At 40.6% G+C, this 66,383-nt stretch overlaps 4 protein-coding genes and 1 long non-coding RNA gene across 7 annotated transcripts in view; 2 read left to right on the top strand and 3 right to left on the bottom strand.

Moving 5' to 3' along the window:
• Window positions 1-7,014: 7,014 nt before the first annotated feature.
• Window positions 7,015-22,097, top strand: LOC123504605. The gene is made up of 4 exons (XR_006674887.1): window positions 7,015-7,337; window positions 14,166-14,366; window positions 18,886-19,029; window positions 21,104-22,097. It is a non-coding gene; the product is annotated as an uncharacterized LOC123504605 (long non-coding RNA).
• On the bottom strand, window positions 7,877-30,672 carry LOC123504604. 2 transcript variants are annotated; one of them, XM_045255265.1, is made up of 15 exons: window positions 30,496-30,672; window positions 26,624-27,192; window positions 23,676-23,806; window positions 22,326-22,426; window positions 21,515-21,642; window positions 21,069-21,199; window positions 20,332-20,401; window positions 18,908-19,004; window positions 17,687-17,796; window positions 16,385-16,560; window positions 14,142-14,279; window positions 13,250-13,363; window positions 12,161-12,297; window positions 8,927-9,019; window positions 7,877-8,553 (listed from the first exon to the last, which is right to left on the bottom strand). In XM_045255265.1, exons 1-15 carry the CDS (start codon window positions 30,631-30,633, stop codon window positions 8,464-8,466), a joined length of 2,223 nt encoding a protein of 740 aa, XP_045111200.1. In that variant the 5' UTR covers window positions 30,634-30,672; the 3' UTR covers window positions 7,877-8,463. The 2 variants fall into 2 exon arrangements, with proteins under 2 accessions (XP_045111200.1, XP_045111201.1); XM_045255266.1 differs by having other exon boundaries at window positions 13,250-13,360.
• Window positions 30,673-35,547: 4,875 nt separating this feature from the next.
• On the bottom strand, window positions 35,548-42,265 carry LOC123504625 (beta,beta-carotene 15,15'-dioxygenase-like). The gene is made up of 4 exons (XM_045255299.1): window positions 41,931-42,265; window positions 38,801-38,988; window positions 37,411-37,678; window positions 35,548-37,107 (listed from the first exon to the last, which is right to left on the bottom strand). The coding sequence occupies exons 1-4, from the start codon at window positions 41,991-41,993 to the stop codon at window positions 36,016-36,018; spliced, it is 1,611 nt and encodes a 536-aa protein (XP_045111234.1). The 5' UTR covers window positions 41,994-42,265; the 3' UTR covers window positions 35,548-36,015.
• A 1,530-nt stretch (window positions 42,266-43,795) lies between these two features.
• LOC123504586 (beta-1,4-galactosyltransferase galt-1-like) lies at window positions 43,796-58,688 on the bottom strand. Of its 2 annotated transcripts, none has more exons than XM_045255232.1 (8): window positions 58,341-58,688; window positions 56,680-56,838; window positions 54,817-54,906; window positions 54,429-54,631; window positions 53,505-53,621; window positions 50,810-51,038; window positions 48,443-48,640; window positions 43,796-47,071 (listed from the first exon to the last, which is right to left on the bottom strand). In XM_045255232.1, the coding sequence occupies exons 1-8, from the start codon at window positions 58,358-58,360 to the stop codon at window positions 46,474-46,476; spliced, it is 1,614 nt and encodes a 537-aa protein (XP_045111167.1). In that variant the 5' UTR covers window positions 58,361-58,688; the 3' UTR covers window positions 43,796-46,473. The 2 variants fall into 2 exon arrangements, with proteins under 2 accessions (XP_045111167.1, XP_045111168.1); XM_045255233.1 differs by having other exon boundaries at window positions 50,810-51,020.
• A 2,234-nt stretch (window positions 58,689-60,922) lies between these two features.
• The window catches only part of LOC123504560 (galactose-1-phosphate uridylyltransferase-like), a 14,719-nt gene continuing 9,258 nt past the window's right edge, over window positions 60,923-66,383 (top strand). Inside the window, exons 1-5 of the mRNA XM_045255165.1 lie at window positions 60,923-61,167; window positions 63,457-63,621; window positions 65,110-65,217; window positions 65,716-65,885; window positions 66,279-66,383. The exon at window positions 66,279-66,383 is cut by the window's right edge and continues 104 nt beyond it. Of these exons, the coding sequence (XP_045111100.1) occupies window positions 65,178-65,217; window positions 65,716-65,885; window positions 66,279-66,383 (315 nt within the window). The 5' untranslated portion in view covers window positions 60,923-61,167; window positions 63,457-63,621; window positions 65,110-65,177. The remainder of the gene's footprint in view (window positions 61,168-63,456; window positions 63,622-65,109; window positions 65,218-65,715; window positions 65,886-66,278) is intronic.

The raw sequence follows: 66,383 nt of genomic DNA, 5'->3' as shown, positions 1-66,383 counted from the left end.
ATATATATATATATATATATATATATATATATATATATATAAAATCATTGACTCGTATATCTTTATTTTCATTATGCAGACAAGGTCGATGACAACAGCGCTGTTTGGCTTTTGAGAATTTCGCGTCTAGGGCAACCGAAGCTACAAATATGAACACCACCATAGTCTTGGTATACACAACTTTTTTTCTCCCAAGTGACAGTGGGCAGCATGTTGATTGTGCTACAGTCAACAGCATCACCTTCTTTGTTCCATGAAAGCCACATAATACTTGCACCACAAAAATTACTTTTGGATTATGTTAGAAATCACAGAATGGACGCATTTACTTCAGTTATTTTATACATACATACATACATACAGAATAATGATGAAAAACGTATAATTATTCAAGTACCACTTCACTCCGCACGGCATCGAAACGCAATGTGTCGGAACAGGTTTGGCGACACGCGTTGCTCACTCCTGTCTCACTTCGTACGCCAGCCAGCCAGAATCAAGGGCTAAGAAAACCGACGTGCAAAGCAAATACATTAACCCCTTCAGTACCAGGACGTGTTTTCTTATTCATTCTAATAACTATTTTGGCAATTTCATTCAGCTTCAGAAACATATGTTGGGATTTGAACGGTAAAGACTTTGTTCATTATTTATTTGACCTCCATAGACCTTTCCTAATGCAAATAAAATCGTCTAATCATATCGAAAACTCAAGGTGAAAAATGCGTCTCAGTACTGAAGGGGTTAAATTGTTCTTTTACTTCGGAAGGTGATGTTATTCCCTTTTCTTGTTTGTAGCGCGACTCACCACCAGGCGATAACATATAGTCACACTCCCAGACAGGTGCAGTGAGATTTTTTTTTTTTTTCATAATTAATTTACTTTTTTGCTAATAGTATAGCTTGAGTGTACTTTTTAGGTGTTATGATGTCACTCATGGTTTGCGGAAGAGTTGTTACATCATTCTCTTGGGCCCATTTGTTATTACTGATGCTGATGCGGGCACTACCATAGTATAGACATCCCGTCAATTATTTGAGCAATAGAAAATGTTTTGTCAGGCAGATAATATTGTGACTAATTCGTTAAAAAGCACTAGTAATCTAGCAACACGTTCATAAGTCCTCTTCTCTCATCTCCGCTCAACAGCAGCAGCTAGAGGATGTGGTAAAGAGAGCGTGCATGGTTATCTTGTTCCCTGCCTACACAGACTACGACGACGTCCTGACCACTCTGAGTCTGTCTAAGCTGTCTACCAGACGCCGAGAGGCCCTAGAAAAACTTGGGATGGGCCTGCTGCGTCACCCACGCCTATGCGCCACATGCTCTCCTCTTGACGTGCCTTCCCCGGTCTGTGCCGCAAAACACCAGAACAAGGTAATGCCCGATGTAGCACCACGCTTGGACCGATACCACCTCAGCGCGATCCCCACCATGGTGCGACCAACAAACCATTACGATACTGTTCTAATCTTAAGGCTCCTTAATTCCAAATATAAATTTTCAGTATGTATATGCTACAATCTTAAACCGTATATTATTATTATTATCATTATTCATCATTATCATTATTATTAGTGTTATTATTGTTGTTATATTACAAGCATATAAAAATTCAGCCTACGTGATATGGCTTGCTGTAACACAGTAAGGTGCTTTTGGTATGACATGACATCAGAGCTTTCACTATAAAGGAGCTTCATCAATAACCACACAACTAGACTCTCCAACCGTAGTACCAATAACACACATAAACACCAAAGCACCAAGTCGTCTTACCTTTTCCTCTCGTCTTCTCGGACTGTCCTCACCACCACAGCGGCCCTTGTCACCAGCTAAGCATCACCACTGCCACCTGAGCGTCATACAGATCCTGGTTTGGTATAATCCATAATAAATTCACCGATCAACACAGAAAAACACACCCGCACACAAAACACCTGCTTCCCGCTCCGACTGCCACTGGAGATAAATACTGTGACGTAGCATCATGGCCTAAGCTAAACAAATGAAGTCTTCGATGCGCCAAGTGTGAGGATACATAAATTCCCTTGCATAAACTGTCAACTGGCCTTAAACACGTGTAGTAACTTGAACACAATCAGCTCACATGCCCAATATTTACAGAATTCTTCAGTTTCCGGTTAATAGGTGTTTAGGAGAATTGGAAGTTGTTAGTAAGCTGCCAGAGAACGACAAAGGAAAAATTACACACATCAGTCTATTTTCTTTCCATAATTCTTACCGCATATCGACAGCATGGCAAGACTCTGGGGAATATAGAGGTAAAGATGAAGACAATATCTCCTCCTTGGCCACGTTGTTAATTAGAGTAAGCATCGACTCGCCTCCTTTAGCACAGAACATAAACACAAACTTCTTAAACATAGTTACAGCTTTACCATGTGTTTCAGTGTTAAGGCATGTCAAAACGAACGGACTCTATCAGTGTTTACGTAATAGGTCAAACTAACAAGGAAATTACCGAAAACCCCGTGTCTGTATTTAAGTGAAATCAGCAAGCGGTACTTCATGGTGTGTGAAAAGGATCAGAGTTACCAAGCTGCCAATTATCTCTCCTAACTATTCGTCTTTCCATCGTATTCTTTTCTTATCTGTTCTTATCTCAATGCCACGCGTCTCTTACTTCGTCTCCCATCACTTTCCTGTACCAGTTTAACAATTTCAACACTTTATTTAGAAAGATACAATAACAGCGGTACGCGAGGAACAGAGAAAACAGTATGGATGGGAGGAGGCGGGAGAAACAAAGCAAGGGGAAACAGGAAAGAAAAAAAATAATTAAAACTTTACCGCTTGGCAGGCTTAATATGGGGAGGCTGTCCAGATGGCGTCCGATGAGGTGGATAAATGTCTGCGGGCCATTGGTCTACTCTCTCTTCCATGGTTTACTTAGCAATAGTCTTTCCAAATGAAGCGCTGTCTCTTTATCCAAGCTTCGAGATATTCATGTGTCGTAAACATATGTGTGATGGTAACTACATTACATCAGTAGAATTATTATTATTTATTTATTTATCATTGTTTTACTGGTTGTTGCCACTATTTACGATCTTTCAGTGGTTCATACGATGTTACTCTGGGATTCTATATTGGTACCGGCTCGTTGATCCTTCCAAGGCCTTCCTCACCTTTCGGACTGAGATGACTCCAGCAGATTTGGATTTTATATTATTGACTGCGTATCAAAGCATCAACCCTGAATAGTTACGGAGAATAGGAGGTAAGTTTATGACAATATTAAATAAATAAATTTAAACATGCAAATCTAAAACAAGTTACAAAAAAGATATATAAAAAATGGGAATACAGATGTCATGATCCACCAAATCTAGGGACCAGAGAACACCAACCACTCTATTTATGTCCAAGATATGCCAAGATAGGATGCCAAGATAGGAGAGGTTAGGGCTTTTTTTCCTGTCATATGCAACAATTCAGCAGCACTAAAGACAATGTGTACTATTTCTAGAAGCATTATTAGACAGTAGAATAGAGTATGCAATTTCTAGCCAATGTGACGTTTAGAAGTGGCTGTAGAACAAGTAGAAATGTCTCACAGTGGTTAGTGATTAAGGAGTAGCTTAACAAATAACTACTGTAATCTACTTAACACATCATGAATTAAGCTAAAATATTCTAATCTAATTTCTTCTAACTTTACTCACCTTAACACCTTCAGTACATGGGACTCATTTTTTGTCTTAAGATTTGTGTAGACCATTTTATTGACATATGGTTGGGTCTATGGAGGTCAGAAGATTAATGGCCACAGTCTTCATTATTTCAACTCCTAAAATAGTTTCTATAGTTTAAAATCACTAAATAATAACCAGAATGAGTATGGAAGCGCGTCATGGTACTGAAGGAGTTAAAAAGAAATAAAAAGAGCTGCCAACTAACTTATTTGGTCTTCATGTGAATTGATTCAAGACTCGCCCTGTACAAATACTTTATAAATTTTACCAAGTAGCTTAGGCCGTGAGGGAGTGTTACATGAAGCAGTGCATCTTCACACCACAATATCTACTATAACCTTAATGCCACACAGTCAACAGCCGGCTCTATGATTATGACCCATACAATTCAATTCACCTCGCGTCTCATCCAGGGTGTAAAAGACATATTTCCTCAAAAACATAATCATGAGCGACTCGCATTTTAACAAACATGGACAATACTGCAACTTTTTCTCTCCTCAGCTTCTCGTTTTGCTTCATTTATCTGGTGAGCAATCCTGCCTGCGGGTGTGTGTTCGAGTCCTGGGGTGCAATCTGTTCTTCCTCCATCCCTCCCTGCCTCCCGCCCTCCCCCTCCCTCCATTGTGGTCTGCAGGTGATGAGGCCTTATCGATAAATGGTCACCTGAGGAAGCGTTAGGAGAGAAAAAGCGAAGGAGTACCCAGGGTGTCTCAGGTGGTCGTTTACTCGTGTGGCTCGGTAATAACTCCTTACATCTGTGGCTTCAAAATAAGGCTTCAAGACACCTAACCTTTGATTTTCAGAGACCGCTTTTGACTCCAGGAACCAGCATCTCTATTGCCTTTTTTTCCTCTTTTTTTCTTATTTCATTACCCTTGGACGATACCTTTCCTAGATAGAAAAAACATACTAACAATCACCGTGAAGATAAAGATCCCAGCTTTAAATTTCCTATACCTCCCTTACCATACAACCTCCACCCTTACAATCCCTCAGAAGGTCTAATATACCTCACTGAAACTCCTTACTACCTTAAGAAACACCGGGAAATAGAGACAAACACCTTGATAAACCGTCACTTCTACACCACGATACCTTAATTCACTAAACCACGTATTGCTTGCCTCCTCCACTCCGCACATCACTCATAAGATAGCAGCTCTATAGCATAACCAGCGCCAGTGAGTCATAGTACAGCTAGCAACCACAGGAAAGACGATGACGGTGTTGGTGTTGGCTGGCGTGTGTCCCGGGGTAGTGCTGGAGGTGGTGGGCAGTAAAAGTGGTTAAAGTAGTAGTTAGTCGGCTCTTTATCTGCCACTTTCAGGGGTGTTTGTAAGCAGCACACGTAAATGCTGAATACATCTAACCGTTTTTATTTTCTTTTGTGTCTCTCTCTCTCTCTCTCTCTCTCTCTCTCTCTCTCTCTCTCTGGCCTGTGCATGAAGATGGTAGCATTTGTTTGCATGATAAAAGTAATGGTACATGTGATATTGATGGTGGATGAAATGAATATAGTATAGTGCTGGTGTGTGTGTGTGTGTGTGTGTGTGTGTGTGTGTGTGTGGTTGGGTTGCTATTCCCTGTGGCAAGCGAGTGGTAGTACCTCAGGTGTTGTGAGGCGGGAGAGGAAAACAAAACATTTCTCCCTCACTGGGACGTCAGATCAGTGTTTCTTTCCCGCGGTCCTTACGGGAGAGTGTTGAGGGAAGGGTCCATCTTTTTTGTTTACTACTTCTGTTGCTATTACCGTATTACTTTTACTACTATTGTTATTGTTGCTGCTGCCACTACTATTACTGGTACTACTGCTACTTCTACTTTACCACCACAACCACCTTCAACATTACCACTACTATTGCTGCTGCTGTTTTCTTTCTTTTATGAGAGAAAAAGGAAGGGAAATAACATGTTTTTTACTGCATTCCATACTATTACACCCTCACTATTTACTATCTTGAGTGCGATACAACGTAAGAAACATTATCTAATTCTATACAGCTAATACTTACCTCAAACCTTCGCTCGGATTCATGAAAAGCGACGATGAACAATGGTAACTTTTTTGTACTTTGGGAAGGCACACAGAGAGAGAAGCATCATATTTTCATGCAATGTTGCGGTCTCCAAACTGCTCTTTCTATTCTCCCAAAAGAGTGGCGCGATGGCTCCTCTTCCTCATCTTGCCACATTTATATGCTCGCCGCCGCATTTTACAGCCGCGCATACTCGTGCATCAGGGCGAAACCTGACAAATTAATCGAGGAGGAAAGGTCTGAAAGTTGAACGTCCTAGGCATCGAACCCGGAACCCAGCGAGTGACGAGCTGACACCGCGGGCCAAGGAATTCACCTCGCCTTGTTATGAGTGCACCATTGCGCAACCTACTACTTCGTGTTTCTCGTCCCGTTGTTCTGAGGTCTTAGTTTCTTTCGGCGAGTTGTAAAGTAGTGTTTATTTTATTTTGTTTACTTTTCTATATGATTTATATGCTTCTTCCTTTTCTTATGTTTCTCTTTCTTTTTCTTTCTTCTTTCGTTATCATATGTCTATTTGTTTTGATTATTTTCTTATTCGAGGGAACAAGTGACATAAACGATAGGAAAAAAGAGCGTGTTGAGATTACTATCCCTTAAAGAGTGAAATATATCAACTTTTTTTCTTGTGTGTGTGTGTGTGTGTGTGTGTGTGTGTGTGTGTGTTCGACATCTGATGTGAATTATGTCATGCGTTTAGAAAACTTTTTTTCTTCACTATCCGAAACTTTAAATAAGTCCTTTTGAGGTTTGATTCGAAATTGCTCTCCTCTTCCCCTCCCCCATCTCTCTCTCTCTCTCTCTCTCTCTCTCTTCTGGGGACAATGGGTCATTTAATTTGTTACCCTCTAAAATTCTTCTTTCCACCTTTTGCGTCGTAACTTGTTTTTTGTGCAGCGCCAGGGTGGTCAGGGTAGAATGATGCGTGGAATTGATAGACTGTTCTTTTCTCGTGTTGTAAGCATGGAGGAGACCCGTCAAGCGAATGAAAATGGAAGGAAAGCCAATAGTTACCGGTTCTGAAAAATTGTACTAAGAGACAAACAATGTGTCAAATGTCAATCATAAGAAATATAGTATACTGTGTAAGATGATTAAGTAGTATACAATAAAGATGTCAAGTAAAAGTTCCGTATTATCTAGGTATATTTTCTTTTATATATGATTGCATACTATGAGGAAATAAGCTTCCGTTCTGGAGGGTGGAACGTTACTAATGAATACAATTTGTTAGGCTCCGCAAATTATTCAAGAAAACCTACGGCAATAGATCCCATTACTGTTACATTACGCAAAAGAAAATGAATAAGCAGCAACTCGGCACAGTATCAATATAATTGTTCATAGATTTCACCACATTCTCTTGTGTTCCTTAAACCTTCGTGCATCGTTCACGTACCGAGCGGCTTCGAGATAGTAAGGCGAAGCACTGTGACTCCCGCCAGCCTCAGCATCCTGTGTTATTGTGCGTTGCTCGCGTGTGTTGGATTCTGTGATGGAGAACTTACTAGTGGTCAAGGGATACAAGACTGCTGATTGCTTAAGCCCTACCCGAAGCCTGCCCCAACATCCCAGCAGGTTTGATTCATAGTTAGTATTGGTGTATGGGCTTGTATGTACTTCTGGCGCGTAGTAAATCATGTTATAGCCGTGTGAAGTATCTAGGACAGGAAACTAGTTGCCAATCCATGAGACGTAATACTATTCTAATCAGTCTTGTATTTCCTGAAACTGCATTGTCATTACATGTTTTCTGTTGTATGAAGTAAACTAATGTTGTTTTAAGTGTGAAGTTTTAACAAGGTGAAGATCAGTGATAAAGATTGTTATTGTGTGTCCAACATGTATTCTGAATAGAAACCACACTGTACCGCTGCGCATCAATTTTACATACGCATAATAATAGTTTGTGTTTAGGTAAGGGTAAGCAGATTGTGAGTATGATTATGCTGTCATATTTTTGTTTACCCGGCAAAGATTAAACGCGATCAAATGCTAAACCTGTAATTTCAGTGCCATTGATGTTAAACACACACACACACACACACACACACACACACACACACACACACATCCCTTCAAAGCCTCATTTAATGAAAAAGATTACCAAACAAACATGCAATTCTTTTTTTTATTATTCAGCATGCAATACAAACCCACACTCCACAACACACCAGTCACACACACCCCGTCATTAAGTATACAAAAGTGTCCATTCCCTTCCCGTAACATTTGACTCGGTGTTCTGTCTCGCGTAAAGATTTCAGCAGTAAAAAAGATTACCTCGATTCGCCACCAGCTCGGTCTCAATAATTGTTATCCTTCCAATCCACACCTTGACCTGTATTCAGAAACACGTTGCTCCCTTACAAAAGACTATTTACCAAGGCCATAAAGATGATTAGCACGGTTCTTAAGTGTTTCTCCTATTAGCCAAGTAAAAAGAAACATCCTTGAAAACCCGTATCACTTCGAGTAGAGCCTTTTGATAGTAGTGTAAGCGTGGACAGAAGTGTTTCAGAATACTATTCCTTACCCAAAACAAAACTCCTACTCTCCGTCCTATCCAGAGCTGACACAATACAATGATAGGTTGAAGAACGTCTCAGGGTCTCGAGGACTGTTTCTTCTTTGGTCAGGGCGGAAGAGGAGGCTAGGAAAGCGTTAAGGGTCGGGTGAGGTCAGGTGACGTTGGGAAAGATGCTCAGTAGTCAGTTCCAAATTCTAGGTCTGTCACTCCCTCGATCCAGCTGATGTAGGGCGGCAGTAAGATGTTGCCTGATGGGTAGCCGGCCTGGAGAAGGGAAGCAGTAGCAGTTGTAGCAATAGTAGTAGTAGTAGCAATACCAGTAATGATAGTAGTGGTAGTAGTAGTAGTAGTAGTAGTAGTAGTAGTAGTAGTAGTAGTAGTAGTAGTAGTAGTGGTAGTAGTAGTAGTAGTGGTAATAGCATTAGTAGGAGTAGTGGTAATAGTATTAGTAGTGATAGCAGCAGTAATAGTAGTAGTAGTGGTAGCAGTAGTAGTAGTAGTAATAGTATCAATCGTAGTAGCATAAATAGCAGTAATAGTTGATTATATAGTTAGTTTACCAATTGACTTTATTGAACAAACAACACACACACACACACACACACACACACACACACACACACACACACACACACACCTCACAACCGTAGGCGGCACCGAAGGCCAGGATACCCAACTGCACCCAGCGGCCGTTCTCCATCTGTATCTGGACTGGGGAGCCGCTGTCACCCTGGAAAGAGCGATCCATTTGTCAGTACTCGCCCCACACTGTGACTGGTCAGCTTCACTCCGACAGCAGTAGAGTGGCTAGTAACGCCTCTTAAGCCCCGGCGCCATCTAATGATCAACCTCCAGCACAGCGCTCCGTCCTCTAAATCGTGCACTAAAGCTTGGTTGCAGCTAATGGGTTTTGGGTGAAGCGTGACTTAGTGCAAGGGAAGTAAAGAACCCTCCTCGTTATGAGTTGTTTACGATCACACGCACGGTTCATTATATAAATCTAATTATTAACCACTTTAGTACTGGAACGCATTTTTACCATGAGTTTGGGTATGATTGGACGATTTTACTTACATTAGGAAGGTTCTATGGAGGTCAGAAGATTAATGGCCAGAATCTACACTATTTTAATCCCTCACATAAGCTTCTGAAGCTGTATATAATCGCTAGATAGTAAGTAGAATGAATATGTAAACTCGTCATGGCACTGAAGGGGTTAAAGGTGATTGTGCTGGCTTTAGTGTACGGTAGTAAGGGATTGACTGATGCAAGCTTTCCTAATTCGAGGCATGGTTAGAGTTATGAACTGGGTCTCGGTGAAGTGAGGTACTGCCTTGACCGGATGTGGCTGCAAGAGTGGTGTGGTGAGTCAAGTGCGCGTCACAGACTTATAAAACCCATATGGATGTAAGGCAGGCTCGCTATTGAGTGTGCGTGGACGTGTGGGTTAAATGATGATAGTAAACAATGCGCATATTTCATCAGTTTTTCTTTTTTTTTCAGTTTTCTCGAAAGCTTTGTTCTTTCTTTTAAGAGTTATTTTCAAACATCAAGGAAATATTCAAGTTCTTACGATATTTTATTTTAATTGGGGTTCAAGATTTCTTTGTTCATACTATCATTGACATCATACAGACACTTGAAAATCCCAGTAAACAAATTTCATTACTCCGCGATAAGGAGTCGAAATAAAGCGTCGAAAGGATGTAAATATACGAAACTATCACTGACACAACAAGGTCACACGATCTTCAAACCCGCCAGATCTGAACCCATGATTCGCGAAAACTATGCACAACACAACACACATCTACTAAGTACACGCCACGAAACGCCGGAAACACCAACTTCCGAGCTCGTAAGTCAACATCAGCTAATGCACTTCGCTATCTACATTGCGCGGTTCTGCTTCATATAAATTCCATTAGCGGCAGGCGGTCTTGATAGCCAGGTGCGGGGGAGGGAGAAGGGGGAACTGTTGGTTGTAACGCTTCAACACGCAGGGTACACTTCTTTCTACCCTCCGATCCTTAAAAGAATTTGCAGCCACGGACATGACGCGGGTGGTGACCTCACGTCCGCAGACAAAATATTTAAAGCCGTAATATCAAAGACGATTATTTTCTTTTTTGAACGTGTTGAATGAGGGCAATGTGTGTGTGTGTGTGTGTGTGTGTGTGTGTGTGTGTGTGTGTGTGTGTGTGTGTGTGTGTGTGTCATAGCGCCGCAAGAGAACTACTAAAGACTGATGATTATTAAGAATGGTGATAGTCGTTGAGTGCTGGTAGTGATGGTGGTGGTGATAGTGGTGGTGGTGGTGGTAGTACAGTCATCAGCTGTGTCACTGGTCTCACCCTCGCTGTCTTGGCCACGAGAACGAATCAGGCCACACGTAACAAATTTATAGACCAACGGATTAGAATATTTTCCTTTTAAATTACTTGATTATGGCTTGTAATTCCTCCGAGTTGGTTTCTTATTCATGAAGGAGGTACGGCCGGGGGCACAAAAAGAAAAAAAAAACTAATTCCCGCTAATATGCTGCATGCTCCCTAAACCCTCCCGCCCTCATACCCTGAAGAAAAGTCAAATATAAAAGATTCCACATAAAAGACAAAAAAAAAGCTTTGATATATTTAATTTGATAAGTATTTTCTCACTAAGTATGCTTGCTACTAATACTGCAAGCTATTTAATATATTTCTTACTCCTTCCCCCGCCTTTCCTCTCCAGTCCGTCCTTTCTTTCTTTTTTATTTCTTTTCTTCGTCTTTCCTTTAGCCTCTTTCTCCTTTCCGCCCCGTAGCTCACCCTCATATTTCTTCCTTACTTTCTTTATTGTCTCTTCCACTTGTGTCCTTCCTTACCATTCTTCCCCTTTCTCATTACTCCACTTCTTTTTATTTTTATTTCTGTTACGTCTCTCTCCATTTCTTCTCTGTCTCACATTCCTCCTCCTCCTCCTACTCTTATTCTTCTTTCTCTTCCCATTTCCTCTAAGCATCGAACTTCTTTCTTTCACTCTTTGTTCTCCATTCCTTATCTCTCTCTCTCTCTCTCTCTCTCTCTCTCTCTCTCTCTCTCTCTCTCTCTCTCTCTCTCTCTCTCTCTCTCTCTCTCGCTGTGTGTGTGTGTGTTTGTGTGTGTGTGTGTGTGTGTGTGTGTGTGTGATGGGCGGATGGGTAGCAAATCTTTACACACACACACACACACACACACACACACACACACACACACACACACATACGCACACACACACTAATGATTTGTGGTAACCGTGTGGAAAAGATGCTATTGTTATTGTTGGTGGTGGTGGTGGTGGTGGTGGTGGTGGTGGTGGTGGTGGTGTTCCTTAAAAGAGGGTCACAAAGCGTTGTTTGATGTCTGTTGCTCTTGTTGTGGCATTAATTGTGTGTTGGCGATTGACGGACAACTAATGGTGTGTTTGTGTGTGTGTGTGTGTGTGTGTGTGTGTTGGGGGATGGGGAGGGATGACGTGCACACACATTGACACATACACACACACACACACACACACACACACACACACTTCTTCGTACTCATTATGTCTCACTCCTAATCGAAAACTATCCACATATAAATTCACCCTTATCGTTTTTTTTTACTATCCTCACAATTTTCCTCTCCACTTCCACTTTTCCATTTGGCCTTGTCTCTAGTTTAACCCTCTTTTCTTCATCTCTTTCTATCACTCTCCCCTTTGTTCACTCTTACAGTTTTTCTCTCTTCCTCTTCACCATCTTTATAACTGAATCCTTCCTTGAATAATTCCTACATCCCTCCACTCTCTATCCTTCTGTTTCTCTATACTCTCATTTTCGTCTCCTTGCTTCACTCCCCACTGGACTTACCCTGCATGGTCCGGTGCCTCCCTCGCCCGAAGTACACATCATTAAATCAGTCACCAGGTCACCGTAGTAGTAGCGACACACGGAGTTGTCTAGCACCTCAACGGATACCCCACGCAGCTGCTGGGCCGGGGTTTCGTCTAGGAAGAGCATAGAGAAGGAAGGAATATGTCAAGAGTCAGTCATTCTTGAGTTAAACAAATTAGCCACGTCGCATATTTGATTATGTAGTAAGAAGAGAACACCAAGAAAAGATTGAAAGAGCTAGTAGAAAATTGGTTAAGAGAAGAGCAACGAGAGGACAGAATGAGATAGAGGGATGGAAGTGATTGACAGAGCTGCAAAGGATAGGAGTCACACGAGGGAAGATGCAGGAGAGAGAAACAACTGGAGTGTGACAAGTTTCTTAGCCACATTTCGCATAAGAATGTAAGAAAATAAGGGAAGTTGCAAGAAGACATCAGGCCTATACATGGCAGTCCCAGCATTAAACTTACTTAACCTATTTATATCCATTATTCTTATAAGTATTACAGCTCCCTCATGACGCACCACAAACAACCTCATTGCTGTATTTATTTCATTCTCCTATTACTCCATTCAAGTACCAGATTTTTTTTCCCTCTTTCTTTTATCTCCCCTTACCAAACCAGGATTCGTTATATCTTGTCATACCGTGAAGTGCATCAATAGCAGAGGTATAAGTGGAAGAACTGGAAATACGAGTGAGAAGAGAGAAGAGGGAGTGCTTTAGTATGAATGCACTTAGATGGTGGAAAGAGAGAGGGATTTAAGTGAGAGAAGGGATGATCATAAGTAAAGCTGTGAAAGAAGAAATAGGGAAAGGGGGAGAGAAAAGGGGTGTATATATAGAGAGAAAACGATCGGAATGTAACGGTGGCAAAGCAATAGAGGAATAAATATATGTATACTGGAGACATTAAAATCATAGCTCTTGCATTTCTGGAATAATGAAGAGAAAATGATGCATAATTTACTACAAGATAATGGATGAGTTGGAAGAACACACACACACACACACACACACACACACACACACACACACACACACACACACACACACACACACACCGTCGTCAATGATTCCCCAGCCGTATATAGACACGTTCCTCCCCGTCAGGACTTCATGCATAATTTCTGAGGGCGGGGGTGTTCCTTCTTGCCTCGACGGCACCTCCACCGCTACTGTAGGAGGAGAAGGAGGGTCAGGGGGAGAAGAAGGGTCAAGAGGAGGAGGAGGAAGAAAGGTCAGAGAGAGAGAAGGCGAACGATAAGGAAGACGAGAAAGATTAGCAAGAGGAGGCAAATAGTTAAAAGAGAAGACAGGAAAAGTTGTCATGGGGATGTTGGGAGCAAAGAAATAGGTTTAGAATGAATGACACGGTTAAAGGTAAATGACTGAAGAGGAGGAAGGAAGAAAAGGAGGAATGTATAAATATGAAATAGCAGTAGTAGTAATAGTGGTAGTAGTAGTAGTAGTAGTAGTAGTAGTAGTAGTAGTAGTAGTAGTAGTAGTTGTTGTTGTTATTGTTGTTGTAGTAACAGAAGTAGTAGTTGTAGTAATAGAAGTAATAGTAGTACTAGTAGCAGTAGTAATACTAGTAGTAGTAGTAGTAGTTCTAGTAGTAGTAGTAGTAGTAGTAGTAGTAGTAGTAGTAGTAGTAGTAGTAGTAGTAGTAGTAGTAGTAGTAGTAGTAGTAGTAGTAGTAGTAGTAGTAATAGAAATAATAACAGTAGTAGTAGTAGTAGTAGTTGTTTTGTAGTGGCAGTAGTAGCCATAATAGTAGCAAAACAAGCAGTATGTATTTCTCATGTTCTTTCTATTATTCATATATATATATATTAATCTACCTATTCACTTATTCATTTAATTTACTTGCCATATTTATTGATTGTTATATATATTCATTTATTTCATACATTAATAATAACACTCGTAACAACAGTGGGCACAATAACTTGCCGTTCCTCCTGCTGGGTGCTGCAGTGGTGGGTGTGGCGGTGGTGGTGGTGGTGGAGGCCTCCTGCGGCGCGGCGTCCGGCAGGAGTTGGGACAAGGTGTCATAGTTTCTTGGCGGCAGGCAAATGGGCGCCACGTAGCCTGGAGGGAAGGAGGAAGAGGAAGAGGAGGAGGTGGTGGAGTTGAGTGAAGGCGCAGAAAGTGGTGATGGTGGTGATGTACGAGGTGGTGAGTATGAATTGTTGGTGTGGTGTGCTAGTGTGTGATGAATGCGTGTGAAGTGCGTGTGTGTGTGTGTGTGTGTGTGTGTGTGTGTGTGTGTGTGTGTGTGTGTGTGTGGTTATGGTGATATTGATGATGATGCGTGGGAATGTGCTGTTGTTGTTTTTATTATCATTTGTGATGTGGTGTTAGTCGACTGCGCTGGTCGTGGTGTGGTGATGGTGATGTTTGATATAAATGTCCAGATAGTGATGATGAGAACGTGTGTAGCTCTGAAGGAAAGATTCCCCACAACTGTGACACTAATATTTCCTTCAATTTTCCTTTCCCATTCCAATCATCTGCATATCCCCCCTCCTCGTCCCTTAACCCCTTCAGTACTGGGACGCATTTTTACCTTGAGATTTGTGTACCATTAGACCATTTTACTGACATTAATAAAGGTCAATGGAGGTCACAAGATTAATGGCCACAGTCTTCACTATTTCAATTCCCCACATGAGTTTCTGAAGCTGTAGAAAATCATCAAGTAGTCTCAAGAATAAATATGGAAACGCGTCATGGTACTGAAGGGACTAAAAGCAAAGTCATGACAATATTCCATTCTTATTCATCGTACTCAACTCGCAATTTCTTTATATTTACATTACTTTTCTCACACGCCCTTTGTTCCTCTAATTTTTCATTCACCAAGTCGCTTCATTTTTTTCTCTCTCGGTGGCAAGAGTGCAATCAATGTTTTCTTTGCCTTTGTCTTGCGTACACGTGGCTTAACGATGCAATTGTGTGGCTGATTAAAGGCAGTGGTGAGTGAGTCCGTGTCAGCAGGTGTCGCCAGGTGAGGTTAATTGAGGTTATTGTGCTCGGGATGATGTCTTGCTAAGCTGCTCGTTCCCATGTGTACCTCTGTGCGGCGGGGTGCTGAGAATTCGAGGTGTGAGCTGTTTGTCATGATTGTTTTTGTTGTTGTACGTACCTTTGTGTGTGTGTGTGTGTGTGTGGTAGGTGGGTGGGTGGCTCAGTTATGAAGGTGTGAGTCGTGTATAATTATTGTTCTACATTTTTTCTCCGAGTTTTTAATGTTTTGAACTTTTTTCTTTTCAAAGAGCACAAAAGATGATTAACCAGGATGTCATGGAATACTTTTTCTCACAACTGATAGTGTAGAATATTTAACAAACTATAAACTACGAAAATTAAAACACCTTTGAGAAACTCGCCTGCTACCACTATATCTACTCTCTTGAATACCACCTTAACCAACAGAATCTTTATTATTCCTTCAATAGAACCATCAAAGTACCCTTGAGAATCATAACAATTTTCACTTAAAACCGATGGTAAACTATCAGCATTATGAACACGTCCTTGGGAACTACAGCACCTAACTTTCACCAAAATATCTATCTAAGTATGCGGAGAATCATGAAATGTCCCTTGAAAATCCATCATTATTTCCACTGCAACTTGTACAAAAGCAATCTAGATAAGGTACAGAAACTTTTAACACTGCAGTCTATCATCATTTAGAAAGTAAACCACTAAATGCCAACAGTTTCCGATAAGCAGACCATGATTACAGTTGCTTTCTGAGTTGTAATGATCCTTCTCCCTTCTCTTGCTTCTTGCTTTCTCTCTGGGCTATCTTAATGCTCGTTTGTGGCTTCCTGTGACTTATTTGCTGTGCGAGTGCAAGCTGGCTCATTATTGTTAGTTTTATTTTCTATTCTCCTCATGACCTTTACTTCGTGTGCGACCGCAAGATCATACCACCATGGAAGGCAAAGGAGAGACAAACAGACAGAGAAAAGAATAATGAAAAAAATGAATAGATAAAGAAATCGGAACCACTTCTGAGAGCAAACAATTGGCTGATTCTCCCATTCTTCCTTCCCATTTCTCTCACTGTATGTTAAATAGTAAAACCCAAACAATTGACCTAGTGGGGACTAACTTACGAGTATCTGCAGTTATTTGTCCTTCCTTTGTGTTCTTTTGCATTGCCCAACTCCTTCACTACTCACTGTTGAAGGCCATTTCCTGAGGCAGAAAGGCGAGCGCCAAGTCGTTGTTGAGAGGTGACGGCATGTTGAAGTCTGGGTGTATGTAAACTGCGGCCACTAGGAAGAACTTCTGCGAGGGTGTCAGGGTATAGAGATTATGGTCCCCGAGCAGCAGACCAAGCTTCTCTACAGGGATGCTGCGAAGTGCGTGAAGAAGAGGTTAGAGAGATAGGAAGGTTGATAACTAAGTGGTGGAGACAAGAGGGATGATAACTAGGTGCGTAAAAAGACAAAAAAGGATGGTGATCAGGTGGTGCTAAGGAGATAAAATGAATGATAACTGGGTGGCAGAGACAAAACAATGATAACTAGATGGTAAAGAGACAGAAAAGAATGATAAATAGCTGGTAGAAACTAAAAGGCTGAAAAATAATGGTAAAGAGGTGATTATGGAGACACAAACGGTGATAGGTGATAATAAAGGTGGTGGTGGTGTGGTATAAGGGCCCAATCGTGTTAGGAGGAGGACGTGATAGTGTAAGGTTAACCTCTTCAGTACTGGGACACATTTTTACCTTCAGATTTGTATACGACTAGACCATTTTATTGACATTAGGAAGGGTCTATGGAGGCCAGAAAATTAATGGCCACACTATACACTATTCTAATCCCCAATAAAAGTTTCTGAAGCTGTATAAAGTCACCAAATAGTAAGCAGAATCAATATGGAAACATGGTATTGAAGAAGTTAAAAAAATGAGTGACGATGGTGTTTTGCTATACAGGGGACGTTGCCGCATGCAAGAAATATTTGGAGACGAAAACTATGATGCTGAAAAGTCAGTGTGATGTTACGTACAGCAGTGGAGGGTCATATGTTATACAAGACATGTTGCGTGTGAGGAGAATTCTTGGTAACGACAATTAAGAACGAGAATAAAAAGAAGCAGGTGTGGTGTGGTCTTGTGTGGCACGATGAAAGGTAGTGATGTGTTTTGCAGTTGTAGTGACGTACTCTGCAGAAGATGAGAATAGATAGAGGGAAGAAAGAAAACGAGGAAGAGGGTTTTGAAAAGATGGATGAAGATAGATAGATAAATAGATAGATAGATAGGTTTTAAGAGGATAAAGGCATGTTTTCTTGGCAGTTGGTACACTTTTCTTTCTTCTTTACCAGCACTGTGATCTTATAATCCAAACTTCAAAATAAATAAAGCAAGGAAGGCAAGCATGTAATGTAATGATTGCCACACACACACACACACACACACACACACACACACACACACACACACACACACACACAGACTGGCACGCACGCACCTCACCACGCAGTGTGCCCCTGTCAGCACCCAGCGGCGGCTAATGACTGTGCCTCCGCAGATGTTACAATAGTGCTGCTCCTCGCGGCCACACACTTTCAGCACAGCGACCTGCAGGAGGAGGAGGAGGAGGAGACCGGAATGAAAAACAGCACGAGGAGGAGGAGGAGGAGGAGGAGAATGAGCAGGGTTGGAGTAGGACGATAAGAAGTGGAAAGTGTAAATGGAAATAGAGGAAAGGATGAAAAGTTGCATGGAAAGAGAGAACATAAGGAAAGAGAAGAATATGAAAGGAAGAGAAAGGAATGAGAGAATATGAGGAGAGTAAGAGCAAAATGACGAAGGTGAAGAATTAAGGAGGATATCGAAAGGTAGACCAAATATTATATCAACATCGATAGTGAAACATGAGATAATTTTTTAATGAATCGTCATTTTTCATGTACAAGTATACCAACACATTCCAGCATCACAACACAATGCAACTAAATCGGTGGGTGAGAGAGAGAGAGAGAGAGAGAGAGAGAGAGAGAGAGAGAGAGAGAGAGAGAGAGGAGCATATGATAGATTGAAGGAAATATGAGAAGCACTGGGATGGGACGAGGGACGGATAGGGCGATGTGGAGGGGGAAGAAGGCAGGCCTACACATAGTAGACATCAGAGGTCGCTATAACCAATGAAATCTACCATGGAAAAAAAAAAAATGAAATGTCGTTTGTAAGAGATATAGGTAAAAAAAAAATATTTCATCAGTTAGGGAGCCGATTGTACGTACTTACCTTGGTGTTTCATAATATTGGAACCTTTATAAGCAGTATTTGATGTTTGCCTTCGGACATATGTAATCATATACATGCTAACGAACCATCCTAGTACAAAATTGCATATACATTAATAATTTCAACTAAAACAAATAAATTAAGTATGTAATTGTGTGTGTGTGTGTGTGTGTACAGAAAGAGAGAGGAAGCAGTGAAGGACTGGGATGTGGAGAGAGGCGGGAAGGAGCGAGCAGTGGAGTGAGGAGAGGAGAGAAAAAAGAAGAAAACAATTAAGTATGGACTGAAAGGATGGGGAAGAGCAAAGTAAGGTGATGTGAAGGGAGAGGAGGGAGGGAGGGGAAAAAAGGAGGGAAGGAAAAGTGATGGAAGATGTCATGTCTTCAGCCGACTTAACACACCTGTCTGTCTCCATCTTAGACTCTCCTACGTCCCACCTTACCATCCACGGGAACTGGTGCTTCGCCACTACTTTGCCGCCCACCACCCTGGTTGCTCCGGGCTCGCCAGCCACCCCACACTTCCCGGACCAGCCGTCACTGTTAGAGAAAACGGAGGAGTAAGGTACGCTTTGATGGTACACTATGTTGACTTTCGAGGCTCGTGTGGGTATTTTTTGCTTCAGCCTGATATTATGTGGTATTTTGACAAAGATTGGGATTTTACAGACTTGTTAGCAGGATTATTAATTCAACAATGAGGTAAGCGTTGAAGGTACGCTATGGGGGGAAGTTTCTTTTTTATTTGTATGTTTCAGTTGAGAATATATTTTTGAAAAATTATGAACGTAACATGAAGTCGATAGTGGAAGGTACATTATCGCTATCATTATGTTCATTTTTTCTTCTGCACAACACTGTTTAACATTTCAGCTGGAGACGCGTAAGAACTCAACTGTTTAAGAAAAATATACAAAACGTAACATTATCAGTTATTGGTGGAAATAAAAAGCTTGACACATTGCTTACTGTAGGAAAGAAAGAAGAAAGAGAATAAAAGGAAGGAAGATCATATTTCACAAGTACACTGAGCAATGCTGGGGTGACACCAGAGCAAAGGACGTGTTTGTGGAATGGATGCATATATGAAAAGGGAGTGACGCTACTAATATCAAGTTAGTCTCATAATACTATTAGAATTTTTTTTCTATCAAGTGAAAGGGTTGAAAGAAAATGTTTCTGAGGGGTGGCTAAAGTCAACAGACGAACATTCCTTCCTGGGTGTGGTTTGAAATGAAAGAAAGCGTGACGTTATGTAAAGCTGAAATGCAAGAAAGAGAAAGAAGACAAGATGCAAGAAACTAGAATATTTTAGAAAGAGAACAAGAACAAAGTAAGAGGAAGACAAGAACAAGAAGGAGGGAGGAGGTGAAGAAAAACAGTTAGTTAGCATGATGACAAAATGGAAGAGATAAACATGCATGAAGGAGATAGAAAAGAAAAATATGATGCCCTTGTTCAAAGTATTTTGGTGTCTTACTTCATTATCTCTCAACAAATTTGAAGAGCTCTATATCATCATTTGAAAGAAAAAAAATTGAGAACTTGGCTGATCATTCATGTGGTCTTGAAGAACAGTTAATGCGAGAGAAAAGTGTTAGAGCCTTATTCAGAAACGCTTTGCTCTCTCACCACAACTATTTCCAAAGGCTCTAGTTGAAGATACTCATGTTTTTAAGGGTACTTTTATGGTTCGGGTGATGGATTAGCAATATTTCTAGTTGATCATAAGGAGAAACTGTCTTGAAAACCCTGCTAGTTGTCTATGGGGACTTGAAAATTTGTCCTTGTGAAAGAGCATGGCGTTTCTGAATATAGCCGTTTGAGAATATAGATCCCGATTCTGTCTTTCATTGTGCTGACTCACTTTCCCGGGCCGGTGCAGAGGACGGTGTGATGTTCCTCTGTGGTGTTGGTGATGACGGCGGGCGCGGCTCCTGGTGTGGTGCAGGGAAGGAATTACTGTAGAGATTGACTTTACGATCAACTGTCTGACTTATTTGTCCTTTCACCTCTCAAATCAATCATCCCTCACTGTTTTCTAGTACTATTTCTTTCCTTTCGTTCAAGCTTGTATTATACTGTCAGTTATCGTGCTAGGTGTCTGGTCAACCCAAATTGTAAGGCGTTTGCTAATGGAAAGCCTTATATTCTAGAAACTGTGAGAAAACTACTTTATCCTCTTATCCTTCGTCAAGAGAGAACGAACTATTGTCTCCTAATAATATTACTAGCAATCTCTTGTTTTGTGTGTGTGTGTGTGTGTGTGTGTGTGTGTGTAAGAGGGGATAACAGGCCAAGGGCAATATAAAACGAAAAAAAGAATTGCTCACTCAGTTGTTTATACGTAAACTACAGGAGTATAATGTGATCCTCGTAATAATATTTGTTTCACTAAGTTTTTCTTCTTTTTTTCTTTTTGCTTGCAGAATTAGATAAAGAGAAAATATGTTCGACTGCCACCTTATAGCGTTTTAATAGACAAAGATTCTAAATGAACTGGCTAATTTAATTTTACGCGTTTCTATACATTTCTCTTCAAATATCACTTGTGTATCTATTCCTCTATCTAACCTGCCTCTGCGTCTCCCTAGAATACTGTACCTGTACCATCCGGGTTGATCGCTCTGTACCTGCAGGTGAAGCCGCGGTACCTGTACGAGCTGTCAGCGACGAAGAGCAGCGTCATGTTGGACGTGGAGGTGAAGAGGGAGAGTGCCTTGTCCCCGCAATACCTTGGCGGTGGGAGGGAAAGTGAGAAGTTGCTGGATGACTGATTGAAAATAAGGAAAATATACAGTACTATACGGCGCCGCACGTTGCAAATACTAAACGACGAAAAATGTCTATCTGATCATTTAGTTAAGGAATTTACAGGTTAACAAACTAATCCTTCACTTTGATGAGAAGCTGCTTTTGTTATTAATCTTCAACTGATCGATGAAGGAGGAAGACGACGAAAATAACGAGGAGAATGAGGGTAAGAACCAGTAAGTAGTAAAAAACGGAGAAGATAAACGAGAAAAATTAATAAGACATCAACTCCTCACCTTGTCACGCCCTCTCCGTCCAACTGGCCATCCTCGGTGATTAGCAAGTAGTCATTCTCGCAGTTCCTGTCGCCTGGTTGGATGGAGAAGTCGTTACAGTCGAGAGCGATGGTGTACTCAGACGGCAGCTGCGGATGGAGAGAGAGAAACGAAAAAGGAAAGTTAGACTGAGTGATTGGGGGTAGTTCAGGACTGGTAGGAATAAGAAGAAAACTAAAGAAATGAGATACAAAACGAATAAATAGTTGAGATAATGAAAAGATGGAGAAAAAAAGTGTAACAGCGTTCAATGGTAAGAGTGTAAGGTTGCTAGGGATGACGATAAGAACGAAATGGGAAAGGAAGATAATACGAGAGATAAGAAAGTAAGGAAAAAGGAATGAACACTTGAGATAGATGGAAGAGAATGAGTTTAATATTGCTGTGAAGAAAGGAAGGGACGAAAATGGAAAATGGATGATGAAAACAAAAATTATTAAAAGATGTACTAAACGAATTCATAGTTAAGGTCGAGGAACGGAGATGTAAAGGTTTGGCAGCGTAAATGGGAAGAATTTAAAGTTCCTGAGCATAAAATGAAGAACTGAATAGTCTCTCTCTCTCTCTCTCTCTCTCTCTCTCTCTCTCTCTCTCTCTCTCTCTCTCTGTTACTGCAAACATTATTATTTCGCCCTATTAAGAGCATCATCACTAAAGAACACACAAATCAGACTAATTAGATAAAAAAAAAGACGAAGACACACACACACACACACACACACACACACACACACACACACACACACACACACACACACACACACACACGCACCGAGATGTAGTAGGCGCACTGGGCGTTGTTGGGGTAATTGAAGGGAAAGTTTGGCGATGTGATGAGACCGCTGAGCTCCGTGAAGACTCGCCCACACTCATCTGTTAAAGGCAGTAGTAGTAATAGTAGTAGTAGTAGTAGTAGTAGTAGTAGTAGTAGTAGTAGTAGTAGTGGTAGTAGTAGTAGTAGTAGTAGTAGTAGTAGTAGTAGTAATAATAATGGTAGTAGATAGTAGTTATTGTGGTAGTAGGTAGTAGTAGTAGCAGAAGTAGTGGTAGTAGTAGTAGTAGTAGTAGTAGTAGTAGTAGTAGTAGTAGTAGTGGAATTAGTAATAGTAGAGGTAGTATTAATGGTACTGGTACATGTGATAGTAGTAGTAGTGGCAATAGTAATAATAGTAACAGTACAAGCAACAGCGATAGTATTAGTAATCTTAGTAGTAGTAATAGTTAATAATAGTGGTAGTATGTAGTATTGGAAATAGCAGCAAGAGGAGGAGGAAGAAAAATACATAAAGAACCCAAACAGCAAAGGGTCTTGAGATTTGAGTGCACTAGTATGTTTATAACCCTATCCAACACTGATCGCTAGGGAAGGAGAGAGGAAAACAAGATGTAGGAGAAGGAGAAAGATTAGAAAGACGAAACGGCGGAAATAAAACCACAAAAACTATTTATATTGAAATCAGTACAAATTCTTAATATATGTAGACAGGAAACTTAGCTAGACCGTGACATTAGGACATATTTTTTTTTTTACTTTTTATTCATTCATTTCCAGCCAGTACGCGGTTGTATCTCAGAGCTTTGTGATTATTTTGTGGTATAGTAAGTAATTATCAGTTTCTCGTGCTTAGCTTATCCACGGATCATGAGTCTGGTGTTATTTGCTCTTTATATTTATCCTCTCTCTCTCTCTCTCTCTCTCTCTCTCTCTCTCTCTCTCTCTCTCTCTCTCTCTCTCTCTCTCACCATTTTTTATCCCTTTCTTCTTTCCTTCTTCCTGTTTTCTTTTCCTGCTCCTCTATTTTCTCTTTTACTCTTCCTTTTCATTTCTTTCGCCTCTCCTCCTCCTCCTCCTCCTCCTCCTCCTCCTCCTCCTCCTCCTCCTCCTCCTCCTCCTCCTCCTCCTCCTTTCTCCTCCTCCTCCTCACTGCTTTTTTGTTTTAATCCCCATAACTGATTTTTTTTAGGCTGATAATTCTTTGAAAATAAGAGAAAAAATCGAGTTACGTCCATGTCCTTGCCTCTGCCATGTCTATAAGTCGAATAAAAAAAAAAAAAGAATAAAATGATGAAGAGGAAAATGTGAATAAATAAAATTAGTATTTGTGTAAGCTTCTCGACTCACCCACACCAACGTTGCCGCCGCCGCTTGATGACTCGGCCCGCAGATACAGAGGGCGAGTGTCCATAGGTTGTCCATCCTGCAGAAGCACTGTCTCCTCTCCTGCTTCTTCGCCACGTTGCACTGTTGGGTACCTGAAGATTATTTGATTATTTATCTGTTCACTTGTCTGTCTATTACTGTTCATTGTTATTTCTATTTGTGAGTGTTAAGGAGTTTGGTTAAAGGTTGAGAAATGGGAGGAAAAAAGATGCATTGTTATGTATTGCTTTTGAAAAAGTTTGTACGTTTTCCTTTATTTTATTTTAGCATTTTTTTGGCATGTTAGAATTTTGTATCTGTGTTTGGTTAAAAGTTGAGAAATGGGAGGACATAAGAAGTGTTGTAATATATTGCTTCGAATAAGTTTGTTTTCTTTATTTATTTCTTTTTTTGTGTGTGTATTTTTGGCATGTTAACCTTTTCAGCACTGACACACATTTTTACCTTGAGTTTTGTGTATGATTAGACGATTTCATTGACATTAGGAAGAGTCTATGGAAGTCAAAACATTAATTGCCACAGTCTTCCCTACTTTAATCCCCACACAAGTTTCTAAAGCTGTATAAAATCACTAAATGCTAAGCAGAGTGAATATGGAAACGCGTCATGGTACTGAAGGGATTAAGGGAGTGTGGGCAATGGTAAAAGAAATGTGAAAGACCATATACTACTCAGGAAAAGGATGATTATGGGATGATACGGAAAAAGAGTAAATTAATTTGTTTGGCTAACGATGCAAAAACAAAAGGAAAATTCAATTAAAATGAGTGAAAAGTTAACCTATTGCTAAGTTGTTTAGATAACGGTACAAAAAAAAAAGCAAGGAGATAAACGTTTTTTTTTTTTTTATGTAAGAGGGTAAAGCTGGCGAGGGAACCAAAGAATTTTAAAAAATGGGTACAGTGGAACCATGCATGCTTTGGGGTTCGAGGGTCTCCAAACGCACGGGTTCGAATCCTGTCCACGGTCCGAGTGTAGGTTGGGCTTCCTCACTTGGGGCAATGGTTTCCTAGCGAGTGGGCTTTGTGATAGGAGGTACCCCAAAAAAGTATCCTCTTTAACCCATAAATTCCCGTGAAAAGCCCACATGGTATAAATAAAAAAATGAAAAAAGGGCCCACTTAGTTGCCAGTCCCATGGTAGGTATTCCTAAATGGCAATTATGGGTTAAAATGAAACGAATATGTTGTCAAAGGGAAGGAATAAAAAGAGGTAATCATTGCTGAACATGCTTCTTCCAAAATGATAATTATAAGCTGAGATTCCGAAAAAAAAGCTGTCTACATGTTAGAAGACATTGCGTGAGTGTTCATTAATGCTTAGTCAGCCGTTGAAATTCCTTAAGTGGTGTTTTTATCCTCATATCCAACGTCTTACACAGGAAAAAGGTTGCCTAGTGACTAAGAAGATAAGAAGATAGAAAAAAGAATTATCCAGTCTGATTGATACTTATGAGATGAAGAGAAAACTGATTTCAACTAGTCTGACATTTTAATTTGAAATGGCACCTTTTTTTTCATTGCAAACAAAAACCGTATATTGTATAACCCATTTAATTGTCAATGAACTTGATTGAATTTCGTCTCTATCATCTTATTAGTTGAATGTTGTGTTTTCGATATTTTCGATAACGGTCAAGTGGAGAAAGGTTTGTTCTGTTTGTAATGAAAAATTCCAAGCTTCATCTATTTACTAATTTTCAATCGGAAAAGAGTAAACAGAGGCATAAAAAACGGTGCATTACTAACTATGCCGTTGAAAATATTTAACGCCTTCATAAGGTTAAGTGTCATCTAAAACTTTTGATAATCTTGGAACCTTATTGGGATCAAAATCATTCCGATGTTGTGATACTGAAGGGTTAGAACAAAGAAAGCCAGAGAGACTGCCAGGAACATTGCCCACAGACACTCACATTGACTGGTGTTTTGGGAAAGTGTCCATCTCCTGCTAATGTTTTTTTTTTCTTTTTTTTAACTGTTGTATGATTCATTCTCAAAATCACACGAATGAGTAAACACATAACTAAATGAATGAATAATTAGATAAATGAATAAGTAAGTAAATAAATAAATAAACAAATAAATAAATAAAGATCAACAAGGCAATTCGTGGCGTGTGTGTGGCAAAGATGATGCTGGACTCTCCATACACTAAAGAGACGAAACCTCATACCTTGAGAGGATTATCATAAGAATTACACGTTTGATATTTTATTATGAATATTTAGAAGTGTACCATTTATTAGAAACGAGTTTTTGCTCTTATAAGTAACTCGGTGATTTACAGAGAAGCACCTTCACCTTAGGCATCACTATCAGTACAGATTTACACTCTATGTTTGAGAATTTCCTCCGTCACTGAATGCAATTATTAATCAGAAAAGACAGCTTAAACCTGCAGAAATGAAGATGCTGAGATGGATAAGCGGTGTGACCTAAAAAACATGTGGTGAGAAATGAGTGCGTAAGAGGAGCAGTTAAAGTCATTGCAGTGTGTAAAACAGGTTAGAAAAGAAGGTTTAACCATATGACGAGAAGAAATGAAGAGCAGCATGTTGCAAGAGAAGTCAATAAAATGGAAGTGAGTGAAAGGCAAAGAAGAGGAGGACCTACTTTCGTCTAGGACTGTACTGTGTCAACGAGGGCGTGAGGCACGAAGGATTACACAAAAGACTGTCTCAAGATAGAAACATTAAAAGTAGCGGCACCCGAATATGTGTGTATGTATATAGGTTTACAAATATTTCTGTAGTTTTGGATAGTTTTCAAAATATGGGACGAGACAAATATGACTCTTGAGACAGAAAAAAACATGCACTTTGATACTAAAATAAAAAAAAGTTGCCCTATACGTGTTAGTAGTAAATTATCAATGAGCTTATCTGTTACCTACGTGGCGTGTCTCACCTGAAGTCATGAACCACATTGAGTATAGTAGGTAGGTGGAAGGGTGAGCTGGAGGATCTTCCATTCATCTCCTCCATCTCCTTCTCTTCCTCATCCTCTTCCTTATGATCCATGTCCATCTTTGTGGTTAATCCAACGTTTAATTTCACCTCATTCTCTTCGCTTTCTTGACGATATTTCCCCTTCACTACCTGTTCCATTTCCTCACTGCCTATTTTCATTGCTATAGGGACATCCTGTAATTCACCGTGGCTTTCCTCTTCCCCCTTCCCTTTCATTTCTCCATCATTACAATCATCATTCTGCTCCTTTTCCATCAGTTTTTCTTTCTCCTCTTCCTTTTCCAGAGTCTCAGCCTCCTTAATTTCCATTCCTTCCTCCCTCTGCACATCCATCACAGGAGAGGTAAGAGAGGCTGCAGTGTCAGAACGATAGGAAGAGAAGGGTTTCAGTAAAGGTCGTATAGGAATTCTCCCTTTCCACATCTCCATCTCATCCTTGCCATTCATATCTTTGTCTTTCATGTCGTCCCCGTCCGTTCCCTTATCCTTCATCCTTTTCCTTCCATCCTGTGGAGAGAGAGAGAGAGAGAGAGAGAGAGAGAGAGAGAGAGAGAGAGAGAGAGAGAGAGAGAGAGAGAGAGAGAGAATTTTAACAATTAATGCAAAACAGAATAATGCATATCAAGATTCAGATTATCATTTATCTCTCAAAGTCAATAATATTAACTACACTTCTTCATATTCTTATCATGCAGAATTTGACTCTCTCTTTTCTTACTTAAGCGAAAAGAAAACTCTAGCTTACAGTCATCATACATATTTGTCAAGGCGGCATTCAACTACCTCCAACCAATTAACCGCATTTTTCTTATCTAAGCGACACGTCGACTCCTCCAGCTTACAATCATCGTTTACATTTCTCACCTGTCCTGAGAAGTTTAGCAGCCTAGTAAAACGCCCCCTTGATTTATGTACAACCTCATCACGTGATAATCCCTTGAGCTGATTTACCTTCCTAGAACATGTGCCTAGCGGTGTGTGCACTCTCATCTACCTCTCTTGACATAGTGGCTGACTTGTGTGTGTGTGTGTGTGTGTGTGTGTGTGTGTGTGTGTGTGTGTGTGTGTGTGTGTGTGTGTGTGTGTGTGTGGCTATGGGTGTCGATGTGGGTACTGGTGTGGATGATTTGTGGGTGGCAGTTGGGGTGAAACGTCTCTACTCATTTATATTTTATCAGGCATCATCGAGTATGACGCTAGCTGCTCCACCTTTCTGCTGGTTGTTGTAACGTTTAATCAGCGTGCTTTTTATAATTTATGAAGGATAAGTATCTTGAAACACCGCCCCTCTCCCTCCGTCTTGAAAGCATCTGAGTCAAAAGAAGGTGGGAAAAGAGAAACAGGCAAGGAGATGCGGAGTTTACCAGAGAAAGTGATGAAAGATTGCGAATACTGATTATATTTTGCATAAGGGAAGTAGACATGGCAAGAGTGAGAAAAAGAAATTGTTCAGTGAGGCCGGGAGAGGGAAAACATGCATTTGACAAGATTAGGAAAGTATTTGGGATGAAAATAATGATAGAAGACAACAAGAGATCCAACATTGTGACGATGTAAAAGAGGCTGAAGACAGTCAGTTAGAGGAGAGGCACTGATAAGACAAAAAGGTTCTGAGTTGAAGAGTTTTACATACGTGGGCGGATAAGACCCCTGTACAGAGTTAGTAGCTGTGGTGGGAAAAAAATTGACGGAGACGATACAGAACTCCTAATTTCATAGCTGTTTAAACTAGAGATGAGATGTGAAGTTTCTTGTTTAGGACAGTTTGGTGATATTCACTGTACAAGAAGACGATAGTTGGGTGTCACTGAAGAAGAGGGTATAGTTGTCTGCTATGTTGACTCGGGTTGATAGATAGATGAATTGCGTTTTTGAGGCATAGATCAAAACAAATTTTGCTCTGTTCCAGTCAGAAGTTTTAAAGAGATCTGGAATCACGTTAAGTGGCTTCCCTTGGTGACCTGTTTATATCCTGAAGAGTTGGTCGTCTAGAAAAATCCGTGAAAGAAAATAGTAATGCTTTTGTAGACACCTTTAGACTAAACACACCGCTTCTGTCGCTACACATGGACAGAACTAAACCCGCCGTCAAAGCTGTACAGTCAATGAAGTAACGTCTTGCGGATCACTAAAGCCTCAACTCGATAAAGACGGTCGCCAAGACGCAGATGGCACGCTAACGCCTTCGGGTAAGAAAACGGGTATAATCCATAACTCAACACAGTAACATTCAAGTGTGCATTTAATTCTGCTTCTTTATCACCAATCAAAAATTTAAGTGGGTTATCTTTTAAGGCAGTATGCGTGACTATGCAGTACCGCGTGGTTTAGTTGCTCACTCAACAGTTTCATGCAATAGACTTTTCTTTATATTTAAGAACGGATTATGAAAGATTTCTGTAGTTACGTTACGTTGTTAGCTCATGTGTCCATACCAGGATTGAAGTATTTAGCGTTCTTTCTCTTCCTTTTCACCTATCTAGGATTTCTAAAGTTTCATTTATCCTTTTTCTTCGCGTATGTTGATAGTTTCTTTTTCAGTTTCCTTCTTTCACGCACCTGTAATATGCAGAGTGTGTTTTCTCCAGCGTCACTTTTTTTTATTATTTATACCCTGTGGGTTTTCACGGGAATTTATGGGCTAAAGGGGATACTTTTAAGGGTACCTCCTATCTCAAAGCCCACCCGCTAGGAAACCGTTGCCCTGAGTGAGGAAGCCCAACCTGCACTCAGACCGTGGACAGGATTCGAACCCGTGCGCTTGGAGACCCCTCGGATCCCAAAGCACGCATGGTTTCACTGTACCACGGCGGTCCCAAATGATATTTTCTCTGTTTCACATATACCGATTTCTTTCACCATTACATTTACTGGTTCTTCTCTTTAATGTTATATACTCATTTTTTTGGGGGGTGCATCGTCTTGTTAAGTAATTATACATACGATTTAAGTTATTATTTGAATTTTTCCAGTTTGCCGTGTGGAATTAGCCTTCTATTTATCAAACTATCACGTACTGTGGTAATCAAAGTGCTTGAAATGCATGATGACTAGTAAATGCTTCCCTTGATCGTCAGAAGTGAATATACATTTTCTGACCTGTTCTGTCGACTCACTCACAGTCACGAGGAAGTCAGCAAGACCTTACGCAAGGGACGTGGGGTGTGTAAGTCCATCGTTTGTCATGCTGCTAAGAATACTCGCGAATACTGAAACATCATCAACAACAACAACAACAACAACTACTACTACTACTACTACTACTACTACTACTACTACTACTACTACTACTACTACTACTACTACTACTATTCCTATTTCTACTACTATTTCTACCACTAAAACTAATACTACCTACTATCACTACCACTACCACTACTACTACTACTACTACTACTACTACTACTACTACTACTACTACTACCACTACCACTACCACTACCATTACCACCACTACTGCCACTACTGCTACTACTGCTACTGCTGCTACTACTGCTACTGCTACCACCACTGCACTGCACCACTGCTACCACTACTACTACTACTACTACTACTACTACTACTACTACTACTACTACTACTACTACTACTACTACTACTACTACTTTTATTACTACTACAATAACTACTAGTACTTCATCCTTTTTTTCTTATTTGTCTACTTGTAGGCATTTTTCTTTTCGTTTGTCTCGCTGAACGATCTCTTATAATAATAATAATAATAATAATAATAATAATAATAATAATAATAATGCTAATGATAATGATATTAATGATAGTGACAGTGATAAGAAAGAATCGCACACTCACTTTTCTTGGTGCATTATCCTCTCGCCTGTGGACGGAAGAGGTGGAGGTGAAGTGGAGGAGGCACAGAAGGAGGAGCAGCAGGAGAAGGGAGACCTGCAGGAGGCGACAAAACAGGGCGGGGAAGGGACGTGATGCCATGGTGGGGAGTGGAGGGCGCCTCACTCTTTCCCGCCCTCATCTGCTTCATATATACCACCGTTTTACCTGTATCTGTGCAGGTGTGCCGCTAATTATCAAAGGTGACTCAGGCTCCCGGAAGGACGGGTCGCCGGTGTCACATGTGCAAGGTCCTCTAATACAGAAACTTCGACCTCTCTGTGTCGTCTCATGAGAAACATTTTTTTTCTTAATTGCTTTCAATGCTTCAAAAACTCAATTCCTCCATCTAGTATCAACTATCCCCTCTTCTCCAATGACACTCAACTGTCTCCCTCTTCCACACTGAATATCCACGGTCTGTCTTGTACTCATAATCTTAACTGGAAACTTGACATCTCATCTCATGCTAAAACAGCTTCTATGAAGTTAGGCGTTCTGCTGCGTCTCCGCTAGTTTTTCTCTCACCTACAACTGCTAACTCTGTAAAAGGGCCTTATCTGTCCTTGTATGGAGTACTCTTCGCATGTTTGGGGGTTCCACTCATACAGCTTTATTAGATAAGGTGGAATCAAAAGTTTCTCGTCTCATCAACTCTCCTCCTCTGACTGACTGCCTTCAACCTCTTTCTCACCGCTGAAATGATACATCCCTTTCTATCTTTTATCGTTATTTTCACGCTAACTGTTCTGATCTTGCTAACTGCATGCCTCTCCTCCTCCTGCGGCTTCGCTGCAGAAGGCTTTCTTCTTCCTCACATCCCTACTCTGTCCAATCCTCTAATACAAGAGTTAACCGGTATTCTCAATTATTCATACCTTTCACTGGTAAATTTTGGAACTCCTACCTTCTTCTGTATTTCCATCTTCCTACGACTTGACTTCTTTTAAGAGAGAGATGTCAAGACATTTGTTCCTGGCTTTTGGCTAATCCTTTCAATTCTTTTAGGAAAACAGAAGTTACAATGGGCCTTTTTTTCTAATATTTTGTTGCCCTTGGCAGTTCTCCCTCTTGCATAAAAAACAAAAAACAAAGTTGAGTGTAGATAACAGAAGTGATTATTTCGTCTGCATCGTGAAATGGATGTACGTCTGTCCAAGATTACTTAAAGCATTTATCTCGAAGAAGGCCATACTAACCAGACAGTGTTTCTGTAACGAGAATGTAAAGAAATGATGCGAAGATGAATAAGATGGATTTAATCTGTCTCTTTGGTAGCTTGTTAAGTCACTCAGATCCCTTTCTAATTTTTCTCTCCGACTCCAACAATTCCTGACCTTTATGCGTCTTTTCCTTCTAAGCGACAGGAGATCGCATTTTTCGAACGTTATTGTCGTCTCTCCATTGTAAGCAACAGGTGCTGGTGGACAGGATAGTAACTTGCAGGGGTTTTCATGTTTTCAATACTCCATCAAAAGGTTAACTGTGATTCTAGATTGTCCATGAAAAACAAAAATCCAATCTATATTGCCTTTTAAAACTAAGCTTTAAACTTTTCATACATTTATATACTTATGTGATATTTTGTTTCTTTTTAATCGAGAAGAAAATATAATATAAACCTTCTATTTTTTTTTCTCTGTACATATGGAAACACTTTTTTACAGTGGTAACAATGTTGATAAAGAAAAAACAAACCGTTTCCAATTACCGGACATTGGACATAGGGTGTGTGGTGGTGGTGCCGCGCTGTGTGTTGGGCATTTTGGCTAGTCAGTGTGTTCTATTAGCTCCGTGTGATGTGGTGACCGCCTTCGAGGATCATGGGCGGCGAACGCGAGATTATCTTACATTGGAATGAGGTCAGGCAAGTTTTGCATAACCAAAAAACAGCCATGCAATCAAAAGAACCTTTTTTTTAACAGTTCTTATAGCTTATACTTACTCTTGTACTGGCTAAGATTCCTCAAACATGCTGTTACCATGGACACCAAAAGTATAAATTTCACATCTGAAGCGTTCCTAAAAAAAAAAGAAGAAGAAAAAGAAAGAAAGCGAAGACCAGTACAGTAATGCTATACTTTGGTAGGTTTAGATGAGTGTATCTAGAGGTAACACACACTCTCCATGTGCATGTTGCAGCATAACGAAAATGTCTGCTTGTGCCAGTGACGTGAAAATATAAATTGTTGGAAAATTAGTCTAGCTAGGATTAGATCTGGTCTCTCTCTCTCTCTCTCTCTCTCTCTCTCTCTCTCTCTCTCTCTCTCTCTCTCTCTCTCTCTCTCTCTCTCTCTCTCTCTCTCTCTCTCTCTCTCTCTGTGTGTGTGTGTGTGTGTGTGTGTGTGTGCATGTGTGTGAAGTAATTTATTATGAAGATAATTAAGACAAAGTTCGTGGCTAACACCGAGCCTAAATAATTTCACGATCATATAACTTCTGCAAGACTCACGGAATATGTACACGTCACACGGTTAGGAGGGATTTTTGTCATGGCTTAATGTGGTGTTCTTTTTATTCGAAATTTATTCACATGTCATGCTGAAGATTCATTACTTCATCAATACATTTTACTTTTCTTTTTTATACCATGTGAGCTTTTCACGGGAATTTCTGGGCTAAAGGAGATACTTTTTGTGGTACCTCCTATCTCAAAGCCCCCCGCTAGGAAACCGTTGCCCCGAGTGAGGAAACCCAACCTACACTCGGACCGTGGACAGGATTCGAACCCATGCGCTTGGAGACCCCTCGGACCCCAAGGCACGCATGGTTATTCAATCATTTAATCTAGTTCTATCTTTTTCTTTTAATTTTCTCTCATTCTTTTTTTTCACTTATTGGTTATTTTCTTTTGTTAATTGAATGTTTCACTCACCGATGAAATACAAATTGCCTGAAGTGGACTCTCCCTATCAGCGTGATCTTCGCCTGTAGAATGTGCTGCAGCGGCGCGGCGTCCCTCTATTCCCTTCATCACGTCATTTCTCTCTCTCTCTCTCTCTCTCTCTCTCTCTCTCTCTCTCTCTCTCTCTCAATTACCCGCGACGCGGTAACCCACGCATTCCCTCATCCCTCACTCAAATATACCACACTAAGTTAGAAACACAAGGCAGTATATCATTCTATCTAAGATTTATGAACAGTGGTCTACTTCAACATGAAAGTCACTTCAAAGTTGCTTCTGAATCTGCCGACAGTTGCATAATTGTGGGGATGAGTGTGAAATGGAGTAGCACTGCAAACCTACGTCATACATTTATAAGATTGCAGCATCTCTTGTATACAGCTGCAAAAGGCTGCGGTATACACGAGGAAAATCCGGGGTTTCACATTTTTTATTCCTTTCATTGGTGAAACTAAAAATATTTAATTATTATTTTTCTGTCACGTCAGTTCCCTCGAAAAAGCAGTAACATGATACTTGCATTTCTTTTCGTTATTTCCTTTGAGAGTTCTTTTCTCAGGTTGAGTTTTCTCTTTGTCGATAAATAACGAGCATGTCTTTCTTATTTTCTTTTTCACTTTCTCATTCACCAGTCTCCATGCCGTGAAGGGAAGGAAAAGTTCACTCATAATTGTGGACAATATTTGACTTTAGCGCGAGTTCTTTCAGCGTTCTAGAAACGGAGTGTAACCAACGTCAAATTTGTTATCATTATCATTTGAGATAACATCATAAACATTCCCATCCGAGTGTTTAAAAAATGTACTCATATTTGCATAAAATGTCGCTGAAGTTATATTTCTATTTCGATAATAAGTAAATTTTGATCAGTTTGTGCGTTTGTTGCTCTAATCTAGCAATTTTTTTTTTAAACGCATCCACTTCTCTATGCCAGGCTTTACTTTATATTATAACTGATTACTTTCTATTGGTTATAATAAACAAATGAAGAAAGTATTAGTTCTTACACGCATAGTAGTAGAAAGTTAAGATGCTGTATTGACCAAAACATTTCTTTTTGTGAAAATGGTGTCAGGCAATTGCTTTCGTCCATCACATTTCCAGTTCTCGGTCTCTGCTATGGTCTTATTGTTAACCATTTTATTCGTCTGTATAGTCGTTTATATGCATGAAATTCGCTGGACCCCTTGCCATCATTAACTTGGCGAACTGTGCACTTTTAGGCAGGTCAGTTTTAGTATCCCGCGCTCCCCCTGCTAGCCTGCCCCTTGGTGAAATGTGACTGACACTTGGCGAGGCGGCCGGCTAAGGGAAAACGGTACCCGTGTTCGGCAGCCTCCGAGATCCCGGTGAGGCCGCCGTTTAATAGGCTGCCCCTAGTAGGCGAAAAGCAAGGAAAGGGTGACTACAGCCCTGCAAGACTCTCCTGAGCAACAACATTGATCGTGGAATCACAGAGGAGAGCAGAATTGCCATAGTGCACTCGTTCGTGGCTCTAGTATTACTAATCTAGTTAGTTTATGAATACTTGCATGATTATTACTATTAAAGGTCATGGTACTGAGGGGGTTAATCTCATATACTCCAAGCATCCTGATAAGCCATTTTTCACTTCTATACCTGCCCATTGAGTGGCTACCGTAATCTTTATACCTTCTTACTTGCACATTGTTATTTCATTAGACATCGACCTCCTTCGCTGGCGTGCACCTGACACCTGCTACCTCACCTGGACGTCGTGGGTTCTTTGTTTCTTCAGTGATGGGTGTTGTGGATTTAAACATTAATCTAACTGGAGATTTGATTCTGTGTTCGTGATTTCTGTTTATAGTTATTGAATATTTTTCTATGATACAGCATGTGATGAGTTCTGTCCACGTGCCTTGTTACCGCGTCGTCCACAGATTCATGTTCATTCTCTCTCTCTCTCTCTCTCTCTCTCTCTCTCTCTCTCTCTCTCTCTCACACACACACACACACACACACACACACACACACAACACACACACATTTACACGTGCAATACCAGGAAGCCGCTTAATTAGCACACCTGGCCAGTCTCGCACCTGTTGCCCGGAAACCCTCGCCGTCAAGGTGTGAAAGGTGATCAGTGAGACGCTAATAACTGTTTTTACTTAAAGCTTTACATTTTCGTCTTTCAACAAAAGTCAAACATGAACCATTACAATAACAATAAGTGGTTTCTCTATAGTGCGAAGAGAAATTGTTATCCAAGGGAATGATAATTTAACAATTCGTACTTCGTAGTAAAATAAGATAGCATGCAGATTAACAGAAAGCTGCGATGTGACCTATGTAAGTTTTATTATGACTGACTTTTCTTAGTGTTCCATCAGTATAGAAAACAGCATTTGACATTACTAACACCTTCAGTACAATAAATGATAGATTATTCAGCATACCCAGCAGATGAATCTTCAGCATACCGTAATCATATATGTTCATTATGATGCTTTCAGTGCCACCCCTCCCTTGTGTAATTCTGAACTCGCATGCTGCTGTAGATGCACCTAATCAGATCCATATTCTCATCATTCAGTGGTTCTCTTCCTCGACTGTCAGTACAAGTGGACCTCCTGGCGAGGATCAACGAACTGGCCGTGGAAGGGATAAGTCACATCTCCCTCAGCCGTGAACCGCACCTTGGCCAGCTGCGACATGTCCTTGGCGTTCAACACCAACAGCGCTACGTAGCGGGGATCGTTTAGCTTCAGCAGAGAAGAGAGAATAATTCCGTCGTCTTCTTTTGTTGACCCCGGCCTAGGCACGAAGATTGGCTCAGCAGCCACGTAGCCTTCCTCCTGGAAATACCAAGTCTTGCCAGTTTCCACGTCCAGTTTCAATAGCCTCTGGTAGAACAGTTCCGAGCCACCAGTGACCCCGTAAGTGTAGCGATAGGGCAAGCCGTTCCTCAGATAATTGATCCTCGGCAGTTCGAACATCACCGGTGAGAGAAGCGTCGGTGTGCAGTGAAGTTCCCCATTTTCTTTTCTGACAGCGGTATACAAAGTGTCTTTCAAGGTGAATTGATGCTTCTCCATGGCCTCTTCAACTGTCACTTCGAGGGGCAGCACCAGCCGGCATGCCTTGGCGTCAGGGATCACCTTAGAAGGATCCGTGTCGGACTTTTTAAAGTTACTAAAGAAGAAGCTGGTATAGTGCAGGCCGTTCATAGTGCCCAAGAAATCCACCACCAGATGGCCGTCCTCCTCCCAGGCGTTGATGTGGTGGAAGAGGATGATGGGTGGCGCCGTGTAGGTGGTGGGCAGAGGCTTGCCTGTCTTCCTATCGATGACTATAAGTCTTAAGTTCTCGTCTGGCAGCCAAGTGAGGGCGTCAATCATCTTGCGGAAGGTAACGTACTGTCGGAACAACTTGCCCAAGGACAACACCAGAGGCTGCTCGCCCACTACCCAGTAGTTCTCCGTCATGGCGAAGCTGTGCACGTAGGGAAATGCCGTGCGCCACCTGCTACTTGCCGTACCCACCACGCTGGCGCCCTCCAGATTGCCCTCGGGGAAGCGAACAATACGCAGCTCGGGGCCGTTGATCAGCGAGAAGGAACTACCAAGGTTGTATACAGTCCCATCTGGTTCGATGTGTGGGTGTGCCGTCGCCATATTGACTGCCACGTAGTTGCTGATGTCCTCCTGCACACACACACACACACACACACACACACACACACACACACACACACACACACACACACACACACACATTAGAACTTTATAAGTTTGTGTTGGAGCTTTTTGAGGGCAATGGGTGGAGAAAGTGTTAGTACTGGAAAATTATTATAAGCACCGAAGTTCAAATTTCAATATAAGACATTATTTATTAAGTTACATTCTCTCTCTCTCTCTCTCTCTCTCTCTCTCTCTCTCTCTCTCTCTCTCTCTCTCTCTCTCTCTCTCTCTCTCTCTCTCTCTCTCTCTCTCTCTCTCTCCACCAACCTTCTTCTCGAAAGTCTCCAGGGATTCAGGATCGACCCGCCGCAGGAAGCAAGTCTCGGTGAGGGCAAACATCTGGTCCTTGGCTTGGCACACGTTCACTAGGCAGTTGTCGGACATGACATTGGCGGGCACAGGCAGCTTAAAGAAGGTAGTGACAAGGTGGTGAAACATAGTCTTGCAGGGATCCGGGTAGCCCACCGTACCCAGCTCCGTGGTCACGATCCTGTTGGCCTCTGTGTTCTTGGTATACGAATCACTGCGGAGAAACCTGTGTGGTGGTGGTGGTGGTGATGGTGGTGGTGGTGGAAAGAAGAGATGAGTGTTAATTAAGAGTGTATGAGCCGTATCTTCAAATTATTTCAGTCTCCTATCTTGGCAACTTTCAACAGGCTCCAGTGGAAATTGCTGGAGGTTTCTAAAGTTGTTTTCATTATTTTTTTTTTTTTTTTTAAGATTTTGCTGATGATTTCAGTAAGATTTTCTTTTCTATCATCGTAAGAAAAACACTCAAGAATCTAAATAGCAAATACTGTAAATATTCTAGCATCTTATCTCGACAACATCTTTAACAGGCTTAAGAGAAGTTGTCAAGAATGTTGTCACGATTTTAGTGACTGTTTGACTAACAATCTTCATTATCAATTAAGAATACCAATGAATACTTAAATAATTGAGTCTGCTTTTGTAAGTAGTCCCTATGAAAATTCGAATCATTCAAAAGCACCGATCTGTTTGTGTCTGGTTGTTAACTGCACGTGTTACTCTTTCCTCTCCTTGATAAGAGAAGGATTTCTAGAGATACTATACATCACCTTATTTGATGGCACCTTGTTTACAGAAATGTACAACTTAACACAATGTAATCATACATTATTTGAAAGTAACATATTTATGGTACCAATGAGTACTTCTATATCTTTTTCCAGTAAAGCAGCGCAAAACTATTAAAATCTTAACTCAAGTACTTCAAGAATAATGATAGCCACGCTTGATTTACTTTAATGCACAATAGTATATACTTATATATATATATATATATATATATATATATATATATATATATATATATATATATATATATATATATATATATTGCAGCACCATGCACGTAAAAAAAGAACGCTGAATATTGAACGATAAGTCAAGAGCACAAGTAAAGCAGAGGTGACGAAAAAATAAGGTGAATGGAGGCGAATGAAGCTTATCTACGCCTGTAAATTTTGCTCGAAATGCCACGTTCACCGATTAATGTAAGAAGCATCACCACCCTCAAGTAATCGTGATGATGTGGCACTAATGGTATTAATAAGACAAGTGTGTCTCTCTCTCTCTCTCTCTCTCTCTCTCTCTCTCTCTCTCTCTCTCTCTCTCTCTCTCTCTCTCTACTCGCCTGGAAGTGTAGGTAACTCGGCCGCCTTTGTGAATGGTGAACTGGTGCAGCATCGCGAGGGAGTCGAAGAGATGGTCGTAGTGTGTGCTGCCGACCTTGGTCATGCCGGGACCGTTCCTGGTGACTCGCCCCTCCAGCCACCTTGGAACACACCCCTCCACCTCCTCCGCCTCCCTCTCATGCGTCTCCTGTACATGAAAAAGAGAATAGAATAAGATGGGTTTTTTTTTATATATATAGATAGATAGATAGGAAGAGAGATAGATAAGAAGGTAGACAGAAAATGTAGAGAGAGAGAGAGAGAGAGAGAGAGAGAGAGAGAGAGAGAGAGAGAGAATGTGTGACTGTGTGCATCTCTATCAAATACTGTACATAATTCTTGTTATGTCAGATATTCATAACACTGCTTCTGCCTTGCATGTATATGTATATATTTCCTTTATGCGAAAAAGTATGTCACGTTACTACATTTCTTTACTTTACTATTGAATTTCTCTTTGATAGACCCATATATTTATTTTTAGTTCTCTCTCTCTCTCTCTCTCTCTCTCTCTCTCTCTCTCTCTCTCTCTCTCTCTCTCTCTCTCTCTCTCTCTCTCTCTCTCTCTCTCTCTCTCTCTCTCACACACACACACACACACACACACACACACACACACACACCGTCCCATGTGGGTCGTTTACAATTCACTATGTCCCATAAACCAAGACACTTCGGCTATTTGTGCAACGCCTCTCAGGAGAGTCGTGCAAGAAATGGAGGCTCAGGAGCTGCTGAGGAGCAAACCACGAGTGGCTGCACGGTGGAAGGGAACGATCTCCGTGAACCTCATCGTGCGGTCGGAATGGCTTGTGGTCGCATTTTTCCTTGGCGTTCCTCAGTATACCTGTTTTTTTCTACCATTTTATCTTATTCTATTATTTTGCCTCATATTCATTTATGCCTTGGCTTCATTTTCTCAATGATAAACTCCTCGGATAACAAATTTTAACAAATATATTGCCACGTGTTCGAATTCCACTTCTATTCCGCTTAATGCTCATCCCATTCCTCGAAGATCGATTCCGGATCCTCTCGTATTCAGTTTATATATTGCTGAGGGATTTGTTACCTTTCATCCTTAACTAACTTTCATCTTTAGCTTAATCTGTTTGTTACCTGATTAACATACGTCAATGTAGGTTTATTATAATGAGACTCTTCTGTATCTCGTTAGGGGCAGCCTCCCTTTCCACTTTTCAGTTACCTTCCACGCCCGATAAGTTGTTCAATCTGCTAAGCGGTCGCGTAGTGAATAAGGTGGTGAGCGTGGGATCGGGCAGACGTCCACGCGTAGGTTCGAATCCCACCACATACCGGTTTAAAGCTATGCCATTTTCGAGTGGTTTAAAGTTACCTACATGTCACCATGATTCCCAGGTTCTATCTAGGTGGTTACACCAAAGATGCGCTTGGGTGGTGATATGGGCCCTAATATGAGTACCACTATAAATAAATAAAATTGCCTGTGCCACTAATGGGCGGAAGCTTAACAGTGCTTCCCACATATACTCTTCAAGTATGTCTACAGGTGCTATAGAACATAACGTAAAAAAAAAAAAAGGCCGCCTGGCATCACAGGACGAACTACATAGTCAAAAAGCAGCGTGTGCCATCATCGTCGGGTAACCTTACACAGAATTTCCTTGCTTCGTATAGACTCAGGTCGATGAGGATTCTGGCAAATGAGTTAAAGAGTATATACTGAATCCTCCTCCCCTCTTCCCGGTAAGAGGATCTTGAAATAGTTCAGAAAGAAGCATGCAGGATCATCCTGGAACCTGCCCGTGTCAATTGTGACAATTTCCTGCCAATCTTGAGGTTGTCAAGACGGGAAGCCTTGCAAAGATCACTTCACTTACAGCTGTCTGGCAACGCACCCTCCCAAAAAACACAGTTTACATTACTTGACACCACAACCGGCTAAAATTTCGCTGTGGGCGCCACAAAAAGGCAAATATCAGCGCTGTACATTTAATTAATGACGTAAAGAAAGTTCAAGAACTACATATTTTTGCATAATTGTTTAGCTGCATATTTAAGCTTACTTATTCGGATCTTAGTTAATTAATCATTGAGATATTTTATTCACTTCCTTTCTGTTTTCATTCACTGACCGACATTTGTATAAACAGTGCTTATCATTGTTGTCATTGTTATTATGATATTACCATTATCATCGTCGTCATCGTCGTCATCAGAAATGTTTTTATTACTACTATTGTCATTATTATTGATGATGTCATATCTTTTTCATACATAAACATATAATAAATCAAAACCAACTTCTTTATATTCTATCAAATTCATAGTGTGATATAATTAGAATCGTCGTATCTTTCGAGCTTTATTCTGAGCGCGAGAAGTGCAGCGTGACAGACACATTGCAGGGTGTGGTGAAATGCAGGTGACGTGAGAGCGAATATGAAGTGATCGTGTCTATAGCATTACTTACTTTAAGTCATGGATGGCGTATCTGACGTGGCAAGATGTGGGGCTAAGTCTATTAAGGTTATACGGCTTCTAATCAAGTTCAATGAATTGCGTAGTATGATGCCTTGTCCATTATCTTACGAACGGATAGGAGAAAGCGCAAACTACGAATCATTAAGACTGTATCAGAAGAGGACTGCTGAATGCTAAATGTCTAAATATTACAAATATGATCTGTCAGTCACATCACCCCCAGAGAATATAAACATGCAGGGATATAATGGTGCTGGTTTGCGTTTGCCAGATGCATGTCTCTTGCATCATAGCTATGGAGACCTATAACCTGTAACCAACGAAATATCAGAGGCATTTGAAGTATGATAACCAGTTTTTCCTGAATACATGTGCGCATTTTACCTGCCTGACATGAGCCGCAGCTCCTAGAAAAGCACCGCGTCCTCGCTGACCCACAAGCATCCCTCTATTTACTCATATCCAGTGGGACCCCGTGGAACTTGTGGACTACTCAGTGACTCAAGAGGACAAATTTTAAGTCATTTTTACTATCACAATATGTATGTTATTGCAATACTTCCTACAATACATTAAGTTGCTTTGATTTACGTTAGATTTGCACAGCAACCCTCTGGGGCTGACCTTCATACAGTTTCTGCAGAAAAGCTCGCTGCTCCCCGCTGGTGTCTTTGCCGTCTGCTCCATGGTGGCCGCGCTGTGACTGTATCACATCTGCCACAAACGTTGCATATATATGTGTATACTCATATCGGCAGAGGCTGCAACCTCACTCCTACGTGACTGTACACTCACACATCTAGCCTCATCCTCTCCCACCGATATACATACTTTTTGCAAATATTATCCCCCAAATTTCCCGTGAAGCACGATTTTATCAGCAATTTTTCATTCGTCAGTAGTATTCTTCTCGTTGATGTCCCGTCCAGGACAGATTCAAAATTTTAGATAGAAAGGAAATTATAACAATAGGTTGATAGTTTAAAGAATTAGAACATTCACCCGTTTTTAGAAGAGACTGATTGCAGGCAAACTTCTAGCAAGAAGAAAACGTAGATGTTGATAGACAAAGTTGGAAGACTAGGCAAGCTGCAAGCACGTAGTTCACTGTTTTGGAGAACAATAGGAGAGAACCCATCAGGTCCATAAGCCTTCCGAGGGATTCAGCCAGAGAGGGCAAGTAAGTAACACCGTCACTGCTCACGACACTCTACGCAAATTGTTGTTAAAAGTAAGATCCGTATAATAAAACAAGAAATCCGGTTTACAATTCTTTCTCCCGTGACATTCAGTAGTGCCGATGACGGGAAAGACACCGTCATTGAGAGACTGTCTTAGGCTTTCTCTTAACTTGCAAGTCCAGGAAAAACTTTTGAGAATTGTGACGTAGAATTAAGGAAGTCACTTGAAAACACTGGTCGGTATAAACCTAGATGTCAACCAAGAACCGAGACGCACTAAGAAAAGTTAGCCAGTGCATCGACTTGACAAAAGTAGGAGGATTTAGTAGCTTTTGGCAGTATCATAACAAATATAGGTGCAATATGAAGTGGAAAAGTTATTAATTGCAGGATTCGCCATTGATTTCCCCGTCCCGTCAAGTCAGAACTGCAATGTTGAGACTGCTGAGGACTGCTCTTCTTGCCATCGCCAGACAATGATTTCATCTCGTCTGCCGTCAGTGTTTATAGTAGTACCAGTCAGTGTTTGTGAATGTGTGATCTTTCCTCTAGATGGGAACACACTTTCTTTTTTTTTTCTCTCTCTCTTTCAAGATAAACATATGGAAAGTCTTAGAAACGTGATGTATACATAAGTTACCGATCTTTATGGTGCCTTGTTGCGGTGGTAGTACGGGGCGGCGGCGTTGTAGTGTTAAGCGTCCTCCAATCTCTAGCCGCTAGCGTTTTCCCATGGTTTGTAAATATTTGTAAATCCGAACCAGTCCACGCGTGGTTAGCACCGTACAAGATTTGTTGACAACCATAAGTGTCGACGTGGCTGACACCGCTGTCTGTCAGGTGTTTCCGTTGTGTATCACAGAGGAGGTGTCAAATTGTATGTTCTGAGAGGCTCATGCACTCCCATTGTCTGTGATATACTGAGGAAGAATGATGAACCACCCTATTATTGTTTTCCTGATGAAGTCATGCAAGTCAGTAACTCAGACTTAACTTTCCCAAGGGAAACAATCTATTTTATCTGTCAAGATTTTTTGAGGAAACTTCCAAAAAGATAAGGACGTTGTACAGCTATGAAGCCTGTGAAGAACTTTAAGTCTATAGTAAAAAAAACATAACGACGTTAACGACTATAACAATTAGTCAATGGATGAGAGAGAGAGAGAGAGAGAGAGAGAGAGAGAGAGAGAGAGAGAGAGAGAGAGAGAGAGCTTCTAATACCTGAGATCTACGTAACCTTTACTTGCCTGTCACCTAATACCTTTAATAATTCTCCATTTTTTTTCTTATTAGGACATAAACACTTAATTTTATATACAAACGTGACATTTATTATGTAAAATATTACGTCACGCACTTAGCAACATCGTAGTGTGAACAATTACATTACAATTAAGGCTTGCATCTCTATCAACAAAGTGCTACAACGTACAGGGAACACATTCCAATAGCACAACACTGACATGCATACTTACGAGGATAAGACAGCAAAAACACTCATGCCTTTTAACCCCTTCAGTACTGGGACGCATTTTTACCTTGAGTTTTGGGTGTGATTAGATGATTTTATTGACATTAGGAAGGGTCTATGGAGGTCAGAAGATTAATGGCCAGAGTCTACAATATTTCAATCCCAACATTAAGTTTCTGAAGTATAAAATCACCAAATATTAAGCAGAGTAAATATGAAAATACGTCCTGGTGCTGAAGGGATTAAACGCATCACTCATTTACATCGTTAAGGTTAACAATATCAATATCACAAAAATGCATAAAGGCCATTCATATTACTCCCACTACACCTAACTAACACCCAGATTCAGAAACGTTTTGCCCTCTCACGACGTTTATTTCCAATGGCTCTAGTTGAAGATACTCGTGTTTTTAAGGTTATTTTTATGGTTTGGTGATGGATTAGCAAGGTTTCTAGTTGATCATAAGGAGAAACTGTCTTGAAAACCCGGTTAGTCGTCTAAGGGGCTTGAAAAATTCTCGTGTTGAGAGAGCAAGACGTTTATGAATGTGGCCGTATAAAGCACATAATCGCACTACTCAAACTTTCCTTCAATGCTTTACCTTGACTCAGACTTTACAATGCTAAGAATCTCTGTACCTGCTCCCCCCCACCAAAGATCCCTCAGCCTGACCTAAAGAGAACTGAACCACTGAATTTGCCCAAAAACTCCAATGAACTTGGCCCAAAGATTTCCAAACCAAGACCAAAGACTCGAGCTTGTACCAAATACCCCTGACCTTGCTCTAATGACAGTTGGAACCGTGACCGAGGAAAAATTAATCTTCTCTAAGAAAAAAAAATGCGACAGAAGCAAAGTGGTTATGCTAATAAAAAAGAAAGCCTGCCTGCCAGTTTATTTTATCTATATATAATGTTATCCTCTTACTTCAAATCCTTTTTATTTATTCATTTATTTATTTCCCCTCGGTGTGTAGTGTTACCGCTGTCGTGCTGAAAAATCCTTGAATCTTCTCAAGAGGCATTTGATACGATAAAAAAAAAAAAAACTTGAACTTGTCCCTCGCAAAAGCACTTGAACCTTAAATGTACACCATTAGTGCTGCCAAAAATATTCCTGATGCTACTGCAAAGAATTATGATGAATCACAGCATTTTGTCTCGCCACGGAGCTTGTTTCTCCTGCAGCAAATCTGTTATTTCAGTGAAGCAATGCCCATCGTTTTTATGATCAGTGACTCATTCAGTTCATCTATTCATTTACTACTATTATTCATTATTTGTTTATTTATTCATTTATTTATTTATTTATTTGTTTAACGTATGTAGAAGAGACACCAGTCAATGGCAACAAAACTGCAACAACGTCAAGTTAGTGTCAATGTCATATTGTGTATCCAGCCATCCTATGCTCAGCAGTCAACATCCTCCCCGTCTGTTCTGCTCTCATTCTCTCTTCATCTCTCAGTGGCCTTTATGACACCTGTATAGCCTTCTTCCATAACACTCATTCATACCAGTATCTCCTGCTAGTGTTCTATTACTTTCAAAAAGCTACTTCTGTGATATGTGATGAGGTTTACCGCATAGACAACTATCGAGCAGTGTTTATTCCAAGCACGTGGTATCAGTTCTCGCTTTCCATCTTTTTATGAATCTTATACTTTGTTTTGCATGTAGCATAATGGTCTGATAGGAAAAAAGAACAGAAAAGTTTCTTCTCCAATAGAGTGGAAGAGACTCAGTAATAGGATAGGCTTGCCATACGTCTGGATTTTCAATGAAATATCCGGAATTCACGTCTCGATATCTGTTTCGGGAAGGATTTTTTTATTTCTTACTCTGTCATGACTTCAGAAGGTAATGGTGATGAGGCAACGTTATGATGCAATAGTCTCTCTCTCTCTCTCTCTCTCTCTCTCTCTCTCTCTCTCTCTCTCTCTCTCTCAAATCCACTGGAGCACGAATCATGGGTGTGGGCGTTATCGCGAAGCCAAGGGATGAAATGAGAAATATTAACATAGGGCGCCTATGCCGTCTTACTCACCCTCAACATCAGCTCCTAATACGAGGACGTTGCAACATGTGATGTGGGGAGGTAACGATAAGGATCTACGAATGCTCAGTCAGTCTCAAAGGCTTCTTTCTGCTTCGATTCCTTCATCTTTTTCTAATCATCTTCCCGTCGATCCATGAGTTCCATCTTGAAGTCTGATGTTCATCCCCAACCTAAACTTAGACTACAGTCATCTTTCACTGAATTTCTGGTTGTCTCAGGAATGCAGTCAAGTTTTTTTTTAATCTCTCTGTAGTCTCTAACACTCTGGATTATTTTCGTCTGCCAGAATGCCCTCTCCACCTTTCACCTGCTGTTACGAGGCTAGTGAATCAGTTCAGGGGTGGGAGGCTTTTAGGTGTGGTGAGAGCAGTTGGATTGTTGAGGAAAGGAGATGTCTTTTTCTTTAGGAATGATGATAATGGACAATGGTTAGTAAGTTTATGGTGGAGAGGCTCAGGGAAGCAGGCCGAGGATCTGCAACACTGCCTTAGTCCTAGAGGTGACGGCTGGCCGGTGCCTCCACATGGCAGTGTCGCGGGTTAGGTAGGGGCGATACAGTTCTTGACATTCTTGCTGATCCTCTCCCTGACAGGTAGCACGGTAGTGCGCCAGATGCCCCTCTGTGGCCGGGTACAAGTGGTATAGATCTCGGTCTCGGTCTATGTCTCCCCCGAGGGTGAGGAGGGCAAAGTGGGCATGAAGACCTAGCGCACGGGAAGTGTCATGCACAGATTTGGTGAATATTCGCGGCGGTGTTACCTTGACGGTTCGGGTCACGTGACGCATTAGGTGCAAGTACTCTGGGAGGTCAGATGTCGCCTCTTCCACCTGGTCGTTAAAATAATAACTGCAGCGAGCCAGATAGGAGGTGGGTTTGAGGCCCTGTTCCGTGGCGCGGGCGCGGGCGGCATCCAGCATAGCGGGCAGTGAGGACTCGGTAGCGGGCACGATGAATTCATCCATGTCCCACACCGCCACGTAGCGATGCGTGGCCAGGTGTCGCAGCAGACAGTCCGTGTAGGGGATGTTCTCCGTGGTGAAGAGCGTAAATCTGGAACACAGGACACTTGACAGAGGTTACAGGGATTCCAATTCAAATTGTGTCCTCATTGATTCACCCAAGAATGTTCACCAAAGGGTGGATAATTCGTTCCATGGGTGTTAGTCACTATAGATTGCACAAGTATCACCTCTTTTTATCTCTGATTTCCATGTTTTATCTTTCTGGAACTCAGCTTACCTAATTGGTAAGTAATCATCATAGTTGTGTAGTGCTTCATGTGTGTCGATCATAAAGAGTTGAATAGTCGTTTGATTTGGCCACAGATCACGATATCTGATATTACATTTGGTCATACATGTATAGACTGAAATTGATTTCAAACTTTTAAAATGATATTAAAGAACTTATTCCATTGTCTGAGAGCTGGGTAGATAGCGAGTCAGATGTTAAGAGTACTTCATCCTTGAGATTATTAGCTACTGTCATTATTGATCTGTCCTTTAAAATAACTAAAATAACTAGAGGATTTATTGAAAGTAATAACAAAACAGAAGATATGTATTTCCGACTCTGTTAATGGAAATTTCACCAAGTCAGTTGCTAGTATCACTCATAGCTATGTTGAAATTGGGTCATTTAGGATAGCAGCAATTGTACTTACTGAGCTTCATTGGAATCAAGGCATGAATCATGTTTGTTAACTCTGATAGTGTTCGCTTTATAATTCGATTTAACCTTATGTTATGATATTTATTATTGCCTCATGTAGTTGTGTTCCTTTACATGATTGCTTACATCTTTCATGTAACCATAAGTAGGCAAGGAGGGATAGATAGTGTCCTAGATCAAATGAACAAAAGACAACTCCTGTGATGTTTAACAAAGGCTCTCTTCCCACCTATCCACACCTACTTATGGTTACGTCCATTTTAGCCAAACACCGAAACAATAAGCTACAAGGAGAGGCAGATCGTACTAGAGTGAAGAAAAAGAAAGTGTATTATTATGCTTTAGCTTTTTTTGATAATGCAGTATATGATGGAGAACCCGCGATGACATCTTTTGCATTGCACCTTTGTAAGAATGCTACCTATCATTTTACCTTTTTTCTCTGCAGGTTTACGTATATAAATGCTATCTTTTGTATCTAGCATAAATGTCTATATTGCCTATGACTATACCTTATGCACCAAGCCTTTACATGAACGTTGTCTATAATTATCTATAATCGTAAATTTTGTCTTAGGGGTCTATATAAATGGTGTCTTTAATTGTATTTGTTGCATTCACGATTCTTTGTGAATGTTGTGTTTCAGAGTCTATAATAATGTCTTCTGCACCACGATACTGTATGAATGCTACCTATAGCTGAACCTCTTGCACCGCGACCCTTTGCAATCCAAGTTCGGGAGGCCTTACCGTTGGGTGTCGTACAGGGCGCGGTACAGATGGCCTAGTGAAGGTTGGTCTCCGGGGCTGCGCCAAGTATACACCTGCACGAAGCCTTCCTGCTGGTAATGTTGCAGAACCGCTCGCACGTTGTGGTGAACTGAAGCCTCGTAAAAGGTCACTTCGTCCACACCCCAAGCTCTGGCAGCCTCCAGCCACTCCACTAGTCTGTAACACGAATCGTTATTGCCATATAAAAGAAAAAATATTTCAAGAAATACTTTAATAGAAATTGATCATTTTCTGGATCAAAAGAAGAGACGGACTGAGCGACCGAGTGAAGCACATGAACAGTGACTGCATGACAACATCAAAAATGTCTGAAAGCAATGCGAGGCACGTGACAAGAAGTAGGAGAGGAGAACATGCAGCAAAAGGAGGAGGAGGAGGAGAGAGAGAGAGAGAGAGAGAGAGAGAGAGAGAGAGAGAGAGAGAGAGAGAGAGAGAGAGAGAGAGAGAGAGAGAGAGAGAGGAAATATGAGAAGGAATATACAAAAAGAATGGGAGGAAGCGAAGAAGGAGGAGGAGGAGGAGAAGGAGGAGGAGAAGAAGAATAAAAAGGAGGCGAAGACTGAGATGTTTGTGTATCTCATACTAGCAGAACGAAAAAATATTGTCGAACATATTCTTCATATATCAAACTTTGCGCCAAAGAAAGAAATGCATATCTGGACTTAACTGACCAACTTATTTCCTGATGTCTTTGTTTGGGACGGTAAATCTCTCTCTCTCTCTCTCTCTCTCTCTCTCTCTCTCTCTCTCTCTCTCTCTCTCTCTCTGAACTTGAGAGAAAATCCTTCACGTGATTTGCAGTCATCTTATATCCTCGTTGCGTCACTCTCGCCTTGCGCATCACAGCAAAGTGAGTCAGCGTGTGCGCCCCACCACTTTGACGTCATACGGAGTAGTAAAAAAAAAAATAAATAAATGAAAAAAAAAAAAAAACGTGATGATTAGTCATCCCAGCTATCTTGGCAATGGGTCGGGTAAAGGTTCCTAGTAATTCATTACTAACAACCTGATTGTTGAGTCCATTCCATTCATATGCCACTCTATTTGAGAGCTAATTCTTTACTATTTCTTTATTAAATCTATCTTTTCGAGGTTGAACCCATTATTTCTTTCTTTATCTTGATTACTGCTTACGTTACCCTTGTTGTGTCCCATATGCCACTTAAAGAGCTATCTCTCTGCCAGGTTCTCTCTTAACCTACGCTTCTCTAAGGAATGTAAATTTAAAAGCCACACTCTGGCGGTGATGGAACTGAAAATTACCTCCCTCAACTGCTTGTCCTTCATCTATCACCTCGACACAGCCTTCCAGAAAAATGACACTCAGCTGCCCCCATCTTCTACACTGAATATCCTCAGTCTGTCTTTTACTCATAATCTAAACTGGAAACTTCACATCTCATCTCTTGCTAAAACAGCTTCTATGAAGTTGGACGTTTTGAAGCGTCTCCGCCAGTTTTTCTCGCCCTCCAACTGTTAACTCTGCACAAGGGCCTTATCCATCCTTGTATGAAGTACTCTTTGCATATTTGGGGAGGTTCTACTCATAGTTTTATTTGGTAGGGTGGAATCAAAAACTTTTCGTCTCATCAACTCCCTTCCTCTAACTGACTGTCTTCAGCCTCTTTCTCATCGCCGGAAAGTTGCATCTCTTGCTATCTTTAATCGCTATTTTCATGCTAACTGCTCTACTGATCTTACTAACTGCATGCCTCCCCTCGCTGCACAAGTCTTTATTTTTCCTCTCATCCCTTATTCGGTCCAAGTCTCTAATAAAAAAGTTAACCAGTACTCTCAGTGATTCATACCTTTCTCTGGTAAACTCTGGAACTCCTTCCCTGTTTCTGTATTTCCATCTTCCTATGACTTGACTTCTGTTAAGAGGGAGGTTTCAAGACATTTGTCCCAGACGCTTGGCTAATTACTAACTTTTTAGGGAACTGCAATCAAGTTGGCCTTCTTTCTTATATTTTTGTTGCCCTTGGCCAGCTTCCAGTCTTCCAGAAAAAAAAGGTGATGACAAATTCATTAAGGAACACCATTGTATACCCTTTGAACCCATGCTGTGTTTGCTGCATCTGTTGTGACCCCTAGCACCACAATGCTATTAAAACACTACACAGACAACTGATGTCGCTTATGGAGAGAGAGAGAGAGAGAGAGAGAGAGAGAGAGAGAGAGAGAGAGAGAGAGAGAGAAAGAGAAAATGGTATGTGTGTGTGTGTGTGTGTGTGTGTGTGTGTGTGTGTGTGTGTGTGTCTGTGTGTGTGCGTGCATGTACATGGAAATACCAAACACATATGAAAAAAGGCACAAATCACTAACCTCCGGGAATAGTCACGGGTTGGGTCAAAGAGGAACTTGTGACACAGCGCTAAATCCTTCTTGACTTGTGGCTGCTCCTGGTTCAAAATCCTTAGGGCGTTGGTGGTGGGACCGCACGAGTACCCGACGAGAGCCGCTACCTTCGGCATGTGGACACCCTTTCCAATGCGACAGGTCACTAAGTATGGCAGCCAGGCGCCGCTCACCCTGTCTTGCCAATGCACATAATCTGTCATAGCATACAGGTGTAATCTAACCATCCAGGTGCTCTCAATCACGTTCTGTTTCCCATTACAATTCCTTCCACGCATGAGGCAAACAGGAATCACAATGTTACAGTCAATATCAACGAGTATTAGAACACAAGAACATGATGGAAACTTAAACCCCTTCAATACCAGGACATGTTTCCATATTCAATCTGCTTAATATTTAGTGATTTTATACAGCTTCAGAAACTTATGTGGGGATTGAAATAGTGAATACTCTGGGCATTAATCTTCTGACCTCCATACACCCTCCATAATGTCAAAAAAAATCGTCTTATTACACCCAAAACTCATGGTAAAAATTGCGTCCCTGTACCGAAGGGGTTAAGAAGCCCTTAAGCTTGTACGTGACAGCCTTGTTATAAAATACATATTCCTAAATGTACCTGTCATATATAAATGCTATTCTGTGCATACTATCAATTTTTCAGCAAGGAGAAGAAATGATGAATTCAGGATAGGTAATAATAGGTAAAAAAGAACTGACTAAACAGAATGGCTGGTGAATTGAATAACCTTAGTGATGAGTCGGTTAGTGCAAAGGAAATGTGAAACTTTGAAAGGTTATACAAATTTGTGGATGGAATAGCAGTGAAAATAAGTATAATTCAGGAATTGCTTTATGATCTAATGTCTTGCTGTTGCTTCTTTTATTTAGTTTTATTTTAATGTTCTGGTGTTACTAGCAAACGTATTGAATATTTCTACGTGCTTCACCATATGAAAGGGGATATTTAAAATTTAATCAACCAGTCATTTAATCAGTCAGTGCCTTATCACTCTCTATCCATACGCTCACCCATCCCTCACTCACATCTCGTTTGACCTTACCCTCCATGATGCAAGCTTGAAAAAAAAAAAAAGAAAGAAAGAAACGGGGAAAAAAATCCACTTCTTTTTTTCTATTTACATCTTTTTTTTTTTTTTTCATTCTTCCGGTTATCGATTTTTGGGGTATTTTTTTCTATTGTTCTTCATTTCTATTTATTCAGATGACCAATTAAAAAGTCACCTAATGAGGACAGACACTTGTTTGAGTTATGCTGATACAGATTAGTCCAGCTGGAAAAACCTTCTGTTAATTAGTGCTGTGTAGGAAATGAACGCTTCAGGCTTGACTATTATATATTTGTTTTGAAGTATATACAGAGACGGCCTACTGTTTGATGAAGGCGCCCTCCTTTACCCTTATTTTTTTTTGTAAAGCCACAGGTCAACTCAATGTGTCTTAATAGGTAGATATCATAGGCCACATTTCCTTTGTCAGCCCCACTCCATGCCTGCCTTCCCATCCCTATTCCCTTCTTGTTTCTACATTTCTCATTCTCCTCCGTTTAAGCCTCTCTCTCTCTCTCTCTCTCTCTCTCTCTCTCTCTCTCTCTCTCTCTCTCTCTCTCTCTCTCTCTCTCTCTCTCACACACACACACACACACACACACACACACACACACACACACACACACACACACACACCGCAATGAAATGGTCAGCAGACTCAGCTCAACAACCGAGAAGGCCCGGGTTCAAGTCCTGGGCGTGGCGAGGAAAATTGGCAAGCCTCTTAATGTGTAACCTAACAGCAAGTAGGTACGGGGTGAAATGCAAGGTGGTGTGGCCTCGCTTTCCCGGTGTGTGGAGTGTGGTGTGGTCTCAGTCCTACCCGAAGATTGGTCAATGAGCTGAATGAATGAAGTGTGAGAAAGAACGTGGGGTGGAGAGAAGGACGTATGGGAAAGAGGATGTGAATGGGGAAAGAAAGACGTTAACCCCTTCAGTACCAGGACGTGTTTTCAAATTCCTTCTTGTGACTATTTGCTGATTTGATACACCTTCACAAATTTATGTTGGGATTAAAATAGTGAAGATTGTGGCCATTTATCCTCTGACTTCCATACACCCTTCCTAATGTCATCGAAATGGTCTAATGGTACAAAATCACAAGGTAAAAATGTCTCGCAGTACTGAAGGGGTTAAAGACAGCTCTAGCCAATGACATCTGTTATGAAAAAAGAATGACAGGTATTGCTTTTGTTAGAATTATAAGTTGGAAAGCTTCTTCATCAAGTGTAAACCTGTCTGTACATATATAGATCTTAATTGTCAATGCGATATAAAATTCAATCTTTTATGTGTAATTCATTTTAAAATATTAGGCTCGTAGAAGAAGGAAGAGGGAGTTTTTTCTTTAACCCTTGCAATACTGGGACACATTTTTACCTGTAAATTTGTGTACGATTAGACCATTTCGTTGACATTAGGAAGGATCTGTGGAAGTCAGAAGATTAATGGCCACAGTCTTCACTATTCTAATCCCCCACAAGAGTTTCTGAACCTGTATAAAATCACCAAATATGGGTAGACTGAATATGGAAACACGCCATAGTAATGAGGAGGTTACTACCAATCCTGCCACGATGATGCCTTACCTATCCGCACTGTACTCGAGGCCGTGGGTGCGAGGTCGTTCTCATACCACAGGTGACACACGGGGGTAGGTGGGCTGGTGGAGTCTGCCATCACCAGTATCCTCACGGTGGGCCCCTCTATGCAGGTGAGAAGACGAGTTAGTGTGTGTGTGTGTGTGTGTTGAAAGATGTCAAGAAAAGGGCATGATTATATTAAAGAGGTGAAGAAAAAAATAGACAGATTGACAGATTGATTGACTGGCTGAACGACTGAAAGATTGCTTCACTAGGTTACCGCGCCGCAACAACAGGGTCATATGGCGTCGTGGATGAGGAGGAACTAAGAACTTTATAGTGAAGAAGGAGCAGTGGTGAGAGGGAGAAAGCAGCGTAGAAGTGAGAACAATAAGTTGGTAGTCCATGCACCTTCCCTTGTGTGTGTGTGTGTGTGTGTACGTGTGTGTGTGTGTATGGCCAAGAAGGACGTTTGTTGGTGCGTGGAGTAAATGACTGCAGTAAAAAAGAGAGCTGCACGTGAAGACTTATGAACGACTCAGTAGGTTTGAGTGTGTAGGTCAGGAAACATATCACTGGAAGGATCCTGTCAAATGGTTCGCTTCCTGTTCACATTACAATTTACAAACGTGCAGTATGCGTCGCTGGTGTCGAGACAGAAATGTTATCTCTTTTGTAATGTTCTTTCTTTCTATATTTTTCTTTTTCTCTCCCTTGGCCTTTCTTTCTTCATATAATTATCTACTTGTGTATCTGTCTGTTTATTTACTAATTAACTTATTTACTAATTTATCTATCATTCATTTCCATGCACTCGTTCCCCCCATCCTACGGTCTCTCCCCCCACCTCTCTCTCTCTCTCTCTCTCTCTCTCTCTCTCTCTCTCTCTCTCTCTCTCTCTCTCTCTCTCTCTCTCTCTCTCTCTCTCACCTCCCTCGTCCCTGGAGTCGTAGTAGGCGGCGTAAAGCAGGAATGTTACACCACCAATCACGGCCTCCTGCCACAGCCCGTTGTTGTGACGCACGCTGAAGACTCCGGGGGTGTTGTGGCAGCGAGACCCGCGCCGCTCCTGCCCCACCAGGAAGGCCAGCGCCAGAGAGGGGTGGGTAGCCTCCACCTCCTGCTGCGTTGTTCTGCAAGGACGGAGTCTTATTGGTGGAATGATCCTTTGTTGAGCCAATGAGAAGAGAATAGGAGGGGAGAACACAGATGGAATGATAATAACAAAGATAGGCAAGGGAAAATAATGAAGAAAATGTATAAAACAAAGTAGTGGTATTCAGAGAGAGAGAGAGAGAGAGAGAGAGAGAGAGATCACCTGTTAGTAGTAGGATCGATCTCGTCCATAAGGCTGGGCAAATATTTCGCCACTCTCTCTTCCGTTTTCACCTGATGGCCACAGTCACACCTGAGAGAGAGAGAGAGAGAGAGAGAGAGAGAGAGAGATAACAATGATAATAATAATAATAATAATAATAATAATAATAATAATAATAATAATAATAATAATAATAACAGACACTGCCGGACCCCTAACGCTTTTCTAGTGGGGACCATTCTAAAGACAAGTTTTGGTTGCGGTCTAATCAGGAATTTCCTACACACACACACACACACACACACACACACACACACACACTTGAGACGTTACAGTTACCCAGTTCTTGCAAGTTATTTTCTTAATTTCACAAAGTTATTTAAAAGTTATAAAGTTGTGGTGAGGCAGGAAGGAAAAATGCTAACCAATCTTGTAATTACCGTAAAAGATGCCATGTCAACAATTAAAACTAACCAGTGAATTTTTGAAGGTTATTTTCTTATTTTCAAGGCAGAAAGACAAACATACCAACTAAATATTACAATTGATAAGGCAGCACTACAGGACAAGCTTAACCTGTCATCAGTGGTCCACTCTCTCGTCCCATGGCAAGCTGTGCACAAGCCTGGCCGGCGCTGATTCATGGTTCCACTGTCCGGCCACTCTCTTTCACAGTATATTTATTTTAGCTTATCTGTGTTTATTTCTCTATTCGTTCGTTTTCGTTTTCTTTTCGTTTTCCTCGTGTTCTGTTTTTCCTCTTTTTTATCCTCCCTCAATCTTGATTCAACAATAGCGAAGTCCGAGGAGAGAATTTGATTTAAAGAAAATTTCAGGCCCAGAATGGAGATGAGGACGAGGCAAACCTTTTTATCCGGCCTCTCTCTTTCCCATGTCCCAGGTGAGGGGTTGCAATCCCGGTGCCCCTCACCTCCTCGAAATTATCAATATCAGCGGCCAAGAAATTTACAAGCTTATATCCTTCTCACTGCGTGTCTTTTCGAATGCTGGAATTACTTTGACAGTGAAGAATAGTTTTCATGTACTCAAAGCAAATAGTTTATGTGTTGATAAAGAAACAATGCAGCACTGTAAAATACACGCTTTCCACTAAACATGGTTAACCAGTAGCATGCTAAAATGTTGATTCCTTAACCCCTTCAGTACTGGGGCGTATTTTCACCATGACTTTTAGGTGTGATTAAGTAATTTTATTTACATTAGGAAGGCTCTATGAAGGTCAGAAAATTAATGGCCACGGTCTTCACTATTTTAATTCCCTCATTATCTTCTGAAGCTGTATAAAATCGCTAAATAGTAAGCAGAATGAATGTAATTACGCGTCACGGTACTGAAAGGGTTAACGTGCATCATCCAGGAACTTGTGTCTAGCTTTCGTCAGCAGAGTATAGTAATAATACATCTTTTTATTTATTTACACATTTATCAAATTATCAGCTCAATCTTTCTTAACAATCATATCCTTTCCTCTTGTTAACCTTACCACTAGAAGACTTTCATAGATAACTTAATCCTATTTGGGGAGACAAGAGCATTTTAATCTTTATAGTACAAATATAATGTCATGATGTTATTTCTGTTGTGTAGTGACTAACGACGATGATGATAACAGAAGTAATAGTAGTAGAGTAATAGTAGTAGTAGTAGTAGTAGTAGTAGTAGTAGTAGTAGTAGTAGTAGTAGTAGTAGTAGTAGTAGTAGTAGTAGTAGTAGTAGTAGTAGTAGTAGTAGTAGTAGTAGTAGTAGTAGTCGCAATAGAGAAGAAGTAGAAATAGCACCTGACAACAACTCTCTCTCTCTCTCTCTCTCTCTCTCTCTCTCTCTCTCTCATCCAGAACTCACACGCGGGACACCCTTGAATCATGGAACGCCGTCAGGAACACGAAGACACAGGTGCAAGTCACGCCCACCACACCTACCCACGTCCGTCTTCTTCTGAGCCAAAGCCACCCACCAGCACCACGGCCCGCGCACTCACTTCCCATGGTGGAGTGTCTGGGCCTGGAGGAGGAGTCAAGGTCAGTGCTAATCAGTAGGTCAAAGTATTAGTAACAGAAAGACGGGATGATCAAGGAGGACAAGGCAATTAGACCCGTATTCTGAGACACTTTGCTCTCTCACCATCACTGCTTTCCAAAGGCTCCACTTGAAGATGCTCGTGTGTTTAAGGGTTGGCAAGATTTCTAGTGTATTAAAAGGAGAAACTGTCTTGAAAACCAGGCTAGTTGTCTCTGAGGCCATGCAAAATTTTCGTAGTGAGAGGAGAAGGCATTTCAGAATACGAGCGTTTGGAGACTTAGGCAAGGGATGACACTGTTCATGGAAGGTGGTTTGATATAGACGGGAAGCTTATAGTAATGCAGCGGATAAGTTTTCGTGGAAGTGTTTGGAAATGGTATAGACAGGTAAGGTGACGCGTAGACGGAATGGACAGGAGTATGAGAAAAGATGATTAACCAGTGTAGGGTCTCACCATATTGCTATGTACCTGTGATTATAAGAGTAACTGAAAGAAAAAACACTGCCTTTGCTGATGAGACGCTCACAATTCAGTGAAGCCAGTTGATGCCTTAGTTCTTTCACTGTTATATTCGCCCTTTTTTTTTTTTTTTTTGTCATTTTGAGACTGTAAGGAATTATTGGGTAGGAAACACAGGAACAAAAGAAAGATTAGAACATTTGATATTGTTCTTTCTAAGCAACGTAACTATTGGAAAAATACAGTGCAAAAGTTAAGATAATGTACAATAATGAAAATGTTGATGGAAATTACGAGCACTAACACTGATTAAATTTTTGGAAGCTTAATTTTATTCAGTCATGTTTGTGCTCAGCAATGTCTGTACCATCAAGAATAAGAAAACTAATTGCTAACGTTGCTTTATCCATTATTTCCTTTCCAAGTTCCAAGCACTATCAACTTTATGCAAGAGTTTATGCCTTAGAGAGACGAAGATTAAGAGGGGACCTGCTAGAAGTAGTCAAGTGGTATTGTGATTTTAATAAAGGTGACATGAGCAAAGTTCTTAGGATCAGTAGCCAGGATAGAGCCAGAAATAATGAATTCAACCTTGAGAAATTTAGGTTAGGTAATGGGAAGGAACGTGTTCTCTAACAGAGTGGGTGATGAATGGAACGGACTCAGTAATCATGTTGTTAGTGCTGAGTCAATAAGGAGTTTTACAAGATTAGACAAATTTATGGATGAAGATGATAGGTGGAATTAGGTAGTCTTGTTCACACAAGGAATTGCCACGGGTGGCCTGACGGGCTCTTGCAGCTTCTCTCATTTTCTTATTTTCTTATGTTTAGCGATTTGACATTAGTTATCTTTTTTTTCATTTTTCTGTGCCCATGTCCTTCATTACGTAACATTTAAAATTAATATATAGCCTGAACAGTCTAGTTATTTAAGTCGCCACAACAAACACATATACATTGATGTGTGCCTTCATTTGTACACAAGATCTACAACTTTGAGTTTCATTGATCCTAAACAATACCTGACTTTACTGATATCCATGCTGGTTCCGCATTGGCCTCCCCGGTGGTGCTCACTGGGCGACGCAGCGGAGGGTTAGGGTTAGTGGTGACGAGATCCGCGATAGTGATGTAAACACACGAACCTATGTACGTACACTGAACAGGCAGAACTTCTCAGAGTGGTGACAGCTCACTCACTCTACACCAACTTCATGTTTTCTCTTACGTTTTCCTTTCTCTCCATATCATCATTTCCTATTTTTTCCTCTAAAAAAATTATTCTTTACGACCTAAACTTGTCTTGAGATTAGTTTGTCAGCCACCACATGATGCACACACTGCCTGATACACACACAGGCGGGAAGTAGAAGAGAGTATTGAGGCAACAGTGAAAGCAGCTGTATCCTCCGCGCGATCTTATCGTGATGGGCTTATCAACCACTATCACCATGTGTGTGGAATGTTATTATTCACACACACACACACACACACACACACACACACACGGCCCGGTAGCTCAGTGGTTAGAGCGCTGGCTTCACAAGCCAGATGACCGGGGTTCGATTCCCCGGCCGGGTGGAGATATTTGGGTGTGTCTCCTTTCACGTGTAGCCCCTGTTCACCTAGCAGTGAGTAGGTACGGGATGTAAATCGAGAAGTTGTGACCTTGTTATCCCGGTGTGTGTTGTGTGCCTGATCTCAGGCCTATCCGAAGATCGGAAATAATGAGCTCTGAGCTCGTTCCGTAGGGTAACGTCTGGCTGTCTTATCAGAGACTGCAGCAGATCAAACAGTGAATTACATGTAAGGTTAATTTGTTGCTGAAGCCCATTCTGGTACATCATTAACCCCTTCGGCACTGGGACCTATTTTCATCTATAGTTTTAAGTGTGATTAGACAATTGCATTGACATTATGAAGGGTCTATGGAGGTCAGAGGTTTAATGGCTAGAGTCTTCACTATTTCAATCCCCACGTGAGTTTGTGAAGCTGTATAAAATCATTAAATAGTAACCAGAATGAGTACGGAAATGTATAATGGTACTGAAAGGGTTAATGTGGGAATGAATTAATGGTGTCTGAAAAATTCTCTTATATATTTCTGAAGGTTTTTGTTATAAAATGAATTTCAAATTTGATAACATGTTAATATTATGATACGTCCACACTAGAATAAAGGATATCTGCTGTGTGTCTCCGTTTATTTGTTTGCTTTATCATCAACTATGAATGCTGGACAAGACTTTCAGCAAAGTTAAGAGATGTTAAGCTTCACACCTCACCGTACTGCCTTGTATAGTCCTTGTGGTGTAGCTGGGGGTGACTCATCGGCTTGCAAGATATGAATCACAAATTGTTTTCTCGGAGCCTGAGATTCAAGCATCAATGTCGTCAGTTGGTTGTGAGAGTGTTGGCTCCTAATGCCTATCGATCTACCACGTGGGTCTTGCATCTTATCTAGTTCCTGGATGTCCTGTGTAAATCTTATTAGTTTAGCCCCGTATAGGCATTGTGATTGCTATCCCTTCCACATATCTATTGATTACTCTGTTTCCCTCATTAAGGCTCATCCCTGCTGCTCTCCTTGCCTTTTCTTCATTTATTTATTTATTTCATTTTTTTGTCTTTCCCTCCTATGCCTTCACCACTGAACTCCATTCTTCTTATATATAGTTTCCCATCACCCACTGTTTATCTTGGTCATCATTAATCTGTATAACTTTTTTGCACTGAATCTTAGCTGCCACTCTTTTCCAAACTGTGCTGTAATCTTCAATAGTTCCTCCATGTCTTCCTCCCTGTCCCCCATCGCCATATGCCAGACACCCCAGCTGCTGCCTCCAATCTCCACCCCTCTGCCGCTTACTCTGATTCTTGTTATCAGTTCTTCCAGGTATATATTAAATAGTGTTGGGGATATCACACAACGCTGTCTCACTCCTACATTGTTCTTTAGCCATCCTGTGCTCACTGATCCAAGGCTGAATTTTATTTCATTATCTTCATACAGGTTTTCTATTACATGCAAGAACTTCCTGTCCATCTCTATGTGGTGTAACAGGCGGTATGATTGCAGCCTGGGTGGTGATCTTCTCGTCCGAGCTAGGGCACAGTGTAGGAATATGAATGCAAGGAACTACAGATGGTTTAAGTCCCGCAGCAGTGTGCCAACATGTGACATGGGGGAGGACGAGACGGTGGAGCATGTCACGCTGGAGTGTGAGAGGTATGAGAGAGACAGGCATGAGATGATACAAGTGATTTTGAGTGAATTAGGGCCTAATAGGGATGAAATAGTGGAGAAGACAGGAAGGGAATGGATGGTGTTGCTGCTAGGACTGTGTAGAGAGACGAGTGAAAGGATGATTGAGGCTGTGAAGGAGTATCTGGAGAGAATGTGGCGAGCGAGGTGTAGGGATGATTAGTCAATAGAATACTGCTTTTTTTTCTGCTTGTCGTGTTTTATTTATTTATTTATTATTTTTTTCTTTTTTTCCTCTACAGGAGCTGTCGATCCAAAGGCCAGCTGGCTCCTGAGCGATCCCGAGCCACCTGTAACATCAAGATCAAGATTAAAATCATCTGTATCTCACTGAATCAAGATCAAGATCGGATGTATCAGCTGCTGAGCTGTATCAGTCCAAATCAACTTCATCGCATATAGCCTGAACACCTCACCGCTCTATATCGGACCTTTGGGACACTAGAGGCTGTGACACACAGCCTGCACGACCCCAACAAACCCCCAAGAAGAAGAGGAGGAAGAAGTATCAGTCAGCTATGTAACAGTTAGAGACGAGTCCAGTATGTGGCCATCCTGAGCAGACATGGATCTACGCGAGCCACGTACGTTAGAAACTCAAAGTGGGATTAAGATCTAATGTAAGAAATAGCAGAAATAGATATCACGCATTAGGAGTGATAAGCAGAAGGCATGCATGTTTATATGAATCTCCACACCAGACAGTTTTGAGCACTAAATTATCAAGGAAGAGTATTGTGAATGTAGGAACACCTTCACTATTGTCTCATGTTGGGTTTTGATCACCATTTTATTATCTTCTAGGCAGGTTTTTTGAGTCTAAAACCTCTTAAATCTGGAGTCTGTAGTGTTGATATTTTCCAGAGGTCATTCACCTTTGCACTCAACACGTCACCAAGTGCTTTGGTTTAATGACATTACTGTATCATGTTAAGGAAATTAATTGATTCATTGCAAATATTAAGCAATTTATGTTCAGTTCCTGTAACACAAGTGGGTCAAGTGAGGCCCATAGTGTGTCTTATCTCCCCATTAAGAGGGATGCAGATAAGTATCTCTTACCATAAACATCCATAGCAACCCTGAGTCTCCTATCAAGTATCCACAGTGGGAGTTTGGCACCCATTCAACCAGTGTTTTACAATACCTGCTGTCAATTTTTCATGAACCGTATCAGACATTTTACATTATATTATGAAATGGACGTGTGTGTTGGTTTTGTGCAACTGTATGCTTGTAAATTTTATGAGTGTGCTTAAAGAGAACTGTAGCTACTTAACTTTGACGTTTTCTCCTTATGCATATGTACTTTTAATACTATATTTGTGATTTTATTTATTTGTTTTTATTAGTGTGTGTGTGTGTGTGTAATGATAATAATATTGATAATATATGTTTTATTAAAATTACATTATATACCTAATCAAAATGTGCATAGGGGATGACAGGAGGCTTAAGATTAGAACACTAGCCTAATGGTTTATTGCTTGCACTATGATGTGTGTGTGTGTGTGTGTGTGTGTGTGTGTGTGTATTTACCTAGTTGTATTGTACAGGGTTCGAGCGGGGCTCATAGTGTCCTGTCTTCATGTCTCTATTTATCCAATTTTTCTGTAAAGTTATGCACATTATGTGCTGTGACAACTTCAATATTCAGTGCATTCCACTTTTCCACCATTCTGTGTGGAAAACTATTTTCCAATATCCTTCACACACTGCCTCATCCTGATTTTCTTTACATGATCTCTTGTCCTTCCATCCTCTTCTGTCAACAGCACTAGGCCTTCCTTGTCCATCTTTTCAATGTCATTGACTATTTTGTACATTATTATTAGATCTCCTCGTTCTCTTCTATCATGTAAGGTTGGTAGTCTCATTTCCTTCAGCCTTTCTTCACATGTTAGGTCCTTTAGTTCCAGCACCATCTTTGTAGCAATCTTCTGTATTCATTCCAGTCTTCTTATATCTTTTATAAAGCTGCATATTCCAGCTTTGGACGTATCATGCTTGTGATGATTTTTTCATCATATCTTTGTGTGTGTGTGTGTGTGTATGTGTGTGTTGAAAATATTTGACCTTATAAAGTTACCGTGACAATGAGCTTATCCCTATCTAATTCAAACTCATTGTAAACTAAGCTTATTTACAGAAATCACTCCCACTGTCCCGTAGTTTAGTTCAGGGTTTCTCATCTTGGATTCCCCAGAATCCTAATGTTCCGCAAAAGGTCCCTAAGGGTTCCGCAACAACACATGATATAAGCTAATGCACCTTTGACTTTTTATTTAATTTCATACACGTAATATAACTAAACATGCACAATATATTATTGGTTATTGTAATATGATTTTTTTTTTTTCCTTAAACTAGTTATTAAAAATTCATATTATGATATTTATGACATGAAGTACGATGAAAATGAAATGAGAAATAGCTATATGGTATATAATTTGGTTTTTGCGCAGGGGTTCCTTGAGAAATGTCATTTGTTTTAAGGGTTACGCAAGGGTAAAAAGGTTGAGAAACACTTGTTTAGTTGGTCCCTGTGCCTTATGAAGTATGTAGTTCTTCCCTTTGCATCCTAGAATTTAATGTTCAAAGGACTCTTCCTCTGACTTCTTTCACTCACTTTGATCCTTTGACCACTTCTGAACCCAGTTCTTGACACTTCCCCTAATTTTTTTTATCAAGCATTTTCAGTCATTTGCCCTTGCCTTAAATAGATTTCCAAATTGCCATTGAAAATTGCCATCATCATCATTATCATTTACAAAAATAGGTATTCATATGAACTCAAGTGTTATCTACTGTGTGCAAATGTGAAGTGATTGTATTTGGTAACAAAGAGCTGAACAGTTTTATTGATTTTCTAGACTGACAGAGAACAACTGAGGGCCACAAACAGCACATGATCAGTGTGAATAGAAAGATAATTGAAGAAATGGAAGAGTTTAAGTACTGCATCATGGATCTATCTTATTCAAGGATGGAAGCTTGAAGACGAAGACAAGACAGAAAGAGAGAGATACACAAGAAAGGTAAGCATTGCAATTCTTGGAGGACATGATGGTGGCATTGAACATTAAAGTAAAAAAATTATTAATAGCACTTAGGGAGAGTCAAACCTGAATGTGGAATAAATGTCAAAGGTCTAAGATGTGCCTATGATTTGCACAGAATGGATTGTGAATGTATTGAGAGTATAGCTGCATAAAAGATTTGAAATGTAGGAAGTGGGAATGAAGTGAGTTGTGGAGTGATACATGTGGTAAAATATTTATGGTCTGGACACCTGTAGGAAGTGGATAAGAATAAAATAATGTTACTGAAGATACCAACGTGCCTAATTTGATTTTGGGACTTGATGATCATTATGGGTCTAAATTGTGAGTTCTTGTACTTTGTTCCCCCAGCTCAGTTCTCAGTCACATCTCATGGCTAAAGATTTATTGTTAGGATTAATTTCTTAGTTTATATTGAATTAATCAGTGGATATGTTAGAGATAACAGGAGAGATACAGTACAGGGAGGGAATAGATGATGAGAGTATGAGAGGAGAGAGAAAAGTGCAAGGATGTGGTGCTCATATGCTTGCAAACATGGTTAAAAGCTTATGACTAGAAAATATTAAGAACCCTTTTTTTTTTCTTTATGTAAGTAGCATCATAGTAAATACATAGTGTATTACATTACTGTGAATGAAGTTACCTCTTTATATTACTCTTTATAATAGAACACAAACATGAGCTTAGTAATAAAAATTCTTCTAACTTCAATCAGGATTTTAAAACTTTTTAATTAAAGTTGACGAGAATAAAATTAAATATTATTTTATTTGTTCATAACAATCCTGTTTGCAAATTAAGTTATGTTGGAGCCTTAGCCACAAGGAAAGCTCCTATAACAAGTGTCAGTGTAGACCAGACTTGATCAGACCACCAGTTTACATGACCTTCATATGGACTAGCCTTTATTTACTATTGAGCACATAAACTCAAATGGTCCAACTCTTCACATATCTCATTGTCATGATGTCTGTGTAGTGGGACATAGATCACCTCATTGCCTGCATTATGCTGAGTCACATCAATGTGTTATGTGCAAAAACGTATTAATAATTGTATACAAATCTTCAATTTCAAATGGTCACTCAGAAATTGTATTGCTGCCATAATTTCAATTTTTGTGTAGGGATTTGGAAAAGAGAGAGAAAGAAAAGATATCTGACAAGAGAAGATATGAAAAGATTAAGTATTGGTAACTAAAGTGGATAACACTTACTAAAGTACAAGACATTCCTCAAAATAATGGCAGCTTATTGGAACAATTACTCAAACTAATCTTTGCAATTTGTCTTGTAATACTATAGTACTGTAAGAACATAGATTGTATCCTATATATGTACTGTAAAGGTTCTTCATGGAATTGAACATTAAAATGAAGAGGGCAATTAAGAAAATCTCATAGAAGGCTCTCATGATAACATCAGTGAATGTAATTTAATCTCTGTCTTATCTTTTCTCAAGATTAGTTACACTGAGATAAGAGGAGAGTCTGTTTGAGACACAGATGCACATCATACAGGCTGGAAGACATGGACGTCAAGGGAAAGGAGGCAGCCTTTGATCCAACTGGTGGGTAATATCCAGGGATTGGTTTGTGATATGAAACCATTTTGGGGTATTCTTACTATCAGCTGTCAGAGATTGACATTTTTTTCTAATACATCATTGTTCCCGTTGAAAACTGTAAGATTTTATGCATTTATATTGAAATTAACAATTCTAAAGTTTAGCTTCTGTAAATACTCTACCAGTCATTGTGTCTCAAGAAAGAAAGAGCAAACTTTCTTAGTATATTCTGATGCTGGATATTCTGATTCAATTCCTACTTGTATGTTGCAATTCAGTATTAGAAACTTTTTTTTTTATTTGTCAAAGTTATGTGCTGATAATCATTTGACACTTTGGTATATTATTGTAATCATTCATTACCTGTTGTCAGTAATATACCTTTGTCAGTAATATACCTATGTACAAACTTTTGTGTCACTGGTGTTATAGTGCAGCATCATATTATGAACCCATTTCCCACCACCACTACCACCACCACTCATAGTTCTGTTCCCCCAGAGCACCAGCATGTAAGGTTCAACCCGCTACGAGGGGACTGGGTGTTGGTGTCACCACACCGCATGAAGCGCCCATGGGCAGGCCAGGTGGAGCCCCCGCCTCAGGATGATCTCCCAGACCATGACCCTACTAACCCTCTGTGTCCTGGGGTGTCCAGACCCAGTGGTGTGGTAAGTTGAGCATTTAGGCATGAATGGCTCACCAGCAGTAGCTTTGTTATGTTTGGTGTTCAGTTGTACAGTGGATATGTTGATTTCTTTTGCTATAAAAGTTTCAGCAAACTATTCTTCACTTTTAAAATGTCTTGGATAGCAGTTGAATTCTTGGATGATTTTGGTTCATGATGCACCTTGCTGAATCTTTTTATTATGTTCACTTTGACATTGGAGCTTACCACATTGTGCTTCTGTTTAACAGCACCATTGCTGACATCCTTTTTTGATAGCTGGAGTAGTAAGATATAGGGAGGCACAGTACTGGAATGTTCACAGCAAAAACAATAGTATAGGAGATTAACTAGAGCTCACCTAGTAGCTTTAATGTTTATTTGTAATGTTCTTTAGGTGAACCCAAACTACACTTCAACTTTTGTATTCAACAACGACTTCCCAGCACTCCTGGAGGAGGTACCAGCACCATCTGAGACCCCTGGGGAGGAACTGCTGCGA

The sequence above is a fragment of the Portunus trituberculatus genome, chromosome 16 (assembly GCF_017591435.1).
Source record: "Portunus trituberculatus isolate SZX2019 chromosome 16, ASM1759143v1, whole genome shotgun sequence".
Lineage (NCBI taxonomy): Eukaryota > Metazoa > Arthropoda > Malacostraca > Decapoda > Portunidae > Portunus > Portunus trituberculatus.
Note: the sequence above shows the minus strand (reverse complement) of the source record. Positions and strands in the feature narration are given on the sequence as shown.

Bases quoted from the DNA above. Each gene is read 5' to 3' on its own strand.
- LOC123504625 (XM_045255299.1), bottom strand. From the start codon at position 41,993: ATGGAGCAGACGGCAAAGACACCAGCGGGGAGCAGCGAGCTTTTCTGC. The intron at 38,989-41,930 runs GTCAGCCCCAGA...TTTCATGTACAG, and splicing joins TCTGCAGAAACTGTATGAAG to GAGACGCATGAGAGGGAGGC. The intron at 37,679-38,800 runs GCGAGTAGAGAG...ACCACCACACAG, and splicing joins CGAGTTACCTACACTTCCAG to GTTTCTCCGCAGTGATTCGT.
- LOC123504604 (XM_045255265.1), bottom strand. From the start codon at position 30,633: ATGGCATCACGTCCCTTCCCCGCCCTGTTTTGTCGCCTCCTGCAGGTC. The intron at 20,402-21,068 runs GTACAGTATTCT...GCACCACACCAG, and splicing joins GATCAACCCGGATGGTACAG to GAGCCGCGCCCGCCGTCATC. The intron at 19,005-20,331 runs GTGAGTCAGCAC...TTTCTCTAACAG, and splicing joins CTCTGCACCGGCCCGGGAAA to TGACGGCTGGTCCGGGAAGT.
- LOC123504586 (XM_045255232.1), bottom strand. From the start codon at position 58,360: ATGGATATCAGTAAAGTCAG. The intron at 53,622-54,428 runs GTGAGAGAGAGA...TCACCTGCATAG, and splicing joins CGACTCCAGGGACGAGGGAG to AGGGGCCCACCGTGAGGATA. The intron at 47,072-48,442 runs GTAAGGCCTCCC...CCTGTGTTCCAG, and splicing joins GCCCTGTACGACACCCAACG to ATTTACGCTCTTCACCACGG.